The following is a 72,089-nucleotide window of genomic DNA, read 5'->3' as shown; positions in this document are numbered from 1 at the left end:
TAATCACCACTTAGTCTAGCTTTTTTTTTTCTTTTTTTTTTGCACGATAGCACACTGAACGATATACTCGAATCACCTCTACAGGTCAAAATTGCCTAAAATACATCAACTCTTTTGTGGTTCACACCAAAAGCGATGAAGACTGTTAGGTTGCTCTCTATACAGGAGGATGACAGCGACAAACAGATGTTTCAATTAATGATGAAGTCACGATGATATGGAAAAATGTATGTAACATAGCATGAGCACTAGAATGTCGCGTTCATAACTTTAACTGTCTAAATAGATGTCTGTATGTGTCTATGTGTTCATTACACTGCTTGTCATCAATTGGAAAATCAGAGAAATTATTGCTCGCATAATACTTTTGATGGCCAGTTTGACGAGAATTAGACATCATTCATGGTCTATGTCTAAGTCTAAATCACAGCTTTGTTTCGCTTGATGAAAATATTGAAGACTCGTTAATAACATACAGAGAACGACTTATTATGCTTTGAATAAACACTAATATAATAATATCGCTCATATCGCTCATGAGCTGTCAGCTATGTGTTAAGCAATTAAAGGAAGTGCTATATTCAACACTTTACCACTTTACCACTGTTCTTACAAACTTGCCCCTCTCTTGGAAGATTTAGAAAATTATGCCGTCAATTGAATTTACATTTTAAACAAATACTTATTATGACAAAATGGTGATAAATAATATTGATTGTTTGAACAAGTCCTTTTAACTGTTTGTATTTTTTTCTTTTGGTCTCACTAACCCCTTTTATCGTATCTTAAACTCAGTTTTTACCTATATGGTGCGTCATTACGGTAATTACACAGTTGGTTTACACATTTGTTTGTTTTTCCTTAAATAATTCACTTCGTCTATGCCGATTTCGGTATATGTCAGTCTCGTATCTTTTTAAGCGTGTATTGTTTTGTGTATGGGGGTGTGTTAAAATTGTCTGTGATTTTTATGAAGTTTATAGTAATCCAGTGTTTTATCATATATTTGTATGGGCTCCCCTGGAAAGCAGTTGAGAAACTGAGGGGACTACCCTGTTTAAATATGACAGAATAAATAAAATAATACACTAAATGTGCACAATTGAGAGGACGAAAGTGATAACTTCCTTTCATGTTTCCTTTTCTTTTCTGTAAGCCCACTGCCATCACTTAAAGTAGTTGGCCCTGTCGCTGGAAATCAAAACCGAATATAGAAATATTATTGATTTTCGGGCATGATAATCCCGATGAAGAATGTAAGTGTGTATAATGTTTATTGCATGCCCCGTGTAATGCTAATGACGCTATGATTTGGCATATAAAATCAAAAGCTGATGAAACCCTAGATTGTCATTGTCAATTTCATTGTTACTGGACAAAAAAAAGATCGAGATACCCAACACCGTTAAACATGCTTGTTTTAAAAGATATTGGTATCTTTATTCTTGAAACAAGCATGTTTGGAGAAAAAAAAATGTGCATGTATTGAGTAGTGATATGGCACAATATATTGACAAGTGTTCAGAAGTAGTCAATGCTTTGAAATATAATTTCCATCCTCTTACAAAGGAACACTGCGTATCATCAAATTATATTATACTTTTCATAATTATATCACCCAAAATAAAGCAGCTTGAATTAACGCATGAACAAATTAAAGTTTACTGTCTGCCAATAAGCGCCCGCGATTGGACTTAATTGCTGACTGACAGTGGTTTCGCTTTTTCTGGGCTGTTGTGAGAGTGTGTCCGAAGCCCCTTGATGAATTCAAGCTGATATTGCAGTAAATCGCAAAGTATAATTATGTGCTCATTTAGATGAATATGCCTGTTCAGGTTTGTACACTGTAAATGCATGTAGTCAAATCGGCCTCATGGAAAACCATAGGTCTTTCTTTTGCGTTGAATAACGATACAAGTATCATGTGCCAAAAATGTGATGAAATCAATGAATAAATGAATGAGTATACAATAAATAGACGGATTGGATGAATCATTCCAAATGAATTAAAATAGATTTGTTAAAGTAGAAACCTACATTTAAATATGTATGTATTTCGGGGTATTTATGTGTGTGCGAGTAAGTGCGCAAGCTCGAGCGTGTGTGTTATCGTGTGTACCCAGTCCGTGGCCCACTTCGGTAACTCAGTTGCGCACACAGTTACTTTATTGCGTCATAAAAAAATTTCACATCTTACGCGTACATTGCAACTCGCTGAGCGCCCTGGGAGTATGACGTCATAATGACAGATCTGCTCTGTTTTCCCATTTTATTTGTTTACCCTTCCCTACTGCACTGAGGTCGGACTTCGAGAGAGCACTCGCCTTGGTGAAGTGCTCTCTTCAAGCCATCATGCCTCTTTCTTGCAAACGATGTCGTAAATTCTTCAAAACCAGACGGAAAAGCTTCACAAAGTTCCTGAGAAGGACATGCTGCGCATGTAGAGGTAAGATCTTCCGACGGCCACCCTTGTTCGTGTGAAAAGATCCCGGTTAAATACTCTATCATTTACAAGACAGTTTAGGGTCTCGGCGCCGCGTGAGTTTGTAAGGTGTAGTCCGCTAGGCTGTAGGCCTCCTCGTACCGAAAGTCGAGATGTGATGCAGGATAGAATGCACTTATCATTTATTCATCTTGCTTCTTTCAGTTTGAGAAAGCATAACAACTAGCCTACAGCGACGGTCACACTGGTAAAACTTCAAGATCTTTAAGATCGCCATCTTAAACTTATCGATCTTTTGCCAGTGTGACCGCGACTTAAAACAAAATTCCCTCTTCATTACGTGTTCAAGAAATGTTAATTGCTCCGGATTTATTCCTATTTGTTTTATAGTATATCCATTCCTTTATTTGTTGTTCTTCACTCATTTATTTCTCGGTCTCCTTTTTCTCTTTGCCTAAGGCATGGGTGGGTTTTTTTTTTTTTCATATGAAGCCATGATTCAGAAAAGTATAGGCAGCCAAGATGGGTGTAAATGGAAATTGTCAATGTATTGCTAAAGTTCAGCCACTGCTATATGCCTGCTACTAGTATATAGTACTAGTACGTACATAGTATGCATTCTGAACAGAGCTAGTTTATGATATCTTTGTCTTGGAATTTCAAAAAGCAAGGAACTGAATGTTTTCCCTGGTTGGCTGTCCAATTATTGTTATAGTATCAAAGCAATTTTACGCAATTATTAGCTGCAAATGGTTGGCTTCTCAGAAGAGTTGTACTAGCGTACTGACCAACGAAGAATACGATTTCGCTCAGCTGGTTAGAAGAAATAGACCCTAAATACGATACCTCGTGGCAATTAACCCCTCTTCTAGAGGCACCAAGTTAAGCTACACTCTTCTTGTTTCTGTCCCATTTTTGTTTCTGTGAAGCGCAATGAAAATGTAATCACAAAACAGAAATAAACTAATTCTACCAATGTAACGAACGATGTCACAATACAGGCTAATTCACAGTGATAATGATTTCCCATATACCCCACTCCACTCCTTATGTTCTAGATTCTTGCAACCACAACGACGCCGATGAAGAAGTCCCACGACGTCGCGATGTGGCCACCACCGATCCCAGTGAATCTGTAAGTGTCTATGGCCACCACATCTTGTAAGCCACTAGATCTTGATTAGTCAGTCTCAACTATCATCTCACAAAGATTTTCGTACTCTAATGGCCTAGGTTAATACCAACCTTTCTGGTTGATACCAAGTACTGTTCGAATTGATAGAGACCGGCAGTGTCTTTTTCACATGATTGATATGGTTTTCGTTTTTGTATGGTTACAGATTACATGGTTATTTCTCTTATGGTTATGATTATTGTTTCTGCATCTATATTACACTTAGATTTGCTTGATTTGTCTGTTGAACAGCAGGTACATGAAATCTTAAAGTTTGAATATGCATGAAATGACACCAACCAGTCTTCAGTTTTAGTTTTACATGACGAAACGATGCTGTACAGTTAGTTCTTTTGTTCCAAGTATTTCCACTGTTAGAATCAAATTTTACTCACTAACTTTGTTCACTTGACTATGTGTTATAGTCATGTACGAAAAAGGAATGCAGAAACAAAATCAGGTCAAATCGATTCAAAAATCAAATCAAACCAGTTTTCCTCACTATCAACTTAGGAGATACTACAGCTGACATTTGCCATTACAGTAGGACCCCTATTCTCAATTAATTGTGCTATAATCAAAATGTTACATTGAACATTGACGAATTGTCTGCGAGGCACTATGTAAACCGCGCACATAAAACATCTGATTTGCCTTTATACGTAGTTTCACTAAAAGTCATATTTCTTATCCATCCATCTCAGCCTATCTGTCAAGAGTTGCTCTCACACACCTTTTCCACCAAGGCAAATCATTAAAAATTCAATTACTTAGTTGCGGGTACATGCACAACTTGTCTTTTCAAATGAGGGCAGTAAAACGGAAGAACAAATCTAGAGAACACTTAGTGAAAATCAGATGACAGCCGCCGTTGAATTAACTGTAAGGTGTCACGTCATGCACTAAAAAAGAAAAAGTCGTTTTCTCTTATACCGACTCTTGCGGTTTCTGAGCAGGTTTCCATCTATGATTGCTGGAAGCATATTCAATTTGAATCACTTCTTGATGGCTTTACCTACCATTTTGGTTAGTTGTAAATGCCACAGAAAGTGAACGAAAGAAGTTTTTTTTTTTGACCATTTGACAACAGTAAGGCCTTCCAAACATCTCAGTCAATATCATGTCTGAAACATAACACACATTCCAATTGCGACCACAGAATAAATTGTTCGGGTACTGGGAATTACGGTACATGAATTTCGAGCAAAATCAATCACAGGAGAAATGTGTCGTACGAGTCGCTGCCAGTAATTACGTTAGAATTGTAACCATGGTAACGCATTTGGTCCTCACAGGAAATTGCATCCACTTTGGAGTCTGTGATATGCCTTGACAAGTACAGTTAGGATTCCGTGAAAATATATCAGATGTATACATGCACTCAAATATTGAAATACCGCAGACATGATAGACTATGGAAGACAAAATGTAAACATCGAGACATTTAAGGATTTTGTGACGATAATATATACTGCAATCAAATATCAGAGATGATATGGCAACCACTTATACTATATAGTTACCCGCGTCCCCTTCGTTCCAAGAAACTATACACAATATTACATACCAAGCATTCATAATACAAATAACATTCCAGGAGTCCTCATGTCAAGTTTCGGACATTTCTATCCTCAACTGCGTTGTTTCTTTGCATTCCCTTTCAATATTATTTACACGTGTACAAGTACCTGTTTCGACAGCAAGGTGCATATTCAAAATACATGTATATTGCGAGCTTTCTAGTTTGTGGTCCCGGAAGAAACAGCCCCAATCTCCCAGAACAGTTTATCCACAGCATAGTACTAATACCAGTTTTGTTGATGTTGTTGTTACTGTACCATTCAGGACCTGTCATCTGGCAGCAATGGGAGTCATGACGGTTCTTTCAAGAGCGCAGCCGAGGATTTCGTGGACGATAGCCGGAATGGGTTTAACCTGGACGATTTTGCACCTTGGCATTCGTCCATGCGGTATAGTCCTCCCGGGTTACGAAGTGATCACAGAAACGAAGAACAAAACAGAAATCCTGATATCATAATCATTAACAATACTGGATCGACAGGAGACAGTTCTGATGATGATGATGATGACGAGGAGGATGAAACCGATACAGAAGATGATGATGACGATAGTGATAATTCTTCAGATTTCGATTTCTCCTTACTCGACAATGATGACGTTGAAACGGAGGATGAACTCCTGGACGAAGAGATCGAGGAGGAATTCGAAGAGGAGGAGGAGGAGGAAGAGGAGGAAGAATTTTGGGAGGATAACGAGGAATGGCCATGGATGCCACGAAGACGTGGTAGAAACAGACGAGCGCCATGGCGAAGGAGGCATCGATCAGGATGGAGAAGGAACAAAGGTGCAAAGAAGAAGTGGCGACGGTTGAGGAGGAGGATAAACAAAAATCGCAAGAGAAGACGGAGGCGCAGACGACGGCGACGGCGGAAGAAGAAGAAGAAAAAAAAACTCAGCAAACTAGTGCTGAACTTGAAAGTGAAAAGTAGGGCAGAACTTTCGATTTGCTCTGACATTTACTCAATAATCAAGTTGATCAATTTTTTGGTAAACAGACTTTCTTTTTCTCGCACTAAAGAATGCACTGAAGGTTAAGTTTTGCTAGGAATAGTTCTGATATTGAAGAATCCTGCCATAAACGGTTGCAATCTCGTCAGACGCTATAACATGACGAATGGAATCAGTCTTTATCAAATAGATTTCCAAGTGCCATGCAAACCTACTGGCAATGATTGAGGAGGACAGAGAAGGCATTAGGCTTACTCACCCTCATTATCGTACTTAGCAGTTTACTTTGGATCTGACTGTTCATTCGCAGTTTCCGAAACAACTGGATCTTCTTAACGTTTGTTTGTTTTAGGTTTAGGCACACATGTAGTAATTTACTATAAATCCATAATTCCCTTCTCATGCGTAGTTTTCTGCGCACAGTTCTTAATCGCACATACGACCGCATAGGTTTGCTGGTAATGAGAGGTCCAGTTGAATAAAACAGTAAACATTTTTCATTGCTTTCGATTCAACGCAAATCGACTATGACTTGTCTTACAAGGAATATAAATGTAGATTTGAAATAGCACATTTTGTCGTGCTCGATCGTATATTGAAGAAATCAATCTCACAATGACATGCATCAATTTCGCAAGTGCAGAAGGATGTATGTAACCAGCAATAATTAAGCAGCTTCTAGCGGCAAGAAATAACATAATCTACAGGATGACAGGGGGCGGACTTTCTATGCTGAATTGCATCGCTAAGAGAGGAGCAAAAGTAATACAGTGATCCGTTTGGAACAGAGACGCTGGAGTTTGCTTCAATCTGTCAGAAGCAGTGGCCTCACGACCTACTACGTAGGCAACAAGAAATTTTACAATTAACACATTATCTTCGTATCTTCGATTGTGCCTGTTTACCTGCTTACTCTTAAAGAACTTTACATGATTCTACATTTTTTTTTAATGGCACATCGACTGTAAGCCGAATAAAACAAGACCAACTGAGAAAGCAAAGAGAAATTTGGCAACGCTCGAGTGTAGGCCTATATCTAGTACTTAATGACATGTCACTCGTACTGTTTGGGTAGGTGGGCAATTGTTTAATTTGTTTTAGGTCTCTTCTAGAGCATGCTTCGAAAGGAATTCATGAAAATAACAGCGCAATACTTCCACGGGTGTGGACACAGATATAACTGCAAAGGCGGAACTACAATCTGATTATGTTATGAAGAGTTGTATGACGGCGCTTTACTTTTAAACTTTGAAGCTAATACAGTATCACGAAAGATCTAGAGCTAAACCCTTCATTATTGCTAACCAGTTACAAGCCTTTCAGTGTCACGTACAATACTGATATTAGACTGATTAGATTAAATTTTCTGACATTCCAGTAGCCCACTCAAATGGGTTTGTCAGCAATTTTTTTTTAACTGTAGAAGGTACAAACTGCAGCGATTCGTCTCGAAATTTGAACAGTCACCACGAGTACACACACACACACAGGACCAAAGATTACACTTGCATCGGGATATCCCCATAACTTATAACAGTACTAAAAGTGGTCATGATCATCATTGTCATCTTTAATATTAGCATACATATACAAACACGCAGAATTTTCATGTGAAATATATAGCCTACATCACTTACTTCACTGTTGCAGAAACTCAACCTGCGTAGACCTCATAAATTTCACGTTTAACACTGCAAAGCTCTTTTGATGATTCACTATTTTATTTAAGTATTTTATTCAACGATACTTGCAAAGTGTAAGACATACATGCACATTCATGATATGATCTTTTGAAAATCCTCAAGCGGACCATGCACTCAAGTTTTTGACATCATTCTTTGAGCTTAATTCGGTCAGATACAATGTACATTGTACCTGTGTTCCATAACAGGAAATTTCTTGCAGTGATCTCTGCAATGTTGAATATCGATAGTAACATTCAACTCAAGTTCTGATTGTGCTATAGACCAGTAACCTACTTATACACTGTATTCAAGTCAAATGATCTCTCTCCCTATCTCTCTCTCTCTCTCTCTCTCTCTCTCTCTATATATATATATATATATATATATATATATATATACATATAAGTAGTTATATACTGAAAGAAATTAGACTGAGGCGGACGTTGCCTCGTCCGCCTCAGTCTAATTTCTTTCAGTATATATGCAACCAACAACGAGGCACCGCGCACGTTTGGGAAGGGAACTATCTCTCGCACTATATATATAGTTATATATAATTGTATATATAGTTATATATAATTGTATATATATATATATATATATATATATATATATGAGTACATTGTCGAGAGAAAAAAAAAACGGATAAAGGTCCTGTTAACCTTTGGGAGCAGTGATTTTAAAAATGTTCAAGATATCACATTTGATGCATATGTGTATGTATGTTGTATCATAAAACATCCTACCATATAAAATATATAGGTAATAAAGCATGAAATATACGGAGATGTCAGTATTTTTCCCAATAACCACAACTGTATGCAGTTTAGCCTAGAAACATTTTCATTACAACTATTGTTCACATTTTGTGTATTTAACAATACTAAACATTGATTGTACAGACTCAAATTTTTACAGTGGTTGTGTCTATCCCTAACTCACATTTTAGAAGTATTTCAAAGCACTAATGTCGGGCTTTTAGTTCTCCTGCAAATGGTAAATAATGCCTTTAATGCATTTAGTCCAACAACTTATCTTTATTACCAAATTTTCGGGGCCTCCACCTTCTTCAAGGCTTTATTTGAAAATGGCTGAACAACTTGTATAAATTGTTTGCATACGATTCATTCAGCCAGACCCCAAAAATTCCGAAATGAAAATAACCTTTTCCTCTTGACAATAAATTTGTAAATGCCAATACATGTATGTGGATAAAACACACACACAAACACACGGATACACACATTTATATATATACACAGTGCAAGAAGAAGAGCATTAATGAAGGAGCTACACTGGTGCTGTACATGGACCCCTTCTTGCTCTCTCTCTCTCTCTCTCTCTCTCTATATATATATATATATACACACACATATATATATATATATATATATATATATATATATATATATACACTGTATATTCACTATATATTCAAAAATTATATAACATATATGTTCCGGTAACTGAGGTAGAATGCACGCACAATGTGACCATGAATGTAAAACAACACCTGTCAGTGTTGATTTCATGACTTGATTCTTATCCTGTCCAAACGGACTATAATTTCTATCACTTCAATTTAATCTGACGTCTGCACAGTAGCTGAAGGCATCATACTGAAGGTAAGATAAATACTTCAACACCCTTGGGATTGACATATTTTTTATTTATTTATTTCTTTTTTATTTATTTATTTATTTATTTATTTAGTTATTTTATTTTTATTTTTATTTTTTTTTTTTTTTTTGGGGGGGGGAAGAACACAAACTCTCAACAACACAACATTTGATCCCATTCACCCTGGGAAATTAAACATGATTATGATGTATTCGACTCTACAGCAGTTGTAAAGACACATCCATACCATCATGTTGTTTTCAAAAATTCTTCCCTGGCTCGCTCTATCAAACAAAATGTGACACCTGAAGTTTTATATTCACAGATTTGAAAAAGAAGTGGAAAAAAAGATCCTCTTTTGCTCTATCAAATAAATGTTACATAAAAATATGAAATATATATACATATATATATATATATACAATCTATGAGATATGAGAAAGGAAGGAGAAATCGGTGCATACCTTTGAAATCATTATTCCTCTTACTGTTTCTTCTTTTTGGGGAAAGCATAGGAGTTGAAAAATCGTTCTCCATTATATATATATATATATATATATATATATATATATATATACATACACACACACACACACACATATATATATATATATATATATATATATATATACATATATATATATATGTTACTTACATATATAACCTGTATATAATGCTGGGATGGCAACAGGTGAGAAGAAGAATTATAATTTGATTTTTTTAATGACTCTCTCATTGTTAGTCAATCAATGCTGTGTGCTTCTGGAACTGTTCTCAAGTACAATGTACAAGGGAGAGACACAAGCATTACAGTGTACTCCCATTATGACGAACATGGTTATAACGAAATTCCAGCTACAATGGAATAAAAATCCAGGCTGCAACATTATCATGGCAGAAAAATGTGAGGTCACTGTGTACACAAACAGAGTATACTCCTCAAGAAGTCTTCTGGGCTTCTCTAATGGAGACCACTCACACTAGATCAGATGCTGGGATTTCAACAAAAGGGAGGGTTATTATTAGTCAGTTTGCTGCTGGCTCAAAGGTAGCTTGAAAGGCAAAAGTTAACAAACATAAAGGCAAAAGTTAGGAAGCATAAAGGAAACTATACTCCAGCTACTGAAAGATACTTTATGCAAGAATGTCCTGAGTAAGTTTGAGAGTTTGTCATCACTGAATTTTTAGTCACTCGGATCATTACTACAAATGTATAAACACAGAATCTAGTCCTGAAAATGAGATTTATAAATCCATAGGAGAACTATAGATACATACTTGCTTTTTGAAAAAGTAAAATAAACAGAGGAATGCTATCCTACTACAAGTACATGTATATAGTAATACAAAGCAGGTCACAAGTACAGTGTAATACCACTGTATACATAGTGCAAAGTGAACGACCCAAATGGTACAGTGGACTTTGTATTGGGTATATATGGCAAGAGGGTGTATCTGAGCACCACAGTCATCGCCAGAATTAAAGTTAATTTTGTCTAGTAACATCTGGTCCTATAGCAAACAACAACAAAAAACCCTGACAAGTGCCACATTGATATTTTTTATGGCAAAAAGATATCTGCAGATAAACTATACCAATCCCTTCTCTTGCAAATCCTCTAGATGATAAATGGTGTATCTACAGATACACCCTTCTGCCATCAAATGTTCTCCAAAATGTGAATAATGGACTCAAACTAGCTCCAATAATCTAAAAAGAAAACGACAATACATCTGAGAGTCAGTTAAATAATACTTCTAACCACAAAGACCACATTCTCGGGATGGGGAATATCTATTTTCTCCCAGAAATGCCCTTTTGCCATGTGAAGGTTAACAAAGCCTGGTGAGAAATTATGAATAAAAAAGAGGTAATTATCAAACTGGCCTGAAATGTTTGTAAATTTCTTTTATATGCTTTCTTTGGTAGTTATTACATTGTAATCAGGCACATCTTCCTTCCTCTACCTCTACTCTTCACCAGGCTACCCCCCCCCCCCCCACCAAAAAAAAAAAAAGAAGAAAAACTTTCAATAAGCCCTGTCTGTTGATAACATCCATATGAAGTATAATGCCCTCTGTAATTCAATAATTTCATTACACTGTTTGGTCCATAATTCAATGTGCTTCCCTGTACTACCTCTAGTGATTCTGGTGCATTTCTGTCATTTATTATGCAAATCATGTTGTACTCCGGAAACCAATGATAGCTCGGTCACAGTAATGGTTCACATTTTAGCTTTTTTTTTTCTTCTTCTTCTTTTTATCTCATAGGCATACCCCCATTTTCTTATTTGGTACCATTACATCATCTGGTCTTATCTTCTATCCATTCTCCGTTTCTTTTTCACAAACACTGATTACTCGGGGCTTACAGCCAAACAAGCTAGCTTTCATGTAGGTCCCGTCATACTTCTCTTCGATCAATCCCATTTCGATTTCGATTTTGACCAGTTATCATTACATGTAATTACTGTGTTATCACCATGTATATTGTTTGTGTTCTGCACATTGTTTACAAGGTAAAAGAACTTGTTTGATTTCTGTTACAATGTTCAAAAATGAGAAGTATGGAAATAAATGAATTGAACTGAATTGAATTAAAAAAAAATAAATCTTGGTATCATCATCAAATTTCAACATGACAATGATACGAAACTACACTACACTGTATTTGATAGTTCATGATCTTTTATGCTTCTGTTTGAGTACACTCTTATTTACAGTACACTCTACAGAACACTGAAATCACTGTGTGATCTCCCACTACAATCTTGCATTGTTACCTCCATATGACAGTTGCTTAGCATGAGGACAACTTAGGACTCCTGCACTCTGCTGATCAGGCCAATGATTCATCATTTCAATGCTCAATTCCTTTTTAAAAAGATCTACACAAACATCAAATCAGATTTCATCTTAGCTGCATATCCGTACTAAACATCCTAACCTAAAGTCATAATAATACGAATGATAATTTTTCTAATATCTATAAAAATAAATATTTGGTCTTATTAAACCAAGGTAGCCTTTTCAGTCTGAACAGCTTCCTCCTAAAGGGTCTTTCATAACTGCTATCAATAAAGCACTGCTACATTTTCATTTTGACAGGAGGGTTAGAGGAACATCATCAGTTTAAACATGTTGGCAAAGGACAAAGGTACTTGGATTAAAACTCAGTCTCACAGCTTTTTCCACTAGTCCACAGTGCTCTAATATTTACTTGTTCTGAACAGGCAAATGCTTGGATATTCCCAATAAGGTAAGGATTTCAATTTGCAAAAGAACTGGGGCGGAGTGGGATGGGTTAAATCATTATAGACAGAGAATAACTTGCAACAGCTAACATGCTACCATACCATTCAAACTTTGACCCCAATTATCATCATGAAATAATTAATCATTATTATAAAATGGGTTCAAGAATGTAGCCAATAAGAAGCGCTGAAATGAGTCACATATGCTTTCTTTATTCTAGTTCCATTGCACTGCGTGTTAAATCCTATTGCCGATCGTCTGTGCGCGCGGCGGCTCCTTTGATGAATTGCATGCATACGCGCTGTCAATCCTGTAAACAACTTCTAGTTCGGGCTGCCGGCCGGCTGGCCTTTCTTCCCTTGTGCATAACACGTGTGGCGCGGCGTACGTATACTCTACACTTTGTACAGTACAGTAGACCAAGCGTTGTGGGACCGTACGCGTACATGGAGTCACTTTGAAGGGCAAATCCAACGATTTAGCAGGTTAATTCTCATGCCGTTTTCAGAGTATGTTGTCTAGTAGGCCTATATGAGGAGTCTATATCAAGTCTTTAAGGTAAAGGGTGCATATTCTATGTAAAATAAGTAAGTTTTCATGCGGGAACTTAAGTGTCCGGAAACCCAACCCCTCATTATACTTAGACGTCTATACTGTATGTGCGGGACTTCCGAGTGCGACGTGCGTAAATGTTTGGGACGAACATCTTCGGACGTCTTGACCCACAAAGGTACGTGAAAAACGCTGAAAAATGCTGTTAGTTTTCGAATTTTCGACCCATTTTATAAAACAAATGATGCACAGGATTATTTCGTGGCGTTAGTGGAGGCGTAGCTCACTCTCGGGTATTTACAATGTAGTGCAACATGCACTCGGCTTCGCCTCGTGCATGTTTCACAATTGTAAATACCCTCGAGTGCACTATACGCCTACACTAACGCACTCTATCCTGTGCATCATTTGTATACTATCAAATGACAATTTCTCACATTGTTTGATTTTTTTTTTCAAAAGCATTACAGTAAAACAAATAGCCATCTTAATGGACAATTTTTTTTTGTCAAAAACTGGTTGAATTGCAATCAAATTTGGACAATCTTTGTTTTCCGGGCAAAAACAATCGCTGGTGGTATATTGTTAAAGATGAAAGCCTTTGCAAGAGATGACTCTCTGCCAAAGATACTCAGGAGACTTCTTCCATAGGTAAGGTACATTGTAATGCCACTCACATTATAGAGAGCACACTTGCCGAATGGCTGGGGACAGAGTTAAAGTGTACCAATACCCTGGAAATCAAATTTGTGGATAGGTAGAATTGAAAAAAAGAAGCCATAAATTACCAGTGATTGCCCCTCAATATAATCATATTCAGTCAATTTTAAGTCATATTTGTTCTTGTAAACTATTCAACATTTACTTTTAAATCCAAATACATAAAATTTGGAGTGACAAAAAAAAATTGACATTTTGCAGAGGGCATGTTTCGAGTATATTCTACCAATAGCAAACATAAGCTAATACTCAGGGTATTGGCACACTTTAAAGAGATGAAAAGTTCTTTCAAGAATGGGCCTTCTATGATGTATATAAATACTACAAAGACATTGCACAAGTTTCTGTTATAATATCAAATTTAGGATGTTAACGTATGACTGTTATTCCATTCATCATGAGGTCTGTCTTGGACGGGAATAGAACCCTGAGTTCACCTTCCTCGTTAATCACCCTGACCTGCTCTACCACTAACTCCCTGGCACTGCTATCATCTGAGGTAGACTCTGCCCCAGCCGCTTCGCTGGAAGTGCCACTGCTTCCAAGATTCAGTTCCAGCATCTTGGACAACACAGCCTCTAAAACCTTCTTGCAAGATGCTAGGTCCTCAGAGCTTGTGACTTCTACCAAGATATCTGTGGTCGATTTTGAGATCTGTAAGCAAAAACAAAAAGTAAATCAATAGAAGGAAATTAAACAAAAAAAAAAATTGATTTAGCAATTACAAGGCTATCTAAATATTTGTAACTAAAACTTATACAATGTATATGACGAAAGGCTCAGTTGAAAGAATTTTGTTCTTTACTCTACAACCTAATGAAAGTCCAACCAAGATATCTGTGGTCAATTTTGAGATCTGTAAACAAAAACAAAAAGTAAATCATTAGAAAGAAATTACCAAAAAAAAAATCAATTTAGCAATTACGAGGCTATCTAAATATTTGTAACTAAAACTTATACAATGTATATGACGAAAGGCTAAGTTGAAAGAATTTTGTTCTTTACTCTACCTAATGAAAATCTAACCATGAGGAGTAAATATGATACCAGATATATCAGCATCATACCACAGAAATATGGTTTTCTTGGACTTGATGGGTTACAATACAAATTGTCTTCGCTTCTCTTACAGAAGTGTGAGAAGATCATGTCCATCATATACATGGAGCACAGAAGAAAATTCTTTTGAATAATTATTATCAGTAGAAGCTTCGATAAACAATTATGGGCATACATACTGGGGTTGGACTGAAACAAATGATATCTTGACTTCTAGACAGGCATTGCACCCATTAGAATACAGAGCTTTCACCTGCTTTTTAGCTTTCACTTTTTATCATGGATACAGTGCACTCCCGTTACAACGAACACGATTATAACGAAATTTCGTTATAACGAAGTAAAACTTCTGGTCCCAAAATTATCGCCATTAATGTCTATGGTACAAAATTCGCTTATAACGAACACGGTTATAGCGAAATTTTCGTTATAACGAAGTCTTTTCCGAGCCCCACAGACAAAGAAAAACAAAAGAAATGTGCTCTGTTATAACGAAATGCAGAACGCTTTCGAAAATTCGTAGCGGAACAAGCATGGGCGAACTCTTCACATCACGGTGTGTTCGCTCCGTGTGTCACGCACAGTTTCCGTCAATTTAATGCTCTCTTTAATGTAATATCCAAATAAAATTTAAAATGTACAGTGTATCATTCCGTTAAACATATCTGCACAGTGTAAGATGAGTATTCAACAAACAGAATATGATATATGCATGGTTTCCTTGTTTTTGTTATATATTGTATTTGTTCGGTTATAACGAAATTTCGTTATAACGAAAGAAAACTGCCGGTCCCGAGCATTTCGTTATAACGGGAGTGCACTGTACTACTAAAACACTAAATGATCGGTGCTCATTTACATCGATGAAGAGCAATTTGTCAGTTGTAATAAAAACAAATTGATGAAAGAATTCATGACCTTGAACAAACATTACTTGCTGCTACAAGGGATAAGAATACTGGCTATCAAGCGGAAGCACCACTGAAGTATACTGGATACATCGCCTGTCTAGTAATCAGGAGATCATTGGTTCCAGTCTATCTCGCGAGTATGTATTCCCATTATTTTACCCCCTTTTTTGTCATGGCTACTACCAAAATCTGAATAATCAGTGCTTATTCATGTCGATTGAGGGCAATTTATCAATAAATTACAATAACAATTCAATGTAAGAATTCATAAATTTGAACAAATGATGTGCCATATAATTCATGTACAGAAATAAGAAAAAATTTCAATAAGCAAATTCAAAATGCTGACCAGATACAAGTACCAACAAAGTTGCCTTGGAAAATTCTTTGAAGTTAGTACTTAACAATTCTGACATAAACTTGTCATACTTTGCTCATAACTTCCCTGATCAGCAAGCAGCCTCTGTTTCACTGCTAGTCTTCAAAATCATTCTCTCAATAATTGTCCAAATTTTCCTTCAAGTGGTAGTGGGTCCAGCGTCCAGGCACTTACCTTTGATACATCAGCATTTGTGATTGGTGGGAAGGATATCACATGACCACCAGCATCAGAGACACATGGATAGACCTTCTGACCATGCAGCAGCTTCAGGTATCTAAACATTACAGAAACCAAAGAAGTGACCTTTTTTTTACCCGTTTTCTCTATCATGTCTAACTGCCGGTATGCCTATCAGCAGAGCTGAGAGACAACCCCCCAACCTATTCAAGTTAAAATCTGAACACATACAATGTACATTACAATTTTCATGCTGGAAATTATAAATACTCATGGTGTTTACTGCACATTAAATTTAGCTTCATAAGCCTGCTTTATCAAACTACTACCGGTAATCTAACTGAACAAGATGCACGCAAAACAAACACACCAATACAACACAACTCATTTTTTTTTTTTAATCTCTCTCTTACATAGTGCATGTTAATCTTTACCCTGTAGTAGTTACGTAATACCTATATGCCCATCCATTCATTCTCATGCTACAAATTAAACTGAATGTAGCAGTTGCTGCCAGAAATATAGCATTAAACTGTCGAAATCTATGTGTTAATATCTCCTATTTTGCCAGTGAGAATTGACGCCACATTCATTGAATTTCATATCACTTCTTTTTTTTTTTCTTTTTTTAAAAGGCATCTCAGGATTGTTCTTTAAAGTTGAAAGAGTCCTTGGTCATCTTTCTATGCATTTACTACAAGAGATTCAAGCTGTGAAGAATTTTCGGTTGCAACTGATCGACATTAATTTACATCATTAATATGACGGAGCCTTTTCGTTGTTTTGAAATTTGAAATGTCCCAACCGCAAAACAAAAGGGGAAAACACCGAAATAGATACTACAACCTGTATAATGCAGAAATTCAATGCAGACTTACTGGTGTATTCCAGACAAGGTATTCCTTTTATTCTCCTTTCTAAAATTTTCTGCTTCCTGGTTTAGTTGGGCCATCAACACTTCAGCTGTTGTGCTTTTCCTTTTTCCCAGAGGAACAAGCTGTGAGAAGGAAAATATGTTTGGGTAAAGTCACAAATGGAGACAGATGTATGCTTTCAAAAGGTCTATATCCCTCTCCATTTCTTCCAGATTTTGCCTGTCAATCTACAATGTAAGTGGCATATCTGTAAATATTTAGCTTAAATTACCTCATTATACAATAATAAATTATTTTATATTAAGCTCTTGAATAATCTTACAATATACAGGACCTTAACCTTAATCCCCAAATAGTATCTCTTGCTGGAATTGCAATTTTTATTGTTAACAACAAAAATCCAGCTTTCTGATTGGCTTTTACTAACATCTGAACATCTTTTATAAAATGGGGCCCAGCACTTCAAACAGAGTTACTATTTATGTACATTTGTTTAACCATGAATGAATTGATATTCTGAACTTAATAATTTGCACAAGAACATCATAACAGTGAGACTTTGTACCAATCACTCTAAAAAAATGCATGCCCTCTACAGAAATCTTGGGCAGATGAAGTATTCTTAAACACTGAAATCTACTAGCACTTCTCAGACAATATTCATGATTGTGCTTTCTTTTCATTTTAAGCATTCGAAGAGTTTCAGCACAAAATGGGCCAAGTGTTGTTCTTATGCATTGAAGTTCATCATCAGACAGGGCAAAATAAAACCCTTAAAGTGCTGAATATGATGGAACATTCTCGAAGTTATGATAAAAATATTCAATGTTTTCTTATCAATTTCTTTGTTCTTTTCTTTAGCTGATCTCTAATGTCTCAGTTTAACAAGACTGGAGTCAGTTTGTTTAGCTATAAATGCTAATTTTGTCATAGGCAGTAGAATTACCTCCATGCTGCTTGGAGCTTTGCCTTCATAAGTCAGTGGTCCCTTGATGAGCTTTAGGTCATGGGTTGCTATGGTAGCAGTGGTCCTTTTGCCACACAACGGTCCATCATGCAGTTTGGTCTGGAAGAAAATATCATGAAAGGCATCAGTGGTAAACTGTAGAGTACTGAAACAGGCTGAAAATAAATCATCAATGGTGCACAAGCTGAAAGTCATACATAAACAATACTGTGTATTACCGAACAAAGTTAAAGTAGAGCAGGACAATGTTGTAATAATTTAAGAGTATGGCACTCAACTCAAGAGTTGCACTTTCAAACAGAATGTTGGTTAGATGCCACTCACTATAACCTTGATGTATGACATTGTAGGATCCCCTTTCAAATCACTGTAAATACAGTTCGAAGGTTCATGGCATCACTGACCATTGGGACAGACTACAGCAAAACACAACCTGAGCAGCCTCTTTCCTGTGCAATACGTCCAAGGTCTGTGAATTCAGTGTGAGGGTTTGTAAGTTTCAATGCAAAACAAGGTTATGAACCCTAATTTACGGTCATTTGTGGACAGAACATATTTCAAAATCCTGGTTCTGCAAAGATTTTTCTTTTTTTTTAAGGGAAAAACCCATCCTTCACAAAAATGACTGTGAGGAGTGTTAGTTGAAAGGTAGTGACATAAGTATGCAAAAGTAAAATAAGTGACAATTATTGCAATACAAGATGATTTAAATGAGATAATTATGCCTTTAAATCTTTGCTGTCCTATGAAATTATCTTCCAGGTTTTAGGGGGTATCAAACTATCATAGTGAGATTTCTAATATAGGCCTACAGTATAGCAATATTGTTAATAGTTTGACAGCCTGAGTTTTTAAATTTTGATCTATCCTCAAACTTTCAGGTGGAACAAATATCTTCATACATATGCCGACTGGCCGAGCCCAAAAGATTCCCCTCTTTCAATAAATACTCCATCAATCGCAACGTACCTGAGCTGTGATGAACTGTTTGAAGCGATTATCTGTCTCTAGATCCAGATTTCTGATGATGCAGCATGCAATGTATGGTCTCACACTAATGACGGATTTACATGTTCGGACTTCAAATGGTTCGGCAGCATCTTTGATGCTCAAAACACTGATTTGCTTCACAAGCTCATTTTCATCCTCTTGTGACTGTGACGCTTTCTTTTTACGTTTATCTCTCTTGTCCTTGGAAGGTTTTGCATCTCTGCCGCTGGACATTTCTGGTTTCACTCCATGAGCTGCGATGTACTGCAGGATGGGTTTTGTTCCCCTCTCCTGCTGGATGAGTTTCCAGAGACGCCGATCTTTCACCGGATTTTCCATCAACATAAGCTCTTTCAGCTTTGAGCACTGGGCAAGGCTCGCTGGGAAGGCTTGGAGCTTATTACTGCTGAGGTCAAGTGTGCGAAGCACTTCAAAATGCGTCATGTCTGAGCTTATGGATGCAATGTCATTGTGCGAGGCAAGAATCTCACTGAGGTGGGGCAAATCTGCAGTCAGCACGACATCCACACTGGTCAGCTTATTGCGAGATAAGTTGAGATATGTCAAACTCTTCAGGTTGCCCAAACTTTCTGGGACCTCGCAGAGGCCATTTTGACTAAGGTCAAGTGTATGTAATGATCCAAGCTTGTCCCCTAAACTTTGGGGGATTTCAATGAGATTGTTTCTTGATGCATCCAGGAACTGCAGACGCGTCAAACTGCCAATCGAATCTGGCAATTTTGAAAGACAGTTGCCGCGCAGAATCAAATTCAACAGTTTTTCCAAACTCCCGATATCGCAAGGAAGCTCACTCAAACCTGCATCCGATATCTCAAGGAAATTAAGTGAGGTCAACGTAAAAATGCGGTTGTCGAGTCCTTCTGCGGCTATCCTGCTTGCTATCTCACTCCCCTTCAATACAAGCTCTCTTCGATTATTTGCTTCAGCGTGGGATACTTCTGTCCAGTTTGCCATTTTGAAGTCTTATCCTGCAGCGTTGAAGAAAATCTGGCATAAAAACAAAACCCTAGCGTCTGTTCCACGAAAGCTTAATGCGAATCGTCAAGATCAAACTGCCTTGGCCTCGGCACGTTACCAGTGTTCTCAGCTCTCACGCGACACACGCCGGCAGCGGAATTATGTGCCTGTCCTACGAAAATTCCACCTCCTTTATGTGCAGTGTGAATTAAGGAAGTTCAAATATACGAGCTGCTTTTTACATTTAGCCTAGCTAGCGATTTCACATTTGGTTGCAATACGTGTTGTAATAATTCTCCAAGGGTCTAGGACCGCAAAACTTACATCAGTGCTTGTGTCGCAACAAATTCGAATATTTCAGGAAAGCTTCACAAATACGAAAGATATTTGCTAGTCGAGTTAGCGCTGAGTCCAGCTGGGACTGAGAGGTGCTCGGCCGTCGACGAGTGACTTTCCATGTTATGTGTACGCCTTACATATTTACACGTGACGAATATGAATGATGAGCGTATGGCGCAATCGAGGCCCGGGTACGGACCGGACCTGCACTGCCTGACGGAAATAAAACATCCAACTGTAGGTGTTTCGGATGGTATCACCCGTATCAGTGGCGGATCCAGGAATTCCGCAAAAAAAAAAAAAAAAGGGGGGGGGGCGCAAAAATATTTCTGGTGCCCCTTCCCGCAAAAGAGGAAAGAAAAGGCTCCCGTACTTTTTCTTTTTCCATTTTAAATCTTTTCATTATTTTCCAAAAATTAAAGGGGCGCGCGCCCAGCCGGTGATCGCCCCCTCCCCATGTACCGGCCGCCACTGAGATTTATAATAGGAATGAAAATTATGGTAATTGAAGATAGGGCCTACTGTTCTTTGATAGAGCTGAGGGTTCTCTAGCCCTCTCACGCTCCGCACACGCCTGACAAGCTTTCTCTCACGCCTCACCAACTTATCACCCCCCCCCCCCCCGCGCGGCCCCATCAGCCCCCGCCCCTCCCCCCCCCCCGCAAAAAAAAAGAAAAGAAAAAGAAAATGGACTTCCAACCACCAATGTCACATTTCAAAGGACTTTAAAAAAAAAGAAATTATTTAGTCCGGACATTTAATAGGGCCTATGCACCATGACCAGACTGCACGATTACCCTCCCCTAAAACGACATCCCGCTGGCCTCCTCGCCCCCATCCCCCGATCCCCAGCTCCTCGATCCTCTGAACTGCCACAGTGATATTTCACCAAGCTGCAACTCTCTGGAAGAATTTGCCATCTCTGTGATACATGGGACTGTCTGCCCTTACCCCTCGATCCCCAAACTCATCTCTCTCTCCCCCCTCTCTCCTCCAGCCCTTCACTTTCTCCCTCTCAACATATCCCACCCCTCCCTCCCCCCCCCCCACCCTCTCTGGTACTCCTCTCCCTGCCAAGGGCTGGAAATAAACCGCATTGAAATCTTTCTGTAATCTGTAAGGCATAACAATTTACTACAGGTTGTATAAAGAAAATCTAGAAGATCTGTTCGTATGGGAAGGTCTATTGTGTATATACAAGTCAAAATGTCAAAATACTCACTGTAATAAAGATACTGAAGTAGGGCCCATCAGTTACTACACAGCTATTACCATTCCATATATAATGCATGATAACACTGTGACATTTTTGTACATCGGTAAAGAATTATTTTAATCTTTTTGATGGTGGTTTAGAATTCTTAATGCCGATATACCCCATCATCACGGAGTGATATGTGTTTTTAGCATCTTTTTCTATATCTAGGTGTACACTGGTACCCCTTCCAGTACAGTATAGGATCGGCCATAAAGTTTGTGCCACTCAGTGTTCAGTTCGATCGATGCCAGAATAATTTCAATTTCAATTTCAATTTCCATTTCCATTTCCATTTCAATTTATTTTCACAAACCATTCACAGGTAACACAAACCCCCTTGTGGGGACAAGTACATTGTTTTATATAAATACACAAAAAAATGAAGTAAAGGTTGATGTTTTCCTGGAATGTCGCGTGGTTTTATGGGACCTTGAGAAAGCACAGCTTGTTAAACAAGGTTCCCCCCAAAAAAAAAACAACAAAAAACAAAAAACAAAACAAAAACAAAAACAAAACAAAACAAAACATATTACATGCAGATGAGCGGAAGTGATATACAGTGTATTGCAAAATAAATAAGGGGCTGAGGTGAGAAACAGAAACAAGAGGGAGGTGGGGAAGGAAGAGAAGAAAAGAAATAAAAACGGAGAGAGTATAGTGACATACAGTTCAAGTAGGCGTAAATACACACATTGGTCATTAATTAGGTCATATTATCATCAATCAACATAAGATGCAAGGAGGTGCTTCTTAAATCTTTGCTTGAATATAGATAAACTGGGGGCAGACTTAATAGCAATTGGCAAACTATTATAGTTCCAAAGCTTTGGACCAGAATAAATAACAGCGTTTTGTGCAAAGGTGCGGGTGCATGCACGAGGTGTATATAATGGAATAAGTTTTGGTGACGAGTAGAGTAATTATGAACATGAAACAGAAAGGGCAGTAGGACATTCATTCACATAGGTTTGATACATCAAACATCAAAGATGGAAAAGATACAAATCATATATTTTCAGTATTTTTTTCTCAAACATAAATTTGAATTGCAGTGTGAGCGGAAGTCCAAATTGAAAAAAAAAAAATTCAAAGGGCCCTTATTTGTATTCTTAAAGGGATCGTATAATTTTGGTTGAGACTTAATTTCAGGTTTCTAACATTTTTTTTGGTGAGATAACGAGAAACTTCTTATGAAATATGGAAGAGCATGTAATTCCATGAGGAATTCAACGTTTATTTGACGAAAATCACTTTTGAAATGGCTGAGATATCCAAAACAGAGCAATTCTACTAAGTGTGGGAGCCACACTTTTTTACGATCGCTTTGTTTTACTTTGTTTTTTTGATGTTTTAGTCATTTCAAACCCGATTTTCATCAAACAAACTTTGAATTCCTCTTAAAATGGTATGCTCTGTACTATTTCATAAGTGTTTTCTTGGTATCTCGCAAAAAGTTAAAAGCCCAATTCTCATCTCCACCAATACTGTACCATCCCTTTAAGATCCTATCAATACACAATTTTTAGCTGACCCCCAAGCAAGCAGCCCATTTAAATGTGACACTATCAATATATTATAAAGCATAAACAAGATATTGGATGGGATGAAATACTAGTACTTCAGTTTATGGATACTGTAATACCAGCAAGAGCTTTCGAGATGTTGTTTTTCCTGGATTTATTCGTACAGGAATACAATGTATTTCATTCTTCGATCAATAATAACATCAAAAAAAGGACTTATCATGATTAAATGGATTATCAAAAATTGATATTATTTTGGTCTGAAATTACAAGAACTTCAATTCGATGATAATTTTAATTAAGTCGATCTCTTTTTGAACAAAAGTGAAAATGACCCAATAGGCATTTTCACATCAGCCCGATGTTTCGAAATAGCGTGCTATCTTTCTGACTTGGGACATTAAAAAATATCTCGAGCTTTGATTTTTATCGGGCTGATGTGAAAACGCCTAATGAATACTATGGCCCGAGTCCGTTGTGTACTTTCCCCTTGTGCATTGTAAACACGCCCACATAACAGCGGCATCACTCACTCACTTGTCAGCATCGATTACAGTTTCTTGCATACAATTGAATCGATTATTTCGCGAAGTGCATGTATGGATGCAACTGTTATAATTTACAACTGTAAAATTGCATACGCGGAAGGAAAAGCAAAACATGTCTTGCCGTGATTCCTCCTGACTAATTATGGATATTGGTAAGTTAATGCTGCGGTGAACGACGCAAAATTGTCATCCGCTGTTATATTTGAACTTTTCAACCGATAAGCTATCAGTTAGTTTCGATTGTATTGTGGACGGTCTGTGTGTTACCAGACCGTGAATTTCGAAGACAGCAGTAGGCCTACACAGACAATGTTGTTACCATTGCGCATTCACAGGACGTGGCGAATGAATCAACTCAGTCCCATATGTTAGCAACGGTGCGGTGTCGTGAAAGGGGTAAGGAACATGAACGCGAAAGTGGCATATTTTACCCGTTGCTAAGTAGCAAGTCGCTTGTCTTCTTGTCTTCTTGTCGCTTGTCATCTTGCGCTGGTAGCATTAGATCAATTTTCATTTGTAAAAACCGTAAGCATATGTTACAGTAAGTCATGTGCGTACAGTTAGGGGATCTCTAACCGCAGCAGCGACCCCATACGGACAAATACGTACCGTAAAGGGGTCGCACAGCAAACCTATACCTGTCACGGAAGCACCTGATATGGCTAAGCATTTACGTGACCAGAGACCAAAATACAGGGTTTTATACTGAAATTAGTAGCCTTACTCTTAGATAAGATACTTACAATCACGGCAGGCGAAGTCGATTTACAATATGATCTGTTTTGAGAGCCCTGTGAAAGAGTTTATCCGAGGTTTTTTAGTCCTACCGCATTTCGTATTGTAGTACGACTTACACAGCGCATGCGCTAATATGGATAAAACGTAGCACATACTGTAATACGCAATGTATGCGTGTGGAAAAAAAACCGGAAAGCTCGCTGAGAACTGAAATGAATATTCATGAGACGTAACAAATAGAATGCATGCTGGGCGATGATTTACTATCGGGCCTACCGGCACTTATTTATTTCGTTTTTTAAGCACATTTCGAATGTGTGGTTCATTATTTATTTGCAATAAAGGAAGTGCACACATAATGAACATCTGGAGATGTGAAGGATTAAGAAAATAACAGGTGATTTTCATGATAGAGGGTATGTTTTGGGGGTTTTTTTTTATTTTTTTCCCCAGTCTGCAGAGGCAATGCCCCAGATGTCTCATCTATAGATCAAGTTTCCTTTCACACTGTACATTATAGTTTTAATGTTGTACATTCACAATGGGCTCCACTCACAAGCTCTGCTTCTTGGGGACTCATATTCATTTTTGCTTCATGTTTATTTTCTACTGTGATTTGAATTGAATACACTTCTGTTACATACATGTTTTGTTTATTTCCAATAGTTGAGAATTGTTTGATTGTTTATTGAGAGACCTTTTTTTTTTCCAAAGACTTACTACCACATGAGAGGAGATCCTTCCTGTCTTTCTTTTTCTGTCAGGCTTGTCACTTTCTGTTTGATTGTGTGTATGTGTGTGTGTGTGTCCGCGTGCGTGTGTGTTTCATAATTATTGTGTGTAACAAGTTGGAAGAATTGGAAGCTAAATTTCTATGTACTGTGACATACAGATCAATAAAATTGACTCTTGAGTATTCATTCATTTCATTCATTCATTCATTCATAGCAATGGGACAAGAAGTGTCTTCTGAAAAATTTTGAAATTTCAAATGTCATAACTTCCTTATTTTTTATCCGATTTTATCATTTTTGCACTGTTCTGCTGGATTTTTTTTATCATTGTCGTGAAATTGATAAAATTTTAGATTGGCTTTCATCTTAAAGGCATAATGGATTGGTTAATGAAAAACTAGAAATTAACCCTTTCAGATCCATCCACATGGTCATTGGGATTGTATTCCATTGCTCCCCATGGCTTTTTTTTTTTTTTTTTTTTTTTGATGTTGTCTTGCTTGATCAATACCCTTTTAAGCCTTATACATACGTGTATGTACAATACTACTGAAATGCATGCCGGTATTCCCCAACGCGTTTACATCGTTCGTTTGCTTGCGATCGGCGGTCATGCCATCAGACAAGGAGTATGTATTCGTAGAGGCGCACGCATTTCTGTGGTCATTTCACTCATGCCTTTTTTAAACCCATGATCCGATCCCGGCTTTGCAGCAGCGTGGCAGATGACATGTTAGAACGAGTTTACTTGTGCAGATTTTTAGAAAAATTGAAAAAATTACAGCAGTATAAAGATCTGATTGCGTTTGTTTTCATTTCATTCCTTCAGAATGGTCTCATAATGAAGATAGGCACAAAAGGGATAACAAAATTTGTCCTGTTGTGTACCTTTCAAGAACGCATGCACAAAATGTGACGAGAAAAAAAATTTAAAAAAAATCATAAAATCATCGCAGTCCCGTTGAAATTTGTGGAAACAGTAGGCGCGAAAAGGATCTTGAATTCGGTCCTGCATGCCATGTTGGTTATCAAAAATGCATGCACAAATGTGAAGAAATTATCGGGAAAAAAACTACTTTCAATCCTTCTTGTGCGTACATCACAACAGATTACAGCCGAAAGAATTCACGAAATCATCGCAATCCTGCTGATATCTGAGTTATAGAAATAGGCGCAAAAAAAAATCGTGATATTCGAATAGTGCGAAGAGATTATAGGGGGAAAAATAAAAGACACATTTTCAACCCCTTCTGGTGGTGCATCATCAAGATTACAGCCGAATATCAAATCATGGCAATCCCGTTGAAATTTGAGGAAACGATAGGCGCAAGAAGGATATCGAATTCGGCCCTGAATACTGTCTTTCAAAAAACGCATGAATAATTCCGAAGAGATTTTCGGGAGAAAAATAAAGAATGTTTTTTCAACCCTTCTGGTGTGTGCATCACAAAAGATTAGAGCCGAAATAATTCATAAAATCACCGCGATGCCGTTAAAGTTTGAGGAGACAATATAGGCGCAAAACGAATCATAAATTCGGCCGTGAATACCTTCTAATCCGAGAAGACGCGCATTTACGAAATGTGGGAGAGATTATCTGTAAAAAGTATAAAAGGACACATTTTCAACCCCTTTTGGTGTGTGCAAAGTAAAAGATTACAGCCGTAGGAATTCATGAAATCGTCACAATCCCGCTGATATTAAATTGATAGGCGCAAACAGGATCATGAATTCGGCCGTGTTATGATCTTTCAAGAACGCATTTACGAAATTCGAAGATTTTATCGGGGAAAAATAAAGAACACATTTTCAACCCCTCTTGGCATGTGAATCATTAAGATTATAGCCGAATAATAATCCATGAAATCATGGCAATCCCGTTGAAATTTGAGGAAACAATAGGCGCAAAAAGGATCGTGAATTTGGCCCTGCATGCTGTGTATCTTTCAAAAACGCATACCGCATGCACAAATTCGGGAGAAAAATAGGACACATTTTAAACCTCTTTTGGCGCGTGCATTATAAAAATTACAGCCAAAATGATTCATGAAATCATCACAATCCCGTTGAAGTTTGAGGAGAACAAGAGGTGCAAAAAGAATCATGAATTCGGCCGTATCATTTCTTCTAATCCGAGAGGACGCATTTACGAAATGCGAAAAGATTATCGGAGCAAAATAAAGGGCGCATTGTCAACCATTCTGGTGTGTTCATCACAACAGATTACATCCGAACAGTGATCCGAAGTAAAGTTCATGAAATCGTCACAATCCCGCTGATATCACGAGGTAGAAATAAGTGCAAAAAGGATCGTGAATTCGACCCTGATGCCGTATGCTGCCGTATATACCTTTCAAGAGCGCATGCACAAATGCGAAAAGATTATCGGGAGAAAAATAAAGAACCCCTTCTGGCACGTGCATCAGAAAATACTATACAGCAAAAATAATTCATATAATCATTACAATCCAGCTGAGCACCAAAAATGTGAAAAGCGCAGCAACTTAAGTAACGCGTGTTACTCTACGTGCGCCGATGTTGACAAAAAGTCACAAACGCATTTGATACAATCTGATTTTGTTCATAATCATTTAACACTTTAATTCACAAACATTCAATTCTTTTAAAATGGTTCTATACACGAAGAAGAGATAGGAGTACAAAGCATCACAAATTCGACCCTGCAGTGTACTTTCAAGAACGCATACTTGTAAGATACGGGAAGAAATTTTCGGAGGAAAGTTAAAAACCGCATTTCAGTCCCTTCTTTTTTTTCACTTCCTTTTCGTATCAACAAAACAATTCACAAATGATTCCTTTTTGTTCCTTCTCAAGGAAATGATCCATAAACAAGGCACTTGAGTTTACAAAATATTTATTTGCAAAATGTATTTTTTTTTGGGGGGGGGGAGGTAATATTATTGTCGACAAAAACATGAAAATAAATTTGCAAGCCAGTTAATGCTTTTTCAGGTTGTTGTTGACCAGTAAATTTTCTGTTCCGACCAGTACAAAAATGGGGAGGAAAAATGGATATTTACTGATCCGACAGAGACAGGTTGGACCGGCAGAAAAAAAAAAAATGGGTTAGTGTGCAGCCCTGCTTTATCCAACTTCCAAGATTTGGTGATGAAACCAAAGCAAGCACTCTTGCCAAACTCAGTTGGCAACATTAGGAAGGTGTCATTCTGTTTCACTGCGTTCTCCATAATTTCTATTTGCTCCACTTTGAACTTAATTCTTTTTGCATCCTCCTCTACTTCACTTAGAGCATTTTGAACTCCATGATACCTATGGTATTGGTACGAACAGGTGTCCTTTATTAAATGAGACCGAGAACCAAATACGAGCGACATTGTACATATGGCAGATGACGTAAAATATGCATATTCATTTGCGCATGCGCAGATCAGTATATTTACGTGATACGTTCAAAACGTTGAACGGACAGTATCTCGAGTAGACGGTCTCAAAGATGACTATTTATCTTGTTTTCGGAGGTAATGGTGAGAAATACATAGTCGTTTCTATTGTTCAACAATAATGGTTTTATATCATGTGGCTTTTCGTTGCGAATCCAAGTGTCCTTTTGAGCGGTGAGTTGTTTACATGTTGCAGTGCATTTGAGTGCTTCTAAAATTGCATGGGTTGCTTCGGGGCGCTGTTACTGTGTTACAGCGCCCCGCGACGGGGTTAGGGGATCTCCAAATGTATTTACCGGTATATTTCAGACCTCTCCTATCCAATGCCAATGTTCTGTACTTACTGTCTTACTCTTACTTAGTACTTGCGTCCTAGCTTCATGTAGCTTAGCTAGGCCTGACAATCATAATTTACATGCATTAGGACTGTATTGCAATGCAATGTGCAATTATAATGGATGGCTGTTCATAAGTTAATAACAATACACATAACTTAACATGCCAGTCTGTTCGACAAAAATGGCATGGCATTTCTTAGTAATATAATAGCAATGCATCCAGTTGTTGGGAGTTTTATAAATAATGTCAATATTTGGTGTAAAGACGATGTTGTGTATATGCCAAGGTAATATGGCCATGTTAAACTAACTATGGGAGACTGTAGATCTACAGAATGTGTAGATCTATTTCATGCAACTTCTGACTTGATAATGTATGTGATATCGAAAAAAGAAAAATTTAGAAAACTCCTGTCTTCCAGGCTCAAAATACCAGAGCCTCCAGAAAGGGCTAATTGTATTTTGTTTTGTTTTGTTTTGTTTTTCCTGTAACATTTCATTCACAGCTGTTTCTAAACTTCAGCAAGCGCATAAATGATGGCAGTAAGTGTTGGACTCCGAGTTGTCCGGGGCCCAGATTGGAAGTGGGGTAACCAGGACGACGGTGATGGACATCTCGGGACGGTGGTCGAGATTGGGCGCCAGGGAAGCAGCACTTCTCCAGACAAGACAGTGGTGATACAATGGGATTGTGGGACAAGAACTAACTACCGTGTTGGCTACCAAGGCGCCCATGATCTCTTGCTCTACGATAATGCTCCGGCAGGTAAGTAACACCATCCAGCACAAGATGTTGATCGAAGTCATATTTCCAGAATTGAACTGATATTGTGTACTACCATCAGCTTATGCACCACTTCTGATATCATGATATTTGTTGCGAAAATGAAATCCCAAAGATATGACTGTCATGATAATTCTCTCCTGTTTGAGTTTTTGCAGTGAAGATGCTTCCTACTTCTTGTTTTCATTGTATTGGTTTTTTATTTATTGTGTGTAAGATGAACACCTTCAAACTACATTGCAGTTGTTCATGTTTTTAATCAAGTTGCTCCAAAGTGGTGGTTTCATCAAAGAAAGGGAAAAATAAAATTTTGTGCAAAAACTTATTCATCAATAGCATACATTGTTCAAGATGCAATATAAGTACCAAGTATTTTCTTATCTGGTTTAGGCAGATATCTTGTTGAAGGTAGTTTCTGTTGATTTTCACAAAACAGATTAATATACAATTGTTTGTATGTTCTTTCCTGTTGATCAACATCTTGAATCCTAGCATACAAATTGTAATCATACATACCGGTATGCAGAGCAAGCAGATTTTGTTTATGGTCATAGGGATATAGAGAGGTTTGAAGTTCACATTCAGATCACAGTCCAAATGAAATCTTTTCAAAGTTATAAGATGTTATCCAAGTTAATGTATCATGAAATATACACATTTGCTTCCAGGAGTAAAGCATCAGAACATTATATGCAATGGATGCAAGCAAGAAGGCATCATGGGAATCCGCTGGAAGTGTATAGACTGTGAGAACTTTGACCTCTGCTCCATATGCTACTTTGATGGGGCACATGATCATAATCATGAATTCCTTCGACTTGTCACGCCATACTCTGCTGGGTGAGTTGTTGCTGCAATACTTCTGTTCATTAATGCGCATTGATTATTAAAGATCCTGTAAGTTTCATCAAAGTTTGTCATCTTTTGATAATTGTGAAAGTGATTATTTGCTGGAGAACTTCCAAATTACCTGGTACTGTGGTAGATATCACAACTGAGTATTGAGAGATCATGAATCATACATACAGCTGTATAGGTTTATGATGTGGTCTGTAGTTCCCTGGGGTACCCACCATTTTGTTGTATAATTATTTTGTTTTTGCTTTTTTCTTTCTATTTTTTTTCTTTTTTTTTAGCGCTGCACCCCTGGTTATCCCAAAATGGATGAAGGTTATTTCTTAGTGCTTCATGCAAGAAGATTTTGCACTATTTATATATTTTTTTTTAAAGATATGGACAAAGTATGAATGAACTGAAATTATACAATCAACCAAATAGAATAACCACCAATATATACACCAACAAACATTTTAATCCTGAAAATAGAACCCAACTTTTCTCTCTCCTCTATCAAAGCCATGTAACAATAGTGGTGGCACAGCAGCAGCAGTGCTAAACAGCCGCACCAGTAACACTTTACCATAGAGTATGATTTTGATACACATCTGTGCAGCGTACCACTGCATTATGATTATCAGTCGACAGTTGAAAATAAGTGACCATTGGCTGAGTTTGTGGATCAAAATTATCTCTGTGCGAATTACTGTCCAAAATTATGATAAAAAGTTTGTTGGGGAAAAATTACAAATGTATTATTATTACTGTGAGTAATTAGCATTGGGATTGTTTGATTTAGCCACCTTGCTGGCAATGTGTTTACCGTATATGACGCTACACAACACTGTAATCTGGGGATATGCAATACCCTGGGTTACAGTATGCTGAATCACATGAGGCACGCCTTTCGCTATTTTCTAGGCCCATGTCTTAGTTTATGTACCTTACAAGTGCGGTTTACATGTAATACTAGGATAGGTACATGTATGTCAACTGCTCACAACCCAGAATAATGCCACCTAATTTGAGATAAAACATAGATTTTTTTTTTTCAAAAAAGAGAAGATTTTAGAATGTGATACTTTTCTCTTTTTCAGCTTATAGAATAGATATTTGTAACAGATCAGGAATAAAAACAGTGGAATTATGATTAAATCTACCAGTAGTACCAGTACAATTAAAGAAAGATACCCAATAATGGAATCACCTCTGGGTATATTATAACTCGTTGTTAACTTGACCAGGTGATAGCATTTATTTGTTGCAAATATGGAACTCCTCTTTGAAATTCCTTCTTTCTTAACGTAAAGAACTAGGTATATTAATATTCTGACTAAGTTGTGGAAGTAAACAGTAAAAATACATGTATACCCCTTGTAGGACAAACAGGTCATGCTCACATATTTGCTATCCAAGGTGTATTAATGAAATTTATTCACTGTCCATTTTGACTAATATACATGTCAGTGATATATTGTTTTGCTTTTTTTTTTTTTTGCCAGCTGTAGACAACAAGTGTATGTGTAATATATTAGAGATTTGTATTTGTTGTAAAAGAATTGCAATTTTGTTTGACAATTGTGTGAATCTCATTTGTCATGATTAACAACTCCATTTTGGTTCATTGCAAAGTACAGGCAGATCAAAACAAACAAACGATAAAGAAAAAGAAAAGAAAAAAAGGAGGATGAAGAAAAAGAAAGACTGAACTTCAAGTTTCTCTTTGATTTTCATGTCCTACCAGGGTTCGTGTGTCCAAGAGAGCCAATGCTACACGGACTCCGCTGCGAGGTCTTCTACCAGGTGCCAAAGTGGTGAGAGGACAAGACTGGGACTGGGGTGACCAGGATGGTAAGTCTAGATGATGCCTAAAGCTTTGCGTTACATGTAGCTGTCTTAGTGTCATCCATCTACTGTACGAGCTGAAATTTTTGCGATGGTTTTATTTTCGCAAATTTCGCGAATCACCTTTGAACCGCTAAAATAACAATATGCAAAAATAACAGCGCACAAATATTCAGTAAGTTAATTCAGTTAGACCCTCGCAACCGCGAAATTAACAACATGCGAAATGTCCTCCAAGTAGCAATTCGCGAAAATATCTGTACGCGCAAATTTCAGCTCGTACTGTATGTGACACGAGAGAGCATGTCGCGTTGTACAAGTATGACAAACAAAGGTCAGATGTATTGCCTTGAATTCTCCCATTCAGATTGTCCTAATTTGCTTCAATTCTGATCTGCTGCTTTTCTAGTAGTCACAAATAAAACGAAAACTGGGAGAATTAGGTTTATTTGTACGGACAACCAAAGAAACCTAAGACATTACCCTTGAAGACTTCAAAAATTCCTTCCTACTGTGACTCTGTCTAATATAACCTCTGACATCTTTCACCTTGCTGTAAACAAGGAAAAATGTAAGTGTGTTGATGATATGTGTGTAGCATATGTGCCATCTGATGTTCTTTTCTTTGTTGAATTTCTTAGTAGTTTCTTCCATCCAAAACGTAGAAAGCACTGTAGTTATAGCATTACATATTGACCAACTTATTGTGATTTGTGATCAAATAGGGAGAAGTTGGAGTTGCCTCGTGAATTTAATACAGCATGAACTCAATAAATTGCATCACATGATGCTGTAAATGTGGAATAATTTTGCAATGCAGGAATTTTAAAGTGAAAACATAGTTTTGGTAAGGGTCTGAGAACCTGTCTTGCACCATTTCATATTTGCTTGCAATATATTGAAAGAGTCTACCAAGAAACTTACCTGGCTGACGTGATTTGCCGTGATGATGAGTTGTTTTGGAGTATTTTGAGATCAAAGATAGGAGTCGGTAGCGACTTTTATTCCAGAAGGATCCAGGTTAACTCGCTCTCAATGACAAATTCAGCCCTATTTCAGACAATTTGTACGCAGTTCTTGATCTCCATATTCTATACATATGCGCACATTCATTTTGTAGGCGCGCCAAAGAGGTTCTTTGATGCGCGCGTTGTATCAACTCAGCCAATAACTGCGACCAGCCAGAAGGCGAAGCGCTCCCATATTACAACACTGTACAATCCAGAGGGACAACTCGGCCCCGCCATCAAAGTGAGGCCGAGTTGTCCCCTAGTCTGAGTTAACCTGGCCCCGCTCAGGTAAGTTCTGAGAGGCGAACTTTTTTGGTTGATATTTCGTATTTTCCTTGTTACCCAATGAGTATCCTCTTATTACAGTGTTATTCCACACATTTCTTTGGCATACATATACATTTTGAAGCAAAATTTGACAATTGTGCAGGCATACCAGAACTATGTTTTGCCTTTAAGGAATGTAATACCCTCCTTAACTGTGTTGGACATATAAGAAGACACAAAGTTTGGGAGAGATGTTGAAATATGTCGAGAAATATTCTTACCTGCAAACATTTTGAGCAAGTGAATGTCATTGATATAAGCCCAGTAGAGAAGAATAATCACACAATTGTTTCCACAGTTACAGAAATAAGCATACAATACTGTGACATTTGTTCTGCACATGTACAATGTGTATTTGTCACTGAACTGTAGGCAGGATGATTGTCTCACATTATTCCCTTGCTTTCCTGCATTATCTTCAAATGAGTTGTAATAGAGTATAGTCTTGTTCCCTACGTAAATAGTCATCTTCAAGTGCAATATGTATTTATGGATGAATTATTTTTTTTAGGAGGGGAAGGCAAGTCAGGAAATATAATCAACATCCGGGGCTGGGAGCATGAGTCTGGTCGTAGCGTTGCCAACGTAACATGGGGGAATGGCTTGACAAACGTATACCGTGTGGGCCACAAGGGCAAAGTGGACTTGAAGTACACCAAGGATGCGTCAGCAGGCTGCTACTACAAGGAACACCTCTCGCTCGTCGGTAGGATGAGAAAACATATTGGAATCTTAACCTTATTTGGCCCAACTTGCATATTGTCACAAGCCATGTACAGGCTTTCTCATATGCAATCCTTCAGTCAAATTGTCATTGTCATCTGTCCCATTTGTATTCTGTACCAGTGTGTGCAGTACTGATATGGTTTGTAACCATCTCTTCACTGTCATTAGTCAGTGCTAATTGTGTAAATGAAACAAAAAATGGACTTATTTTTTTTTAAAAGGATATATGATGCAATATGGGTCAAGCCATGGCATGTTATTTTCTACATACACAGTTATTATATGCAGTGCTCTGCTGCATCATTTTGTTGTGCATATATTCTATGAAACTGCGCTTTAAAGGCAAAATCCAGTAAGAATATAAATTAGTCTGATAAAAAAAGAGTAAAATCTTACGAGTTCAACAGTAAAAATTTGACTGAAATCAGATGAAAAATAAGGAAGTTATGACATTTTGAAGATTTGCTAATTTCTGCAAAACAGTTCTTGTAGAGTGAATATGAATATGCAAATGAGTGAGCTACTACCCATGTCATAACCTCACAATTTTCCACTGACCGTGTACAAAAAAAAATGACGAAAATTCATTATTTCTGTCATTGAAGTCTGAAACATGATGTTGTTCTTGGTTGAGTAACTTCAGAATAGTAATCTGTTAGATATACGAGGATTTTAGCCTCAGGCATAATTGCATTTGAATGAAAAACTGAAAATGTCATAATTTTATGTACAAACTATATGGTAAGTTGTAAGGGAATGACATGCTCACTTTTCCATTTGCATATATTCCTATTGACCATTCAAGGACTGTTTCCTGAAAAAATAGCGAAACTTCAAAATGCCATAACTTCCTTATTTTTTATCTGACTTCAATCAAAATTATACCGTTGAACTCGTAATATTTTACTCTTTCTTATCAGAAACTTATGTTTGGACTGGATTTCCCCTTTAAGTGGAAATTTACTTTCTGTATTTTTTTCCAGTTTTCTAAGGAGATTATGTACATGTAGCATAACATGCAAAAGGAAAATTTGTGCTGAATTAGGTTCCCCCCTCTGCAGAACATGTGCAATATTTACTAGATTATTAATGTATGGAGCTGAAAATTATTGTTTCACACATCCTTTGTTTCAATGTTCTGATATTTTGTAATCCCAGGTGAACAAGGTGAGCAGAATGTGCGTAAGCCGGCAGAGGAGAGCAAGACAAAATTCTGTGTGGGCGATAAGGTCAAGGTCGTCCTCAAAGTTGATGTCCTGAAGGCTATGCAAGAAGGTCATGGGGGCTGGAACCCCAAGATGGCGGAGGTGAGGTAGTCTCCTTGTTATTGTGCATGCCTCTAAAGCTGCCTCTATTTCAGGTTAAAAGGCATTATTAGCCATATGTAGATGAAACAAAAACCCAGCTTTAGTGCATCAAAATAGTTCTAAATTGTGAGTTAGGAATAGAAACAACCAATGTAAAATTATCAGTATAATCACTGTTAAGTATTCTTAAATATACAAAATGTGATTTCTATGAAATGTGGTGGTTAAAGGTCAAACATCAAGGTCCATGGTCACTGAACTTTAAAAAGTTTTTTTTTTTTTTTCCAGTCATTGCTTTAGCAAGAAATGTCCAGAGATGATAGGTACACATTGGCAGACAGGGTAAAAATAAATGAAAATTTATTGCCTGAAATAATAGGGGTGAAAGGTCAGAGATCAAGGTGAAATATCACCATAATCTAGCTAAAATGCAATTGTCTGGCCATAAATTCCACTAGGTATAAGTTCAGTAATAGGTTTGTTTTGTGTAATGTACAGAAATTAGATGGATGGAAATAGTAATCGGATTTGAAAATATTTCCTTTGTGAAGAGGATTAATGTTGTAATCCACACTCTGCAGCCAAGTTCAATGAACTTCATCAAAATGTAGACATGTAGTCATGTTCCTTTCACAGACTATGTAGTGATGACTGCCTGAATATATGGAGACTCTCACAAGTATGCCTATGGATCTCTCTTTTGTACAAATCAAAAAAAAAAAATCAGTTTTATGGCAGGTTGTATTTCCTCCCTTTTCATGCAATCTCCTCAGTATATTGGAAAGGTTGGGTTTGTGCATCGGATGACCGAAAGGGGAGACATAAGAGTCAGCTATCGGGAATGTGGAACAAGGTGGACGTTTCATCCTGGTGCTCTCATCAAGGTACTGTAAATTTACAGATACACATGTCCATGTATTGTGGAAATTTTTATATCAAATTTGCTGCATGAATATGCAAGTCTACAGTACATTTGCAGAGACTGTGTTGCCTTGAGAGCGTGAATTGAAATGATAAAAATGGAGAGCATGACTATGTGATAGAATTGATTCCATTATAAATCACTTCAAAGTTCTCTTGTGTGAACAAGGTGGTTCTCTTGAAGATTTAAATACTGTCCAAGGGGAAATATCAACAAGTTTTGCCTTTGCTCGACAATCAGTACTAGCGTGGAGTGATCTATCAGGCTCTGTGAGGAATTCTAACGGAGTTGAAAAATTCCAAGATCGCCTCATAGGCCATTTCACATCAGTCTCTGAGTATGACCACGCTCCTCCCCATAGTATTCAGGTCAAGTTAATCTCCTTGATAGGCTTCATAGCCCTTTAAAGATTAACCCTAATCAGGCTGGGCTTTTTTGGCTATGCTATATCTGGGGGGGCGGATTCCGCCCCCCCCCCCCCTTCAGATCTCGCCTATGGAACGCGCGATCGCGCCGAAAATCGGCGCACGCGACGCCCGCAACGTATTCTATCAAAATGTATGGTTGCTTTCTCCGAAAAATTTTTCTTATATTTTATATTAATTGATTATTGTAATTTATGCATAAAATCAGTTTTGGGCTCTAAATCACTTATTAATGCTCCAAATAAGCTAATTTCTTGTTAAAAATGTTTCTTGTATCATTCTTCTTAGACATAGGATTAAAAAAAATCTGTATCGAAATTAACTTCTTATGTATTTTATTTTTTTTGAATTTCTTATGTATTTCTTTGTTTTTTGACCTTTTGTTTTTGTTTGTTTTTTAGCCAAAATTTGTCACAGACATTTTTCGAAGCATTATTATGCTAAAATTAATTAATTTCAGCCATTCTAAGTGAAGATATGAATTTTTATGTGAATTAATTGAAAAAACACAATTTGCATTGGATTTGTACATTGTACGTACACAAAATCACGTTTTGGAGCAATTTTGGGGTTGACAAATTTTTTTTGAATGGGCGTCGCGTCAAAACGGTACGCGCGGGCGCAACAATTTGAGTCTCAAAAGTTGCGCGATACTTGAAAGAAAAAAGTCATGAAACATCGCGGCGGGAGCTTATCGCGTTGCGAAGATATTGCGCGAAACGTCGAGGGGGGGCGGATTCCGCCGCGCCCCCCCCCCCAGCCTGATTAGGGTTAAGAAAGATGATGAAGAAGAAGAAGAATGAATCTCAACCAAATGCCTGTGAAGATGACTGTGTAGGGTGTGTGGTTGGTCACTTCATAGTCCTGTAGTTTGTTGCAGTGCAGCCCACTGTATACTGAGTTATATACCTTCTGTGCATTCTACCACCCTCATTTCCTGCAAGATTTCATTCAAATTTGCGATTGGAGGTCAGACGTACCATTAGAAAATCTAGATATCGTAAAATTTTTGTTGTCAGATCAGTAATGCCCTAAATGTTTCATCTCTCAAATAGAATACCATACAACGAGAATACAGGGTAATCTTAGGGATACATCCACATTTATCAGTGAACGTCTCATGTTTGCAATGCGTTATTACATCTTCCCACCTATTTTGTATGTGTGTATGTGTCCACATCTGAATTCTGTGTGTGCATCTGTGTGTATGGCATGTATGTGGGGAGTTTCCTGTCATTGTTTGGTTCTGTTGCATTCTGGTACACTTTGTTTATACTCAGTGTGTTTATCATTTTCTATGAGAGAACATTGTTTCAGGGCAAGTGTGAATTAATATACATATGCAGACCTGATGAAGTGTAGATTGCACAATTTGTGACGAGTTGGCCATCTTTCCACAGGTTAACACGTATGCAGTGGGAGATGAGGTGACTGTCTTGAATGACATGAGCCTGGTGAAGCGTCTCCAGGCAGGGCATGGAGAGTGGAGCACCGGCATGCAAGCGGTAAGGCAGCAGTTCCACTCAATGTCTTGATTTCTAGATTTCGTAAGAATTGATTGGTTTGTTATTGTTGTTTAGTGTTTTGGGGAATTTTTAATTTTATTTATTTATTTTTTATTTTTTATTTTTTTTGGAAGGAGGGGAGGGGATTTGCTTCGGTGAATCATGCAGGGAGGTCTTTGATTCATCTTATTGACAAATTCTAAAGACAGGATTACACCCCATAGAGCTATGATTGCATGTCGCAGTTACATACTTAGATATGTGTTGCCCAATAACCTCCTTTTTTTCTCTCTCTCTTTCTTCATTGTATGAGTCCCATGATGCGCTATGGAGCATTTACCTCTGCTCTTATGGTTTCAAAATCCTGTTGTGTGTGTGGTTTTCCTGTGAAATATCTCCTGTGGAAATCAGACATGTGAACAGAAGTGATTACCACACAATAGTTCTGGGAATATTGAAAGAACAAAAGAAATTTTGTAATAGAATTAAATTATAGCATTTCGTCAATTGATTGTTTGTTCTGTGCTTTGTTTCTTGTAATGCTTTCTTTGATAGACACTTGGCAAAACTGGAAAAGTTCTCAAACTGTATTCAGACGGGGACCTCAGGGTTTCTGTGGACAAGCAGGTGTGGACCTTTAATCCAGAATGCCTGACCCCAGTTCAGAGGTCAAACAAACCTGACCTCAACAACACCATGACAGCAGACAGGGCCGAAGAACTTCAAGGTGTGTTGCAGAAACTAGTTCGTTAATTGCCAGGAGGCCTTTTAGAATATATCCCATTCCCTCCTTGCTGCAAAATAGAGCTCCCAGATGTATTTCTTTCTTCTTCTTCATTTTGGTTTAATTTTACGATATAGTGTATCATGAGAAAGGATTACTGAACTTTAGTTTATTTACAAATGATATACCACACTTCAGAAACAAATCGCTCACACAGTGATGGTACGCAATATTCTTGTGATATAACTTTATATTCAAAGGTCTAACAAAGTTTGATATGTCGTACTGGTATACATGAGCACTGCCTTTCCTAATTATGGGAGGACTTGCAAAAGGAGTTAGATGTCGTGGTTAGGGCTTTGAAGCATATCTGCATTTAAGGTAGATAATGAAGGTAAAGATGAAATTAAGGTAAAAGTGGACTGTTAAAACTTACAAACAACAATTGACAGATGCAAACCAACACATTCAAACTGAACGTTATCTAAGTTATTGCAGAAGTGCAAATCAAGATGTTTTGTTCAAATATCACACATTTTATGTGGTCTAATGATATTGCAGGTAATCTCAACGACCAACTACAGCAGATTTTGAGCCTAGACTCTCCCAGTGAAAGCCCCGACAGGCTAGTGAGTGAGGCAGCTCAGGGCAACACCAGAGCTGTCACAGATCTCATCACAGAGCATCCTGAATGGGTGAGTTGATGTTGCATCATGGCAACGGAGTTTTCATCTCCTTCACATGCTGTCGACTGAAGATGCATGCATCATATTTCCTACCTTACAGGTAGTAGCTCGTTTATAAACTCTGGTTCAGGGTAACAGTACATTCCAACAAACCAAGCCTCAAATCTTAAAGATCTTGTTTACCTTTGGGAGCAGTGATTTAAAAAAAGGTTAAAGATATCACTTTTGATGCATATGTGTAGCTCAGTTGTATCACAAAATATCCTACCATATATATATATATATTTTTTTTTGGCAATAAAGCCTAGATATAATAAGATATCACTATTTTTCTCATTAAACCATAACTGTAGATGGTTTAGTCTGGAAACATTTTTATTATAACTATTGTTCACATTTTGTATATTTAACAATACTTAACATCAATTATACTAGTTCAAATTTTTACATTGGTTATTTCTATCCCTAACTCACATTTTATAACTATTTTGAAGCACTATTGCTGGGATTTTGTTTCATCTTCAAATGGTAAATTATGCCTTTAACCCGTCCCGGACGAGTCCCGGGTATACTCAAGGCAGGTGTCTATGGGAAATGCCTGTCGTAGCAAAATCAGCCCGTCCTCAACGAGTTAGATCAAACTTCAAATGCCCGAAGGAGTGATCTCTGACATTGTTATCAGTTGATTAAGACCATGTGAGCGTGTGATACCATTGTGTTTAGGCCTTGCACATATATACTCTCCTCAAAGTTCTCATCCAGTACATCTTTTGTATAGTACGTCCTGTCAAATACTGACTTGTTTTCAATTCCAGCGACAGTGCACTCCTGTTATAATGAACATGGATATAATGAAATTCCGGTTACAACAAAATAAAAATCTGTTTAAAAAAAACAAACAAAATTATTGGCTCTATGTGTTTATTGTTTATTTGTTTGGTTATAACGAATTTTCAATATAAAAAAAGAAAACTGCTGGTCCCAAGGACTTCGTTATAACGGGAGTCCACTGTATGTAGGTGTATAATGTCAATGTAGTGATTGATGTAATGCTCTTGTCTTGTATTCAGGTGGATGTCCAAGTGGCAGGCAAGACCGCTCTACAAGTGGCCAGCCACCAGGGTCATCTAGATGTCATCAAAGTTCTCCATCTAGGCAAGGCATCCATGGGGATCCAAGACCAGGAGGGGGACTCCGCCCTCCACTATGCCATCTTTGGGTGAGAACGAGAGAAGGGGGAGAGAATGATAAAGACATATGGAATGGTGTATATAAACAGATAGATAGAAAGATCGAAAAATAGATAGGTATATAGCTAGATAGGTAGATATTTTCATGTGTAGATAAATAAATGAATAAATAGATAGATAAATAGATGGATAGATAGATAGATAGATAGGTAGATAGATAGAATCGAATCAAGACAAATAGATACAGATATAGATAGAGGGATTGGTGGAAATATAGGTAAATAGATAAAGACAAGGGACTTCAGCATCCGTGAACAGAGACTTAAAGATGTCATTTATAAAAGCCATGTGTTTTTCTTGGGTTCTTAGTCCATGAATGGTTTGAGGAGATCTGAATATAATTTTGAAAAATCCAAATACCCTGGATATCTTTCAAATGAGGATTTGGTGTGAGAACTGGTGGCTCAAATGCACTCATATCACATTGATTCTTCCAACAGGAGACAACCAGATATCGCCGAGTATCTTATCAGCAAAAACGCCAACATCAACCTGGTCAACAAGGCTAAGTGCAGCAGCCTCCATGTGGCTGTCAACAAGGGCTACGTGGACTGTGTCAGGGTACTTCTTAGGCACAAGTGTAACCCCAACCTGCAGGTAAGCTCCTGCCCACAGCTGATGTGACCCCTCCTCCTTACAGGTGGTGGGACCCCCACAGTCATTCCTCAAGGCTTGCTTGCTGGATTGAATCATAATGACTGTTATACACAAAAACTTTAGTGGTTTTCACGATTTCTGTTATGGCTACTACTAAAACACTGATCAGTTCAGTGCTTATTTACATCGATGTAGGACAATTTGTCAATCAGTTGCAACTTTAGTGGTGTCCAGTATAGGTGTTTCTAACTGCAAGTGATAACATACGAGGAAAATGTGATGAATTCTTATCAAAGTTTAATAATGCATATCATTTGCATAAAAAGATTACTTGGAAAAAATCTTGTAAACAAGAGGGAAGATACAAGACAGAAGTCATCAGAAAAGAAAATATGTTGGCCAAGAAAGAAAAGAAGAGAGCCATTTTGGGTAAGATAATGACATGGGGATATCCAGACCACATTCTTTTTCATAATGTCAAGAAAATATCAGGAAGCTTGTCTTCATCACCCCTCAAGTCAGCTGAGCTGACTAAAAGCATTTACATTGCTCTCAATACATGTCAGGACTGCTATGGGGACACCGCCTTGCACGACGCGATCGCCAAAGACAGCCGTGACATCATTGACCTCCTGACTGAAGCACACGAAGCTGACTTCAGTCTCAAGAACAAACGCGGATTCAATGTGCTGCATCATGCGTCCCTCAAGGGAAACAAATAGTATGTAGCTAGACAGCACACATTCTTGATCGCCATCTCATATTCAAGAAATGTCTACAATTGCCTGTGAGACATTGACTGTGTTTGCCAACAGGTGTTACATATTATCGTACTGCAAAGATTTCGCTAAGATGTTTGAAGTTCTTTTATGTGAAGAATTAAGCATAGTGATATGTGATCATTTGCTGCAGTGTGGACATTTTCTAATGTGCCTTCTCACTGCTCTTCTCATGCAATGCTAGAGACTGTGTTTACCTTGCTTCACCTTATCACTGACTGGCTGACTTTTGTACCTATCATAGTGCAATATCTGAACATGGCGTCTCAGATTATATTGAATTTCATTTTACTCCTTTTATTTTCATTTCATTCCTGTGTAAGTTCCAAACTAATTTTTCAAAGCTCTTGTCAACTTTTGTGTGATTAGGCTTTAGATGTTTATATAATCAAGATCCAGTTACTTGTAGTTCAAATCACATTCATTTGCTATCTTGGAATCCACTGGTTGTGTAACAGTAGTCAAATTCTTTGTGACAAATTGTCATACAATCAGTTTAGTTCAGAGGAAAGCCATCATGAAATTTTGATTTGTTTTGAAGCATGTTTGCCTAAATGGGACACTCAAAATGTGGATTTTACTGTATTTTCCTTCCGTTGGTGGTAAATTGAGACATCCAGTTAGCTTTGTGTGGGGTATGTGTGAGGTACAAGAGGTATGGAATATGAAAATAACCACTGCTTTGTGGATTGTTTTGCAGTGCGGCCGAGAAGTTGGTGACCAAGGCCAGACAGCTGGTAAATCTGAAAAAAGATGACGGCTATGCAGCCATCCATCTAGCTGCCCTGAATGGCCACAAAGATGTAGTGGAAGTCCTCATAACACAGGTAGTTTCAAATAGCTCTTTGCTTGTTCTCCCAAGTAGCTCTCTCAAGAGTAACAAAATCTTTATCTGTACATGTTTGCAATCATCAGTTTAGTATGTACCATATTGTACCCAGAAGATCAAACCCTCATAGTTGTGCTACTAAAGAAATCCTGTGTTTGTTTCTACACCTTCAAATATTGGAAGTAAGCTTTATTTGCCCCGGCAAAGATACCTTTGAGTTTTCATGTGAATATTGTTGTGTGGTCATGACTAGCAAGTTTTGCTGTTGTGATGTCATAATTAGTTTATTCCATCATGCTAATGTGTATTTGTTTTGTTTTTGTCTTTTTGAAGCAGTCAAAGCCAACTGTGTTGATATTTGTCATCATGGAATTCATGGCAGTTGTTTATTTCATCAACTGGTAAAAATGTTGATCCTTTACATTGAAATATGACTCTTTTTCTTTGTTTTATTTTCCTTTATCTTCTTTGTTTTCTTCTTCCTTTTCCCCTCCTTCATTCCTTCTTCTCCCTTTGTTTTCTTCTACTTCTACCCCTTCCCTTTCTCTTCTTCTTTTTCTCCTTTTTCCCCTCCTCCTTCCTATTCCCCTTCATTCTGCCTTTCTTCTTTTCTTCTCCTTCCTATGCTTTGTATGCTTTCTCTGCTTCTACTCTTCAACATTTCTGTGCATCCAGGGGCATGCCAATACCAATGTGAGAAACAACCGGAGACAGACCCCCCTCCTGCTGGCAGCGGGCCAGGGCCACACCCATGTGATTGAGCTCCTGGTAGCCAAGGGGGCTGAGGTGTCGGCCGACGATGAGGATGGGGACACCAGCATGCACCTTGCTCTCCTCCGACAGGAAGTGTATGCCGAGAGGGACGACTCCCCCTCCATACAGCAGGTATGGTTTTTGTTTCTGGGTTGTTGTTTTTCAACTCCGTAAATTACTATTAAAGTGGACAATTTTGGAGTGTGGAAATTTATGTGTATTTTGCGCAACATGAAACTAGCATGAAAATAAAAAGGCATTAATATTATTGCTTGTGATAGCAAAATATGTAATACTAATACAATTTAATCTTGTTGAACACACACAATTAAAAACATGTGAAATTCATTTTTTCCTAATGAGCGTGAAAAATTATTCACGCAAAAAATTCCACTTTTACAGTATTCTTACTCTTTTATTAATCCCAGGTAGTGCTAACTAGTATGGGTGATATGTTGTCATATTCAGTATTAACTGAATATGCAATATATAACTGTTATATATTGATATATATTATATGTGTAGATATTAAATTCTGGAAACTTGCAAGCACAGTGGGCAATTCTAAAAAATTTTGCACGAATCTACTAGTTGTACTTATACCATATTACTGTTCAATAGAAGTAATTGCTTGTGATATGACACTAAGAAATTTCTGGTGTCAATTATCATGCGATGTTAAGACTTCAGGGTCTCTCAAAGAGGGTGCCCTACTGTCTCATAACCTCTCTCTGCTGGAGAGCTTGGTGTAAGGTATTGGAAGTACAAGTTTACTACCTGGCAAATGTATCTACCAGCTGTAACTAGTCTGCTGCATTTTGTGGCAGCTAATGAAAATGGCTTGCAAGTGCTTGTAACATCCAAGTGGCTTTTTATGTCAAATAAATGAACACAAAATAGGCAATCACCACTGACACAAGAATGCCTTTATGTGTGTTTCTCACACCCATCTCACACTTCTCACCAGTTCCGAACCAAGATAGTGAGCGGCATGGTGGTCAACATGGGGATAGCGACGGTTTGTTTCTTGGTCCAGGCTGGGGGCGATCTCGGCCACAAGAACCGGCATCATAAGTCTCCCCTGGACCTCGTCCAAGACCCCAAGATCAAGAGCTACCTACTAACGCTTCATGAACAGAGGCGGTGAGTCAACTTTCCTCTAATTCTACCTGACCCACCTAGACTCAGCAGAGAAAGTACGATCTGGAAATACTACTCAATCACACAGACACAAGATTGTATTTAGTGTCCCACTTCAAGTGAGAAATTTATGTTGTGAATTAGCCAGATAGCAAAGTTACATACTCTCTTTACGATTAATTGTTGTCATAATATGGAAATCAATAGTGCCGTAAAACTCTTAACCCATTGATGATATGCTGATTTTGCTACAACACACATTTCCCACAGACACCTGCCTGAGTATATATTGTATACTCGGGACTAGTCTCCAACAGCTTAATGCAGCTGAGATTTGCTGATATCACTGGTTTTACTGTAACTACTACATTGTCTATCCTTATTATATTATTACTACCTCTTCTTCAGCTGTGATGACTTTTCCCTTTTTACTGTTCTCTTCAGTCTCTTCCTGTTATTTCTTTCACAATAATCCTTTTTCTCCTCTTCTTTTTTTTTTTTTTTTTTGAGAAGAAAGCTGCCGTTTGTTTGTGTATTTGTGTGTATTTCTTTTTGAACTTCTCTTGTTTTTTAAAGGGAAATTATTTATTCATTTTTTTTTTTTTTAGTTCAGCGAATTAGTTATTGCCTATGAGAAGACTGCACACTACAAGCTCTACTTTACAGCTGTCCCCCCATTTCCAATCAATTTAGATTTGGTATTTGTAAAAATGATTTAATAGTTTACTGTGTTTTCCTTGTTTTCAACGGTGTATTTATTTTGTGTAATTATCTGTGCTAAATATGTCTATATCGTCACTGGGGTGACAAGACCTCGTATCTACAAAATGTCAAATGTTCAGGAGAGGGAAAAAAAAACATGGCAGCCAAAGCACTGTATCACATGGGATAGCCTTTCTGTGACATGCTGTGGTGGATTCATATTTGGGGTAAGACAGCCGGTATTTGGACAAAACATCACTCAACTATTTATATGACCATTAATCAAAAAAAAACCTCATTTTCACCAAAATTTGAGATACAAGGTCTTGTGACCTCAGCAACTATATGTACTTCGTAGATGCATTTTAGTTGGAAATTAAATAAAATGAAATGAAATGAATGAAATGACATCATACCCGTGTATAGGAGACGTGCCCGAGCCGAGAGGGAAGCCCAACATAGTAGACGTCAGAGGAGTGCCAGTCAGGAGAGACAGCTGACGGGAGGGGACGCTCCCATTGTCAAGAAAAGTGAGTTACAGAGTAGTGCAGTGGCAGCAAATACTGTAAGAGCTGATATTTTCGCGAATAGATATTTTCATGAATGAGGAGGTTACAGACATTTTCTCCACATGGCATTTTTGCGATTTGACTCACAGGCTATCGTTAGTGCACTACTGCCTGTCCCTTCAGGAAAGCCAAGCCTTTGCTAAACTAGCAGCTTTTACAGTATTTGAATTGCTGCCGCTTTGTATTTGTAGGCAAAGGATTACAACAGATGCCATGGGGGCAGTTACTGTTTTTTCAATGAAGTATGTGGGACCAGCGGTTTTCCATCGTCATATTAATATTTGATATATTAAAATTCCACAGAGAATTTTGCACAATAGACTTTTAGCAATGATAATTTGGGGCCTGAATTGTTTACTTTGTTGTAACAAGATTTTGTTATAACCATGTTCATGGTCATATGAGCACCCTGTAGAAAAAAGTCGCTAGATCATATTGTTGACACTTCTATCATGCCCATCAAAATACAAACAAACAGATGAGCATTGACAAAGGCTGCAAAAGAGTCCCTTTTCTTTTAAGTAGATTTGAAGAACAACATGATGTATTCCAGAACTGTTTGATTAGTTATGAACTCCATGTCAGCATTCTCGCAATCTATTATAGAAAGCCACATAATCTCAACAAGTGCAATAACTATTAAATGTGGCATTGTAGAGGTATGTTTGGTGTTGACCAAAATGTTTTGTGTGATTCTTCTTTCATGATTCTTAGCTCCTTGCAAAATTTGTGAAAGTTTCATGCACAAAAAGATGTCTGGTTTTACAGTACATCAGCACCATGTCTGTTATCACTATTAGCTTCAAGGAATCTGCAGCTTTTTAAGTGAAGGCTAATACCCTTTTTTAAGGGGATGAAATAATGAAATAAAATATAGAACGAAAAATCTCCATTTCCACCGATAAAGGTCCTTCCCATCACAATGTGAAGCCCTCGACCTCCTCTGCCCCGCCCAAGGCCGAGGGGACGACGTCGTCTGGGGAGCCGTCTTCGGGAAATCTGGAAGCCATGATGTCAGACTGCCGCATGTGTCAGAAGCCGGCCAACTGTCAGTTCAAGCCTTGTGGACACCAGATTGCCTGTATGGACTGTGCCTCACTCTTCCAGAAGTGTTTCGTCTGCAAGGTACACATAAATAGGACTGAGTGTTCTTATAGGGTGATGACGTTCAGACTGTAGCTCACATCGTCACTGGGGCAATGAAACCTCGTATCTACAAAATGTTAAATGTTCAGGAGCAGAAAAAAAAAATAAACATGGCAGCTAAAGCACTATGTTAGATCTGATTGCCTTTCCTTTGACATGCTGCGGTGGCTTCATTTTGGGGTAATACAGCTGGGATTTGGACAGGACATCACTTAACTGATTTTTTGACCATTAATCCAAAAAAAGTCATTTTCACCACAATTTGAGATACTAGGTCTTTTCACCCCAGCGACGATATGCCTCTCCCTCAATGGCTCAGGCTTGATTCCCATTGAGTCTCGCTGAGCAAGGTCTTCTGTGATTATGCCATCCCCTGTGTGAGGGAATCACAGCTCACGCCCACCGCAAAGAGAAATATGCTATTCCAGTGAAGTGGTCCACCACACACCCGCACCAGAAAACATGCAAGTGACACCGACCCCTCATGGTTTGGCTTTGGTGATAAACAATGGTCATCAAACAGTATCAACCAGGCACACTGGGCCATACGAGTAGAAGAAATGTTTTCAGAATGACCAGTAGCTTGTGGGTGGTCTTGTTTGGCCTTTAGTGCAGTGTTATGGCAACATTAAAAAAAAAGTGGCATGAATTTTTCAATGCAGTGATTAAATATTGTATGCCTATACTCGTCATGTACAGAGGAAGGATGTGGCCCAGTAAAGGAGATCATGTATAAAAACGTTTGCAACACTTCAAAAAAAATCTATGGTTGTATACTCAAAAATGTTCTACACTTAGCTACATTGTGCTTAGTAAGACATTATATGATCAGTAACCTCAAAGCATGCTTCATCCATAAATCACACCATAAATCTAGGGGAAAAAAAAGGACAAGGCTCATGAACCAAACACATCAGTCTCACCCTTGCAAGGGTTGCCCAAAATAATAGCCTCTCATAGGACAAAGATACCACAACAAACAAAAGTTTCTCGGTCATTTATTTTCTCCACATTTCACATAAAACCTAACACATGAGCCCCTGCAACATTTCACAAGTAAATACTTCTACTATTATAATGTATGGCAGATGACATATGAGAAATATAAGAAATAAACTAATGATAGAGAGAAGTACAAAATGAGAAACAACATATGCTCCTGCAATACCAGTTGAAGTGATTTGATTGAGATCAGGCAGAAGCTTGCTGAGAATCCAGGCAAGAACCTTAGCAAGAATTGGGGGAGGCACAGAAAAGAAGACTCGCTGTGACCAGTGAGCAGCGCTCTGGGAAAAAAAAAAAAAAAAAAAAAAAAAATGTAGATGTGAGTGCAGGTGTCACTAATGCTATCGTCTTGCCATTGACTGCCTACAGATGGAGGTGAAGGGCTCCGTGAAAGTGGAGGAGACGGTCTGTGCAATCTGTTCCAGCAAAAGGGCAGAGGTCACTCTCCTGCCATGTGGACACAAGACTGTTTGTAAAGGTCAGTTTAAAGGAGACCTCCAGATTATTTTTAGACTTTTGAATTTGAGCATCTATAAATTGGTTGGACTAGGTACACAGCTTCTGAATTTATAGCGATTAAGATGAGGAATGAGAATATTTTCAAAATTCAATTGTAACGATGAACAAGGATGATGACATGGCGGTTTCTCATCAGAATGCATGATTGGATGCTCTTGAGGTTAACAATAAACTCATTTCAAATGAGTGAATAATTGAGTTAATTGGTTTTTGTATTTCAACTGGCTGACAAATTGCCCTTATTGGACATACATTGTATTAAAAAACATATTATTCTGTGTCTTAGTAATAGCCATGATAAAAATGAATGAATGAATGAATGAATGAATGAATGAATGAATGAATGAATGAATGAATGAATGAATGAATGAATGAATGAATGAATGGCTGAATGAATAAATAAATAAATGAATGAATGAATAAATGAATGAATGAATGAATGAATGAATGAATGAATGAATGAATGAATGAATGAGTGAATGAATGAAGGAAGGAAGGAAGGAAGGAAGGAAAGAAAGAAGGAAAGAAGGAAGGAAGGAAGGCAGACAGTACCTGCTGCAAGGCATAAGAATTAGAACCAGCACTGGCTTTTAGCAGAGGCTGAGTAGTCTTAATGGATACAACACCTTTGTTCAAGTTAGTTCAAGTCCAACCCAAGTATAAATGCCCCTTTTTTTTTCTTTTTTTTTAATCAGTTGCAATAACCTGATGTGCTCACCAGTTTAAAAAGTGCATCTGTGGTAAATATCCACTAGGCAATAACCAACCAAAACCACCAAAACACCGTTGTTCCATGCTTGTCTGTATTGATGGGTATATTGTTTGCCTCCCCTGCCCAGGCTGCTGTGTGCAGGTGAAATTGTGCACCACTTGTCGACAACCAGTCAGAGAAATGAGGGACCGAGGTAAGCAGCCATCACTCTGCCCAAGTTTGATCCTCCTAAAGTATGGAAAATCTTGTCGATTTAATCACTTGTTGCTCTACTTGTTTCTTGATGCTCCATATATAGAGGGTTAATGACAATTCTATTCGAAGGTCATTATTCCCACTCATGGGAGCAATGCGAGGGAGACACCAAAAATCTAAGTAACGTGAAATTGACCCTAATGTTTATAATGTGTGAGTTAGACTTCCCTTGCATGTATAATTATCATGTCTTTGCATGTCATTATATAATCTCTTTTTTTTTTGTGGTGTTGCTATAATCATGTCAGCATCACTTACATTTATATGACTCTGCAACCTGGCCTTGAAGATTTGTGTGTGTTTAGCATTCATACTACATTGGATTTACGTTTGTAGTGAGTTTGGGGATCAGAATCTTGGTTCTGCTTTGAGAACACATCTAGCATCTTTTGGTTCTCTTCTTTGTTACTTATAGTGATGTGTTAGTTTTAGAAGACTGTAGTTTGATATTATGGTAGTTTAAATGAATGCAGTTCCGTCCCATGTTCCTTACATCGAATGTGAAGCCGTTATGTCCATCTTTTGTGATTGTACATCATATGAATTTATTAATAGACATATACAGATTCATTTATTTTGGCATGTACAGTGTAAATGTATATTATGGACGTTCAGTTATGTTCAATTTCCCACCCACTGTCATCATTCCTATGGCAGCTGGTCATCACATCTCCCCTCCATCTCAAGCATCGACATCAAACAGCTCGTCATCATCCTCCTCCTCCTCCTCCACACCAGCTGGTCATCATCAGGGTCCATCGAGCTCAAAACAAGGTTGATTGTTGTTGTTTTTCTCCCCTACCAACCATTTTTTAGTAGGGAGCTTTAGATTTGCAGCGCGGATGCTTGAGACGACGCTTGCGCTGGACATTCTCCTCTTCTCTGCGTTGTGCTGAAAAGCAGATTTAGATTATGCTGGGACGCAACATATAAAAAATAAAATGGCGCCCCCATATGATCGGTGCGTGAAGTAGCTCTCTACGTCGCAAATTGAGCAGATGTAAAAAAAAGCCCGGAACGCATTGTTAAAAACTCAGATGATGCAAGCTAAAAATAGATCGACTTGACGCGCGCTTCTGCGCATGCTCAGAACATGTTTTTTTCCTCTGAACATCCCCATCGAGAAAATCTTATGCTCCCTATTATCCCATTGAGGATGAGTCGCGAGAGTACTCGGGCAGGTGTCTATAGGAAATGCGTGTTGTAGTAAAATCAACCCTTCCTCAACGGGTTAAAGGACACGTTCACCCAAATATATGCATGGTTGAGCTATAGCAGCAATATTAGTAGAAGCCATCAGTAAAGGTTGTGGAAAATCTGACAATCCATTCAAAAGTTATGAATTTTTAAAGTTTTATTTTCATCAGATTAAAAGACCATTACAGTCTGTGACATTGCTGAAGAACAATGATACAAAGAGAATGCAAAGAGAACTCCACAACTTTCTTTTAATGAAAAGTATGCATTCCCTTGACTTGTTACTGGCACATATTAAAGGATATATTGTTCCCCTTACTTCCCAAATGAGGTAAGAAATATGAAAATACATTGAATTCATTCATATTTTCTTTACATCATTGTCTTACAGTGATGTCACAAGCTGTTGTAGTCCTGTCATCCCGTGATGGTGGCCCAAAAACTTTAAAAGTTCATAACTTTTAAAAGGATTGTCTGATTTTCCTCAAACTTCCACCGATGTGTTTCACTAATATTGCTGCAGTCATTCAATCCACACATACATTTGGGTGACTGGGGGTAGGGGGAATTTAGCTGGGGAGGTTTGATAAAACTAATTACTTAAAGGACAAGTTCACCTTCATAAACATAAGGATTGAGAGAATGTAGCAATATTAGTAGAACACATCATTGAAAGTTTGAGGAAAATCAGACAATCCGTTCAAAAGTTGTGAATTTTTGAAGTTTTTGTGCAGTACCCGCTGGATGAGAAGACTACTGCAGTGTATGAATAACTTAGATGTCACATGCGTACAGCAATATAAGGAAAATATAAAGAGAATTTCACAAAATTCCATCATTTGAAAAAAGTACACATTCCCCTGACTCGTTACCGATAACTGTTATGGGTAATATTATTCCCCCTGCCTTTAGAAAGAGGCAAGTCAATTGCTCTTTTATTATGCGAAAAAAGTGAAAATATGTTGAATTTTCTTTTATATTTTCTTTATACTGTTGTACGCATATGACTCACAAGCTGTAGTAGTCTCCTCATCCAGCGGTTCCAACACAAAAATTTTAAAAATTCATAACTTTTGCATCAATTGTCCAATTTTCCTCAAACTTTCACTGATGTGTTCTACTAATATTGTTGCATTTTCTCAATCCTTATGTTTATGAAGGTGAACTTGTCCTTTAACTCTAGTCACCACAGGATTTTAATTTATGTTACGTGTACTTCTTGATTTCTTACGTAATTGGTTCACAAAGGAAAAATTTCTTGAACCAGTGGGCAAATGCTTGCCAACTCTTCATGATAAATTCACTGATGGAAATCAAAGCATTCCCAAAGCATTGTGGAGTAGGAAACTTAGTGTTCTTTTAGTTCTTGTGTGGCATTTCTTTTGATTTGTGAAAAGTAGAACATGCTGTTGTGACATACTCAACTTAACAGTGGTGTGAGCGTGCACATGACTTTAGTCCTAAAGTAGTGCATGAAAATTCAATTCATAGCATGATGATGATATATTTGCATTGCCGGTAGAGTCTAGTTGTAGCAATGTTCAGATGAACATGATCCAGAACTTGAACTGAGTATGATCAGCATATGTTATCAGTACAGTAGTTTGCTAGTACATTTTGTTTGTTGTATGAAAGCATGATTATATGCTTTCAGTCATAGTTCCCAAGTTGTTTAACATTCTTGGTACTTTGTGTCACCAGGTAGCTCTGCTGTCATATTCTTTGTCCTTTTTCTCATTGATATGCAATGTCTCTGAAAATGTTCATAAAACTTGTTTGTCTATTGTACCACTCTTTATTGTTGATATCTAGCCAGAATCAGAGATACATCTGAGATATTGCCATTGATGTTCTTAGAATATAGAATTTCCATTCAAAGTTAGGTAACAAACTCTGTATAATTTCTTTGTTTTTTAAATGTCTTTTATATAATTCCTGGAAATATGACCACATCTTAATGAAAGAGCTAGTAAAAGTTTTCAGATTACTAACAGATGTCATGGTTATCCTTTTTCTTCTTCTTCCTCTTCTTCTTGTTATCATTATTGTGATGATTGTCATCATCACACAATCCTCATCATTTTCAGCATCATCAGCTATATTGTCATTTTGACCATTTGGTGTAAACCAATCATTTCTATCTATTTCATTATGATATATGGACAAATTATTTACCTTGAGTCAAATGTAGGCATAGCGTTGAAAACATTTGATGGGATGATGGGGCTATTCCAAAGGGGATTGTCGTGTAGTGGCATATCCCTTAATCAGGAAGTTTGTTCTTGAATAAGATTTTGAATGGTACATGAATGTACCTTAAAAACAAAGCTCGTGTTCAGATTCAGATTAGGATATAATATGGAAACCATGAATAAATATATGTATTTATGTATCTCTTTCTCTCCCTCCATCTATTTCACCAAATATTTGTGTTCAGTCTTTTTCTTGTCTTATTTCTTTACACACTTTACACACAATTCCGAGCATATAGACATATATGCAGACTTATGTACAAGTATTCCATCTTTCTCTACATCTATCTGCCCATGTGTTGATACACCTCTTTTTAATGATAACCTGCATCTATTAACGTTTGTACCTCGTAATTGTCTTTTTTTTTCTTGATGGGCACAAGGAACCCCTGGCAGCCAAGCACATCGAGGGATATCTGCAAAATCCGGAAGTCGTTCCAAGGACGAGGAGTTGAGGCGGTTGCGTGAGCGATTCCAAGACTTGGAGGAGGAGATGTTGTGCCCCATCTGCATGGAGAACAAGCGTGACATGGCCCTCCTGTGTGGACACACCCTCTGCAAGAAGTGCTGCAGGGCCCTCAAGCAGTGCCCCATCTGCCGTAAACCCATCACCAAGAAGATCCCCCTATTCACCTAACAGCCTGCCTGGTTATCTGTGGCACCAGGAGGGCATCTTCATGGCCGTCACCGTGGATACCGATTAGCATCTCTAATGAATACGTGGTAAGAGATTTGCCCAGCCTCTGGGTGTGTATGTCATCATCACTCCTCCCTCCCTTTTGCAGCTGATATGCTGGGTGAAGGGTGTGGTCATTATGAGAACTTGGATGTTGTCGCCCAAGGTGCATCTCACTTTCTGGCTCTGAAAGCTCTGTGTGGACCTTGATCTGGAAGCTGTGTTGGTTGATGGTGATGCAGAAAGATGCACCAGCAGCACAATTCATGGAGCTGTGCTCTTCACCATCTGATCAGTAGCTAGATGTTAGGTGGCTGGTAATGTAAAAGTGACACCTTTTCTATAGTTAACTGGAATGCTTTAAATGTCTAACTCTCCCTGCATGTCACACATAATGTATCATATCTCAAGTCCTCATCCCATGGTGTATAACCACATCTTTTAGAACCAGACACATTGTGATTTTTAGGGGCAAAGAGGATCATGGCATAAGAGAATGGAGTGGTCTAATTTCACTTGCGAAGAATGAATACCGGTATATCTAGTTTTTAAAGCATTCACACTCTTCATAAATTTCCTTGCAATTATACACATTTGGATCTGGTAAACAAAAACAAAGAAAAGAAATAATAGATATGTCCCCAAAAGGGAAACTAAGGCATACCAGGACTGTATAGCTCCTTTCAAATGTTGAGTTTTGGGGTCATTTGAAGAGTGTTGTAATCCTTCAAAAAAGAAAATTATTCTCTTTTTTTTTCTAACTCATCTTTTTTAACCCCATCCAGTTAACATCCCAGATAATTATTTTGTACCTTTAATGGTATAATGCAGAGATGTGAGTCCTAGACCACGAGGGATTTATATAAGTGGGTGATGTTATATTGGTCTATCTTAAAGTGAATTGTTTCAGAAATGTAACATGCAGATGTATCATTCATGTAAGTTTAAAAGTTAGATTTCAACAGTATTCTTATATTTTACAGAGGAATCAATTGATGAGAAGAAATGTTGCATAATTTTCATTCAAAACAATATCTTTAGTTACCAAAGGTATCATAATGTAACCCATTTTAAGCAAAGGGGTGTTAACATCATTTACTTTCTTCATAGAAGATGCCTGGCATAGTCACAATGACTGATATGCTGTGCTTCAAGGTACAACTCTTCAAAGATTTTTTTTTAACACGTCATGAAACAAAACAAAATCTTTGAAAGAAATAAAGAAAGAAAAAGATGTTGAGATGTCTCAAGCATGCTATGTCTCATTGAGATCTATATACCATGTGAAGTATATCATGATGCATGCTTGCTTTTTGGAGTGTTAGCCAACACATGTTATATTGAGAGTGGATGAAATGTCTTGACAATGTTGATGTCACCTCTTGGGCACATATGTGAATTGGAGGCAAGAGACCAGCGGATTTTGTGAATATCGTATTCTATTAAGGAGACAAAATGTAATGTATATTTGAGCTATTTTGTTTGCCCGATGCGGCTTTCTGGTCACCCAGCACTTCTGGGTCAAGCAAATCATCATTCATATCATATTAGTCATGTGAATTGGCTGCTATGAAAATCATGCCTTTACATCTAGACAAGCAGGTATAATAGATCACAATATTTCACAGATTCAAGGCATTAAATTCAATTAGTATTTAAAACAAAATCAAATTCATTTCTATGCATTCACAGTACTAATGTACAAAAAAAAAAAATCACAACAGAAAGTATTAATTTGTGTTCCAGATTTCATGTTGCAAGTGATGTAATGAAAGACAATGCAGTGTGTATCACAATTCGTCTTCACAGTAGATTCTTGAGTTTATTACTGATGCATTACACAGTTATGATGGTGTTGGTGGATGAATTTTGTCCAGAAATTTCATTCACTGGTGCTGAGTTATCAAGAGCAGCTCAAAATGTACATAAAGTCAATTCAATGGTGGATGTTGTCTTCACGTGTGTAAAATAGTCACTATTTAAAGAGTGTTGTAAGTATTGTAATAAGTGCAAACGTAAGGTAGTGATAACAATGAGTTAGGTACATCTCTCTGTATGTCAAAAATCTACCCCGTCAGGCAAAGATACTTGGTCCAGTGTAGTGCGTTTTGTCCCGACACTTTAACCTGTTGAGGATGAGTCACGAGTATACTCGGGCAGGTGTCTATGGGATATGGGTGTTGTAGCAAAATCAGTCCGTCCTCAATGGGTTAAGCCTCTCATGTGTCAAATTCAGAAATGTATATCATTACGCCATGATATTGGAAGGTTAAAAAACGCTGCACGGCTGCAGCAAATCTACACAGTGTTATTAGACTTAGTTGATGGATATATTGTGTTTCATATTTGCGCGTGATGTCATTATTCATGATGTCATCTTTTCCCATCTTTTTTTTTTTTTGCATTTTTTTAAACAACTCTAAGTGAGGGAAATAATGCTTTATTGTATTCTTTCAAGGCTGTTGTATTTGTATGAAATATAATGTGAAGATTATACTTCTGTATTCAAGCTGTCACAGAAACTAAGAACAAGCTCCCAAACTGAACCTTTAAAGGGATGGTATAGTTTTGGGTGACATGGGGATATGAATATTAACTTGTTTGTGAGATAATTAGAAACCTCTTATATGAAATATTGCTGTTCTAAGAGAAATGAAAAGTTTATTTGATGAAGATCGGTTTAAAATGACTAAGATATCCCCCAAAACAGAGGTTGTAATAAAAGATGGGATCCAACTATCATAAAGACCAGTTTGTTTTACTTTGTTTTGCAATATCTCGGCCATTCAAAAACCAATTTCCATCATATTAACTTTTGATTTTTGTTAGAATTGTACACTCTTTAATATTACATGAAAGTGGTTTCTAATTATCTAACAAAAAGTTAAAACCTGAAACCCCATGTCATCAAAACTATACCATTCCTTTAAGTCCAGACATCAGACTTTCCAGTGTCATGCACTTCACTCGAGTAAATGCTGGCTTGAGTGTGTGAATTCAGTACGTTGAAATAAAATCTGCACCTTTATTAATATCAAATTGGTCATTTTGCCTCTGATGTAGATTATGCTAGCATCAAAAGTTCAGGCCCCATTTGACTCAAAATATCAGATTACATACTATCTGTATGGATGCAGAATGATAAAAATATTGCCCTATCTTTACAGTTTGTGGGAGAATATGATTTTTTTTTAGGTTGTTGACCACGATGCAAAAGTCCACTGGAACCACTCTTAGGGCGAGTGACAAAAATACCAACCTGTTCGTACGTTCTGAAATGGCCATGATTCACCGTGTTGTGCATACAAATACATAGTGTAGTATGAATGCTAGTGATGATTAAACAGTGACAAATTTGTTATGGTTTGACTAATTGCACTCATTACACACCAATGCTCAAGACATCTTTCCTTTTTGAGTAAATTCTTTCTATCAGAGTGAAGAGCTCTTTCAAATGTTTGTTAAACATTATTATGTATATTTAGTATGTGTTTTCATTATTTCTTATGCAAACTTTCTTTAGACTTTCATCTTAATTTAAGACTGTAAAAACAAATTGAAAAATGTTCTTTATCTAAAAGATCTACATGTTTCTATTTGTAAACCAATCATCTGTCATGCTCGTGCACAGCAGTTACTCGCAAATTGGCAACTTTGCATTTAGAGTGTCAAATTAGCAGTTAAGATCTTTGCATTTCAAACGAAAGGCTGAACTGTGCACAATCTGGGATATACAAGACTGTCAGTAGGCCTATGCTTTACATGCTGGCTCTCTCTACATGTAGATGGGGAGAGATCATGTGAGCCTATCTCATTCAATTTCATGACCTTACTTTGGGTTTCACTGAAATAAAAACATTTTGTTGGCGACATATTGCGGATGAATGTGTGAGCAGACACTTGCTTTACACTGTGTTAGGAACATTTTTGATGGACTACCCTCCATTGATATGACTGTATTTTATGTTTTTGTTGATGAGTTGTCTCTTTATGATAATATTTTTAAGACTATTCACAGTGTCAGCTCGTGTGTAAAGTCATTTCTGACTGTTCCTATATTTCAACGTTACAAACTGTCAAATTCATCAAAAGAGCTCAGTGATTACTGCTTATGAATTTGATTGCACATTTTTGTCAGAATACATGTGCATTTCTGGATGGGATCAGCGTAAGGTCGAACATTTTCACAGGCATCATCAGTTTCAAAAAATAAGCTTGTATTTGAAATAAAAAGAAATTTGGAATTCCCAGTGTTTTAAACTTGTGGTTTGCAACACAGACAAGCTTTTTACTGATGATTCTGTGTCTAGTGTTGTTTGATGAAATTTGGTGTTTTGTGTTAGTGTAATTGAATGTACACGTTTGCAGGTGACGTGCCATCAGCAGAGATGAAAATGCGAGTGTGTAGATTCTTCGTATTTTTGTGACTACTGGAGCACCTTATTACTAGGATGTGCTTGAAACTAAAGCATGCATTTTAAAACATGACAGACCATTATCAATCTAAATGTAAAATCGAGATATCTTTTTTATTTCTTTATGTCTTTGTGGAATTAGAACCATAAAGTACTCTCCAAAATTGGAGCATATTTGTAAATTGCAATGAATTCAGTCTAATGTACATAAATTTTTGGAGTGTGATGTCACTCTACGTTAAATACGCACAGGGTACTAAATAGCTGCAGAGAGATGCTAGTAATGAATATTCATATAAAACATAGTTTGTTGTGTATCCACATGGCATAGAATTGGCTTCCTGTTAATGAAAAAAAAAAACTTTATCAGAAAAGCTCAGAAAGATTGCATGGATATGCATGATACCATGAATAGAAGTAACGAGAAGTCTTATTGTTTATAGTGGAATGTTTGCAGTATTGTCCAGTTCTTTATACTTCTTTAGAGAGAAATATACATGGTTGCCATAGTAACATCACGCCAAGATGTAAATGTGCAACCGCCAATGTTACTTGCAATTCTATCGTGTATGCTTTATGTTGATACTGATAATGACATTTGACACAATCGTTGAGATGTTGAAACGTTTTGAATTATGTTCTGTATGTTTCTTTCTTTGAGAAATGAAGATATTTTGAAGATTTGAGAGTACTGCTTTATTTCTGAGGAGTTATTATCACGTTTATAATTATTGTGAACCCATGCAGGGTTTCAGTGAAAAAATGGTGATTGTGATGAACATTTCAGCTAGATACATGTAGTAAAATGATAAGAAAATTAATTTCGTCACTTTTCACGCCTTGTGTTTCAACGTTGCAATACTGTATTCTGCTTGTATATTTGTAGCAATTATTTTTCTCATGTTTGTAAGGTTTGAAATATTTGTATGAATTATGGATTAACAGAAATGAAAAGCTTTTTATTTGTCAGTCATCTGGCTTCAGCTTAGGTCAGAGTCCAGCAATGAAAAAAGCTTTTTGTGTATGCCAGTGTCGCTAAAGTCAAGAGCTATCTTAATCGATTTTGAAATCTGTGTCGCGTAAATACTCCGCAGACCGTAAATACTCATTGGACTGACGTGTCCGTGGATTGCTATAACAAGAAACTGACAGAAACAACAACTAGAATGTTATATGTGTATTAAATGTAATACCGGTATTTGAAACATGCAGTGTGTAGATATAAACTATGATACAAAGCTCCCCTGTGATTTACCAAATACTGAGAATTTAGCCAGACGCAACAAAGATTTTGTTGTTTGTTTGTGTCTTCATTTTGTTTTTATTTTTTTTTACAATACTTGGTCAGATGAAGAAAGTGAAAGATGACATCATATCACATTCTCAGTTTCATTGCATTGATCCAAGTTACTATGTAGCCATGGGGGGGGGGGGGCGGTGTCACAAGTAGTGAACTTGTTCTCAGTCATGATGAAGCGTGTCGTTTGAGATAGAAAGTGTAGAGGGAATAATTGTAACTTCGTGAAAACGTGGAAAAACTCATGCCTGGATAAATGTACACATTGTTCTGAATAGCAGCCGTTGGTAGTTCCTGGTGGATAAACAAAGCCACTTCCGTAGCTTTCAGTCCGAGTGATAAAAGTTACATAGAGACATGATACACTGAAAAATTAGGCGATACATACATACATAATATCTTTTATTTGCACTATCTCATAGTTTAAGCGCAGTTTGTACATCCACCATGTACCTTGTATCAGTACTTTTTAGCACTCGAGAGCAGAGAGTCATTGATTTCATTTAGGTTTACGCAGTGGAGCGCCCTCTGTTGAGAAGCGTGGATAATGTACTGCAATGTTGTATATCTTTTGCCTCACATACACTGAATTATGATGTATAAAATTCATGCCTGCCTTGTGCATTGTACAACGCTGTTAGTATTATCGCATGATGAGAACGATGTATTCTGCACGCAATATACATGGCACAGCATGCGTGTATGGAGTGTGGACATGTATGTTATCATTAAGAGTTGCCAAATGGCATAATGCACTATTTGCACTGTTTTACGTGTGTGCATTGTTGTAGATATTTTCGGCTATTGTAAATTAATTCCAAAATATATCATGTGATGCTATGTACATTACACCCTTAAAGATGATAAAACACTGTTAAAAATAACTACATTCAGTGGATAGCAGTAGCGTACAATTTCAGCGGTATAGGAATAAAGAGGTTGGAGCTCTTCTTTCTCTTTTCTATTTTGAGAACTGTTGTTGGTGTTGTTTCTTGATTTCTGCGTGTCACGTCATATTCATGTAACATGCGTTTGTATCGCCTAGTGTGAGAGTGGATTACTGCGCATATCTTTTTAAATACAAATTTTGTATATCTATTTCATTTGGGGGGGGGGGACACTGCCTGAATATATATATTTTTTAATTCATCAATTATTTTTATCAGTTTTTCTTTTTCCTTTTTTTTTGGGGGGGGGATGGGGGAGAGGGGAATAACAGTTGGAAAATCGCATTAACACGTTAGCACACTACACGCATGTGGGGAAAAACCCACAGAGATTCTATACCTCTTTGGGGAAAACCCCTGTCAGTCATGAAATACCTGAGCGTAATTTCCCTGAGAGGATGTACGCCCTCTTGAGTCCCACAGGTATCATGACAGAGAGTTAGACTGTAGACGCACATAACGGTTCATTATAGCAACGTTCAGCCACCTCCCTGCTCCAAGAGAAAGACAGAGAGTGACAGCGTGAGTGATATAATCACGTTCTTCTTGAAACAGAACAATATCACATGGGAGACGTCGGTTAAAGACTCGGGAGCTACATGTACAGCATTTACAGAATCGTCACGTGTTTTGGAAGTTACTTTCTAGATATTAAGCAAAAAGAACAAATCGGGTAGTTTAACTTTTCGTTAGCTGTTACAAAGTAAATTGCAACTTGCCTGGACGACAACGTCCTCTAAAAGGAGGAAATGAGAGAAAAGTGTAATTACACAAACGCACGCACACACACACACAAACACACACACACGCACTTGTATTGTACGTATTGTACGCGGGACGAGGCGCGTGGCGATGCTGTATGGGTGAACCAGAGGGGAGAGTGGCGCCATGCACTCTCGCGTTCACCCTGCCCCGCCTTTCTCTTCATTGTACTCATAGTAGTTCAGATAGATTCCTTTCCTAAAGTTGGATACCAATAGTAGTTACGAGACCTTCGGTATATCTGTAAAAGATCTAAGAGTATAAGATTGTCCCGGATACTGGAAAAATTATCTTGAAGAAAGTCATAAATCTTGGCTCCATAAATATAAGTGTACTAACCCGTTGCGTTATGATGAATCTCTGTTGCTAACTTTCTAAATGTGCTAAATCGCGTTTGAATCTAGTGCGCCTCATTTATATGATTACTGACGACCGTTCTTTTCCTCCTTCCTCATACATTTTCGATGTCATTCCTGCATTTCTCTCATTTTCTCGCTCGCTTCCACCCCTCCCCCTCCACTTTCTCCATACAATCCCTCTCTTCGAAGAATTGATTTGTCGCTACAACAGTGCCAGTCCTAATATTTTCAGAGTGGTGACTTATCAATAAAACAAGAAATACCAATATTGACTGGCCGAGGTGACGCACATCCCTGGGTGTACTGCCTCAAACTGAAATGTCTTTTTCTCATAAAAACATGAGAGATAGCGCTTTGGTGAGACCTCTGTGAAAACATGTGGCACAACAGTGCGAAATAGTTATCCATTAATGGTGTTTGCTGAAAGGAGACAAATCTATTAACAACTTTAGCGAGGCGCTCGTCGCGAGTAAAGTTTGACTCGCGCCCACGTTTTCTCAGTCAACAGTGAAGATCTCGGGACCATTATACCCCTTCTTCTTTCCAGCTTGTTCCAAGTTAATGCTGCGCGCACGTGACTCGGGACGTCTTTGGGATGATCGGGGAGCAGTACTAATCGTCCTCAACCTCTTAACTCATACCAGTCACAGTTTCTACAATGTTTGATTACAGGAACAAATTGAATCGACAATTACTTTCCTCCTTTCTTTTCTTGTTTTATATCAAAGTAATCAAGAAGTCTCTCTCTACTTTATCTGTTTGCAACTGTCCTCGGTCCTCTGCTGCCTTTCGTTTACAAAGTTTGCCCTTATATACTTTTGATAATAGTGTCAATAAAAGTAGTGAAAACTATGATAAACAATTACACTGACGCTGCTAGATTACCAGCAAATATGGTTTTCGTGATATATTGATGTACAAACCAAAGAGAAAATATGAGAGGCACATTTGGGTTAATGGAATCTTTTTCCTTTTGGTTTTATTCGTTTCGTTTCGTTCATTGGTTTATTTTGTCTCTACAGAAAGTCATTTTTTGTTCTTTCAGACACCTCTTGATATTGTACATATGTAATGTGAAGCTTTACACGTCTTTGAAACTGCACCTGGAATTCACTATTAGAATGCGATGGATGGTTGGAAGACGTCCATTTCCTATTAAACAAAATCATGTGCTCTGAAAATTATAGTGAAAATGAAAATACAGCTCACTCCCAAATCGCGTCGTATATTTCGAAAAGGTCGTGTTTTCTGATCCTTATCTCTCCTTTTGACAGCCGGCTATTTGTTTCAAGTGTAAAGGATACGGTTGCCACCAAATCTATTGCTATGCTAGTCCGTCTGCTGATATTTTGCGGATTTTGATGCAAAATAAAAATGCCATAGGATATACATGTATATTAATGATGAAGAGGACCACTGCACCAGAGATTATTGATGACTAGAGCTAAATAGGTCAAGGGTATACATTGTCATATCACTCAAAAGTTATCGAAATAGCAGTTGTTAAGTGAACCAAAGTAAAATATTAATTGTCATGGGTTAGGTACATTACCAGGACCAGAAATTGTCGTTTCCTGCATGGTAGTTGTGGAGACGTATTTTGATATTGCTGTCACATTTCTATTTCTTTTCATTTCAACAATGAAAGTTTACAAAAATGTAGGAAAAGACTCCTTTCCCTTACGGTGTACCCTTGTCCTTTTTTTCTTTTTTCTTTTTTTTTTCTTTTTTTACTGAAGAAAAAGTCAGTCAATGTCTTCTAATCAGACGTGCAAATAATTACCGCAGCGGAGAAAAGCAAAAGTTTGCCCACTTAATTATAGGATTATTTATAGTTTACACTCTTACTTGCAACTAATTGTGTCGTTGAGGTTGCCTGAATCGTCTGTATGGACATTGGATTTGTGTTGTTAGCACAGTGTAAGGGACGTTGATGGGACATTGAAGCGAGTTGTACAAATCTTGGCCCCCAGGTGCGCTTGTATGATGGTTGCCAATTTAAAGTTCGCAGTGCCGAGTTGACGGTAGTAATTAGCAGAGTGGGTGATTGGGTATAATTCAATTGTTGAAGTTTCTTCAAGTGTTTAACCCAATGGGGTGGCACATAGAAAGCCGTAGTGTCGTACACAATTATCCAGAGTCCTCAGCACAGATAGGGTTAATGGGTGGAATATACGACGCGATGCTCCCCGTTTCCATCGCTTGCATAATATCGGGTGCGACGCTACGTTTTTCAATGATTAGGCATTTTTATTTGCCTGTGTTATCCATACGCGCCCTTTGTAAAAAGAAGAAGAAGAAGAGGAGGAGAAAGAAAAAGAAAAAGATCTTTCACATTTTACGTGTAAAATCGATTATGGTACCACGGGGTTGCTCTCCATGTAACATGCTACGCACCCACGTCAAAAAAAAATGTCAATTTACAGATCAGCAGTTGCGATCTTAACAAATTTAATTTGTAGAGGGAGACAAATTGAAGAAACTCACACCTACAGCTAACCTACATAACAAATTTTCATATAAATAAATCATAAGAGTATATTATGCGTGTATATATAGGTCCTACAGTATATTATATGTGTATATACATGTATATATTATAATAAATGTAGAGAAAAATGTAAAAACATACATTTTAAGGTGATAGTGATGATGAAGGAGTCATTATTAATTCAAGCTAAAAATCTTACAGTGAATCTGTCAGTAATCGTTACAATGTTTTACAATAATCAGCATTTCGTCCAAATTTCCTTTGTGAAAACCTAATCCCGTGTCTTCGGGGATGCTGGATAACACATCGTTGCTAATGTTCCATGGATAACAGCCTCGATTGCGACATAATAAAATGGATAACTCTTTTGCCTAAACAGTCCTCAGCTTTTTACGAGGGTGTTTTGTCAATGGTACATAGAGTGAGAGAAGACAACGTCAGAGATGTCTATCACTTCAACATAACTATCTGTACTTTTTGAATGTTTTAGGCATTTGAAAACCTTTCGATTTCAGATGTAATGCGATACCAATACCTATACAATTAAGATGCTCCGTTGTAAGGGCGAAAAAGGAAACAAAAATAATAGAAACAGCGGAGAAGAAGTAAAACAGTTTTTACCACCAAACGTGCCTGCTCTCAACTGGAATGTAATGAATGGGTCAACAAATTAAATCACTAAAACCTCCAACAACAATTAGCTCAAATCAAACGACCGTCGGGTGTCGCCAGGTTGACAAATAGCTACAGACGTTCCTGATATTGCTAAGCAACGCGTTTAATTGTCCACTCCCCTCGAAAGAGATCCAAGTTGAAGTTGGCTTGTTTTGGGCGGGTCGCTGTCCGCTCGAGCAATTGACGTCACTCGTAGGTTAAAGGGATGGTATAGTATTGGTTGAGATGATGATTCAGATTTAATGGTTTGCGAGATACTTAGAAACCCTTTTATCAAATGTTAAAGAGCCTACATTTCTAAGAGGAATTCGAAGTTTATTTGATGAATATCGTTTTTGAAATGGCTTAGAAGTTCTATATCAAATTACTTTCCATTTTTTCTTGTAATTTCTATCATATACTCCAAAGCATTAGTGCTGAGGACAACACGATAAAAGGGACCTCCTCCCCCCGCACACCTGAAATGAGTGCTTAATGATTCTGATTCAGTCATTGACCATTATGGTCAAAGGTACGCATACTACACAGTGCACATATGACTCTTTAAGCTTGCATAATGATAATCTTAATACCCTCAAAAGAAACAACAGCAACAACTACAATTACAACTAAAATCATCATCTTTCTCATATTCCTATGATTACGAAGTGGGCATAACAGACGGAATAGATTATGCAAGAAGTGTGTGCTTTGGTTGGTTTGTTGTGACTTAATTGTCACACGGTATTATCAAGAACTTTTTTTATCCCGTCTTTCTAGCTTTGCTTGCAACGACCATCCTGAAATCAATATTGTCAGATGGCCATGGATACTGTACGAGCGAAATTACAGTTATTGATATACAATGTATCAAACTGAATATTTTAACTTACAAGGCTTGATAAGTCAAGTACAAGAACAGCCTTCTAATTGTTACGTCATCTATAATGTTATTATGCCCAGTTGAAATCGATGTAAACTACGATATGAAATTCAATAGGAATTTCCAGCCACTCCCTATTATTTAACTCGGAAGTGTTGTGTCCGATTCCTCTATCATGGACATCTTCTTTCATAAGTATATACGCTTGAATTCTTTCTCAGAGAATCCGATAGGAACCCTCGTAACCTAGTTCATGAGTATTTGAGAAATCTGCACGGTGAGTAATAAGACGCCGCCAGGCTGACGCCAAGCTGGCCGATACCGACTCGCTGTGTCCACAGTAGTACTAGCCACAGTCGTGGACCATAGAAGAGCCGCCCGTCGCTCGGGAACACGTTCCTCGTCTCTTTTCATTCTGTCACCCCTCCCTCCCTCATACCCTCTCCCCGCCCCACCCCTCTCTCCCTCTCCCCACCCCCACTCCCTCCCCTCCCCCTCTCTCCTCTCTTTTCGCCTGTTTCTCTTTGTTCTTCAACTTTGTCTCTTCATTTCGAACGCTTGCTGCTGGCTCGAGACAGTTCCTTCGCAAACTTTAGAGCCAAATACACCGACTGAAACACCACGTGCATGGAGTTCTTGTCATCATGTTGTACGGCTGTTTAAAGTCAAGGTGATATTCTTGTTCAGTGAATGAAATACGCCACTTACTTTACACCATAGTTAGCCGAAATTTTTTCTTTACATGCGCAAGAAAGTAAGGGTTTAGAGAAAGATGAATATCCCGACTATTCAAAATCTTATTCAGACCTTCTTGAATTCAAAATAAAATAGATTTACTTTGCATAGTTATTGTATTATCCAGAAAAAAAAAATATAGAAGATAACGAGGTGGCAATTACTGACAAATTACTATCGAGATAAAACTGAGTGCTGTTGTGAACAGGTTTCGTTTGTGTTTGTTAGCTTTTCACTTCTACACGTCACGTTGTGCACACCTCGCTTCCTCGGTACAGCACAAAAAATAATAAAAAGTTATATCCCAAATTTTCATTTTGCAAAGGAGTGTTAACGAATGTCTTGCCTTCTGTAAAATTCCCAATATCATCTGATAGGTGTATTGCTTTAGGATATGGAATTACCACAAATGACTATTTATAAACTTTTTTGCTCGAAATTTTCAGACTGAGAGACTTTAGAAAAGCAACGGACACAGAGCGTCCGCCATGGCCTGGAATCATCTCCTATGATTACGTGACTCAGACCAGCTATATACTCCTTATGACTTTTACATCATGAGATGTCACAAAGTTTCCTAAAAAGAAAGTCTTCATAACCGTCTCCACAATAGAATCACTTTGTTCCTTACTCTCTCAGTTTATTGATAGGAAACAATTTTAAACGAAACCAAAACCAGAAACATCACTATCACTAGAACACATCAATGAAAGTTTGAGGAAAATCGGACAATCGATGCAAAAGTTATGAATTTTGAAAGTTTTGGTGTTGGAACCGCTGGATGAGGAGACTACTAGCGGTTATGATGTGTGGACAACAATATAAAGAAAATAAAAAAGGAATTAAAAAAAAACTTTTGTAGCGTAATGAAAGAGCACTTGACTAACCACTTTCAGGAAGCAAGGGGAATAATTGCTACCCTATAACATATGTCAGTATCAAATTGACGGAATGTGTAATTTTCATGACAAATTAATATTTGTGGGATTCTTTTTATATTTTTTTGATATTGTTGTCCACACATAACTTCATAACCTCTAGTAGTCTTCTCATCCAGCGGTTCCAACACCAAAACTTTAAAAATTGATTATAACTTTTGCATCGATTGTCCGATTTTCCTCAAACTTTCACTGATGTGTTTTATATTTCTCACATTTCACGTTTCTCTTTGGGTTTTGGTTTCCTTCAAGCAGTGGGGTAGAGTTTCTTTGAGTCACAGTCAGAAATGCTAAGCTTGCATTTACTCTGAACAAGGACAAGGTCTTCATTTGTACATATCAAAGATTCACATACACAATTGATGCAAATCTCTTAAACGATTTAACGACGTCTTTCTTGATGTTCAAAAATAATTAATCTGTGATATTTCGTGATGTACAAAATATGTTCATACTGTTTTGTCTTGTTGGATGATGGTACGTGGGATGTTTAAAATATCATCTGTATCATCTACAGTAGAAGCAGTTATTTAATATTAATTTGTTCATTGTCTTTACAAATTTACTAAATTGTTGTACTTTTTTGATTTTCTTTTCGAGCAGGTGTCGGGCGTTTTGCTGGTACGTCTTTGACGTGAGTATTACATCAGGTAGCTATTGACCTTATCAGAATAACATGTAGGTCCTAATGTCACAACCAAACTCCTAGCGCAGATAAAGAAGAAACAAAAAGATGTTTACCTTGAAGAAATAAAAAGGAGGGTATAGTGGGGAAGGCAGGCATTATTTAACTGGTAGACCTTAGCTCAAATCTAAACCTTTCCCCCCGATGATTGCCCGGTAATTACCAGGCACTTAGAGCTGAAGATTCAATATTTACCCAATTGTTTTGTTCTTTAGCTTATCGCTCCTGGAATTAACTGCAAATAGAGAAAGCTTTTAAGAGCTGGTTGAGGGATAAAGAAAGGGTACGCATCCAAAGTAATGAAAGGCTGTAGAATCGAGTTGGTTTCTCGAGAATCGACTTGAATTTTAGTTATAGGATATACTCTCATTAATAAAAAAATGGGAGAATACCAGAAATCCCATTCATTTCAGGTACTGTGGTGACATATTGAAAAACCCCTTAAAACTTAAAGTACGTAGAATAAGTTGGTAATCCTTGTATTTGTTGCCAGAAGTTCGCTTTACAATGCAATTTGACCTCCTTTTTTCATCTGTATTAGCCACTGCCATCAAGTAATATCACTTTAAATCATATTTGTTTATGCAATCGAAACAAAACTGGTTAAAAAAAAATCTTGATGCATCTGAATTAAATACTCCTTGTACGTAGCTGGCCAGTTTTTAGGAGCTTTAACTATATAGTTGGTTCGGTCTTAATACCCATCGATTGGGGTAGCAAGGGTAAAAGATGTGTGGTCAAGTGTCCGTCTATGGTACCTCAAGTACCAGTTAAGAGCCTGCAACGGAATCATAAAACCAAATATCCACATGCACGGTGACATGCGTCCAACAAAAAAGAAGCTATAGGTTACGCGTGCGTGCAATCGGGCGTATTCTACATTCTGAAATCCGCCTAAAGAACAAAGTGTTGGCAAACCAAGGGGCGCAATTCCTTAGCTCAAACTTTAACGAGTTGTGCATTGTGTTAGCTTTAAAAGTGCATTTAACGATTGGTCTTGCAAAGCGCCACTGCGCGCTTTATGTCAAACCTCTGCCCTCCTCCCTAGTTAGGTGATACGCTATCAGCGTATCACCTATTGTGATTGTCAAAATCTCTCTTTATTAGGTGATACGCTATCAGCGTATCACCTATTGTGATTGTCAAAATCTCTCTTTATTTTTTTTTATTCTTCTTTCTTTCTGGACAATTTTGTGTCGTCAATATCTCAACAATGACATTACGGAATGACATGAAATTTTCAGTCAACATGTCTCATAACAATATCTAGCCACAATAAGGTTTTCATGACAGTAACATATCTATGACGTCATCTAGGCGCCATTTTGTGATTTTCGGACCTTGTCACATGATCGATCATAACTTCATAACTAGATGTCATTTCTGCATCATTTTCGGTGGACATAAAGTTCAGGTCACGCTCTATCTTACTTTTTAACGCTAGTTACCCAGGTCTTCATTACGCGCGCCTACGCGCGCGTCAAAATTTTAAAAGGCTCAAAACGACTTCCCAATGGGAAATCTCGAAGTTTCAGACAATTTTAAGCGTTTCAAACATTTTCTCGCGTGCGCGTCCGTCCGCGCAATTTCACGCGCAGAGGGCGTAACCAACATGAAAATGCAATTTTTTTGACTGATTTGGATTCCTGATACTTTGAGTAACAATATCCACTGATTTCCGATCGATGTTGACCTATAACAAAGGAATGCACTGGCGTCAAAGTTGAAATTCCGCGCGCGCGTCTTTCTGCAAATATAGTGAAAAAACATGTCTTTGTTTATTTCGCCATAGCTCTTTAAATCGTCCGTTGACCCGATATTTCTATTGCATATTACAAAAGCATATGAATTGTAAATAACATTCCTAGTATCAATATTGCCAGGAAAACGCGATGAAGTGATCATATCGTCATTTTGAATAAAAAAAGTGGAATTGATTTTTTTGAGGTACTGTTTCTGACATTCATTTGCTCGTATCTCTGTTGTTTAAGCTCAATATTATCCCAAATTCACATATGTTGTCCTTTAAACATTTGCCTTTCAAGTCCATGTCATGGTTTTGAAATTTGATGACGTCATCATACTTTAAATTGTGATTAAAAGTAAAGATGCAAAATCGGACAAGTTTACGTGTTATGTCTATGGGAGGTGATTTTTTTTTAAAGCATGCATTGACTTAACAACGTTTAAGCACCTTTATCTCAGCTGATTTTGCTTCATTTCCTCTGAAACTTTAGTATGTTGTAGCTGAGACAATAAGCTGCAGTAATCATGCATTTTATTCTTTGAAATCTCCTCATCAGATTGACAATTTTGCAGTTTAAAACTGAAAATGAAAATGGAATGTGGACAAAACGATTCCTCATGTATCTTTCATATACATAAGTTTACGTTCCCCATATTTTCTCGTCGAGACGTATGGCCGAGTGGTTAAAGGCGCCGTCTCAGAGACGTGAGGTTGCGGGTTCGAACCCCACAAGATCACGAAACAATTTTTTTTTATTTTACTTTTTTTTCTTCAATTTGTATTATATATTCGTCCATGTAGAAATCACGTTCGTATATAAACGCACCTATACACACACACAGACACACACACACGCCATATCCCTCTTTTTTGTGTGTTGGAGACCACATTGCTTCGACTGCAGCAACATTTTGCAGGTTGACTTTGTCAAACCGATCATAGTATGTAATGACGACGACTGAGGTGTTGTACTTTGAACAATTGTCTTTCAAGACGATGTCATTGTTTTGTAATTTGATGACGTCATTACACTGAAAATTGTGATTAAAGGCAAGGTATCAAAACCAGCCGATTATAGGTTTTATGTCTGCGGGACGTATTTTTCCCAAGTTGCCAGAAATGGCATAGCGACCTCAGTCGTTACAAGGCCGCTTTTCCGTCTAGCAATGCAATAGATGTTCACACGGCCACGTTAGTTGAGTGGGCATTGACTTTCCCCCTGTTATATCTATACATTGTTTTTTTTTTTTTGTCTTACCATTTCCGTGGATGACCCGTGGCCGAGTGGTTACAGAAACGGTTTCGCATGCACGCTCAATATAACTTCAAGGTGCCTATATCACATTCTTTTCTTTGTCGATCACAGATGACTGTCATCTGATGACCACAAGCGTATCACCTAACTCGTCCTCAATGTGACGAGTTTTCATGTCTCGTTTCTTTTTATTCTTCTTTCTTTCTGGACAATTTTGTGTCA

The 72,089-nt window shown here is 37.6% G+C and overlaps 2 protein-coding genes across 3 annotated transcripts; one reads left to right on the top strand and one right to left on the bottom strand.

Annotated features, from left to right (window-relative positions):
* Nucleotides 1-14,350: 14,350 nt before the first annotated feature.
* LOC139739707 (leucine-rich repeat-containing protein 47-like) lies at nt 14,351-20,317 on the bottom strand. Its single transcript, XM_071650319.1, has 5 exons — nt 19,322-20,317; nt 18,332-18,451; nt 17,389-17,507; nt 16,505-16,607; nt 14,351-14,635 (listed from the first exon to the last, which is right to left on the bottom strand). Exons 1-5 carry the CDS (start codon nt 20,315-20,317, stop codon nt 14,351-14,353), a joined length of 1,623 nt encoding a protein of 540 aa, XP_071506420.1.
* Nucleotides 20,318-24,036: 3,719 nt separating this feature from the next.
* Nucleotides 24,037-54,699, top strand: LOC139739653 (E3 ubiquitin-protein ligase MIB2-like). 2 transcript variants are annotated; one of them, XM_071650264.1, is made up of 22 exons: nt 24,037-24,140; nt 29,727-29,986; nt 30,673-30,844; nt 32,586-32,692; nt 34,535-34,729; nt 35,908-36,056; nt 36,830-36,940; nt 38,804-38,908; nt 39,464-39,635; nt 40,194-40,327; nt 41,389-41,537; nt 42,009-42,165; nt 42,732-42,886; nt 43,645-43,771; nt 44,449-44,658; nt 45,494-45,669; nt 46,795-46,898; nt 47,845-48,062; nt 49,458-49,566; nt 50,447-50,512; nt 51,232-51,348; nt 54,407-54,699. In XM_071650264.1, the coding sequence occupies exons 2-22, from the start codon at nt 29,755-29,757 to the stop codon at nt 54,658-54,660; spliced, it is 3,219 nt and encodes a 1,072-aa protein (XP_071506365.1). In that variant the 5' UTR covers nt 24,037-24,140; nt 29,727-29,754; the 3' UTR covers nt 54,661-54,699. The 2 variants fall into 2 exon arrangements, with proteins under 2 accessions (XP_071506365.1, XP_071506366.1); XM_071650265.1 differs by lacking the exon at nt 51,232-51,348.
* Nucleotides 54,700-72,089: the final 17,390 nt, after the last annotated feature.

The sequence above is a fragment of the Diadema antillarum genome, unplaced genomic scaffold (assembly GCF_040938485.1).
Source record: "Diadema antillarum isolate AM-2024a unplaced genomic scaffold, OU_Dant_1.0 seq00000810_RagTag, whole genome shotgun sequence".
NCBI lineage: Eukaryota > Metazoa > Echinodermata > Echinoidea > Diadematoida > Diadematidae > Diadema > Diadema antillarum.
Note: the sequence above shows the minus strand (reverse complement) of the source record. Positions and strands in the feature narration are given on the sequence as shown.

Bases quoted from the DNA above. Each gene is read 5' to 3' on its own strand.
- LOC139739707 (XM_071650319.1), bottom strand. From the start codon at position 20,317: ATGGCAAACTGGACAGAAGTATCCCACGCTGAAGCAAATAATCGAAGA. The intron at 18,452-19,321 runs GTACGTTGCGAT...ATTTTCTTCCAG, and splicing joins AACAGTTCATCACAGCTCAG to ACCAAACTGCATGATGGACC. The intron at 14,636-16,504 runs GTAAGTGCCTGG...TTTTGCTTACAG, and splicing joins CAAATGCTGATGTATCAAAG to ATCTCAAAATCGACCACAGA.
- LOC139739653 (XM_071650264.1), top strand. From the start codon at position 29,755: ATGATGGCAGTAAGTGTTGGACTCCGAGTTGTCCGGGGCCCAGATTGG. The intron at 40,328-41,388 runs GTGAGTTGATGT...TCTTGTATTCAG, and splicing joins TCACAGAGCATCCTGAATGG to GTGGATGTCCAAGTGGCAGG. The intron at 42,887-43,644 runs GTATGTAGCTAG...ATTGTTTTGCAG, and splicing joins TCCCTCAAGGGAAACAAATA to TGCGGCCGAGAAGTTGGTGA.